Source organism: Castanea sativa, chromosome 5 (assembly GCF_040712315.1).
Source record: "Castanea sativa cultivar Marrone di Chiusa Pesio chromosome 5, ASM4071231v1".
NCBI lineage: Eukaryota > Viridiplantae > Streptophyta > Magnoliopsida > Fagales > Fagaceae > Castanea > Castanea sativa.
This window is the reverse complement of record NC_134017.1, coordinates 14,719,676-14,791,764: the sequence shown is the minus strand read 5'-3', so window position 1 is coordinate 14,791,764 and position 72,089 is coordinate 14,719,676. Positions and strand designations below refer to the sequence as shown.

Here is a 72,089-nt window from a genome sequence, read left to right as displayed (position 1 = left end):
GATCATGCGGTCTTCCACGCTAACAGAAAAATGTATGTGAAAGCCAAAATGTTGGTTTTTTTTTTTGTTCCTTTAATGTTTGTGCTATTCAGATGTTAATTTTTTTTATAATCAAATTGCAGTCTTTACTAAATAAAAGCTATTACACAAATAACATTCAATTATTCATAGAGTACTACAAGTTTCTAGATAGCCTCCTTTTGTTTGACAAATTCACACTGATCAAGGACCCATACCAGACATACAATTAAACAGACAACCTAGACCAAATATCTTGTATAAAACTTAAAAGTTTGATCACCTTCAAAAAGCTGAGGCAATAGGGACCAAGTAAAAAATAAGAATGGAACATTCACATAGCGAATAGCGCATAGAAAAAATAGAGAACCAATCAACCACTGAATAAATCTTGTTAGAGACGTCATGGGTCAAGACTCAAGAGACCCAAACAAACTGGATGTCCATGTAATTGTACAACAAGCAAGTTAATTTGGTGTTAATTTAGAGTTGTCTTGTACATAAACTCTACATTGGGTTCATACTTCATTGTAAAAGCTTTTTGTCGATAAGATGCAGCTGTCAATGACTTTCTGCTATAGACATAGTCAAATCAAACCATGTTAATTCTTACTTTCTGTCATTGTTTTCTATGTTCCTTCTTTCAATCACTCCATCACTCAACAACTTTAACAAATCTAAAATATCTGAACTGCTTTGTACTGTATTCATGGATAACAATATTTTTCACCAAAAAAAAAAAAAAAACAAACAAATATTAATACATCTATTTTTGTACTCAGTTGGATAATTGCAAGGAATCAGCCTCTCCAAAACAAATTGCTTAACTGGTAAGGCTGCCTATCATGACTTCTCCTAAAGCTTGTTAAAATGTGAGATCTTTGTGCACTAGATACAACCTATCATGACTTCTCCTAAAACCCATAAAATGTGGGAACATTGTGCACTAAATACAACATTTTACTCAATTAGATTATTGGATTTGTCCAAACTCCTAAGACATAATTCCAAAGTCGAAATAGAAGGTACTCCTAACCCACTTTTTATTAGACAGAAACAAAAATGATATTAGATAATGAGCAATGACTTTTACACGATTGTACGCACACTTGTGTATACGTACATGTTGATGTTCAACAAGTATTTGCCTTAGATAAAGGGGGCATGACTAGTTTCAGGAGGATATATACCTTATATGCACTATCGAGCCAATAATGGACCCCGACATACAAGTAGAACTTTGGAATTGGATTTTTGTTGTAATTTTCACATGGAATAAAGAAACCCCCAATGAGGCAGTTAGGTTTTTGTCTTGTTTAGGTTTTAAGGTGTTAGAACATTTGATCACATTGCACAAAAATTCATGTTTATTTTGGTATAAAAACCTACTTTTTATATTTTACATAACCACCATTCAAAAACACTCATATTAAATTATTTATTTTAAAAGTTATTTTAATAAAATATTAATTTTTCATTCACATAACCACTTATTTTTTAACAATGACATCACTCTCCCACACTAACCGCAAAAAAGTGAGTTAAGAAACGATAACATGTCTTTACACATGAACAGTAACTGTATAAATTTATATTGTTACTGTACATGTGAACAAGATATGCATTATTTTAAACAAAATAGTGTGGGTGATTTTTGGGTTGATAGACCAAAATTTTGCAATTATTTCATTTTACATTAACTGATGCAAGGGCTCTTATTGTTCTTTTGTTGTAAAAAAATTCCATTGGGCTCATATTCAGATTAAATTTCAAAACTTAAAAAAAAAAAAAATCTAATTGGTCTAGATTATAGAAAAATATGCGAACCCCGTCATATATATTACATGTAATGACTAATGAGTGTTTAAAAAAAAAAAAAATCATGTTTACTGCATGAAACGAAATTATTCTATGTTTATCTACTCTATAATTAAAAGTATAAAATATATATATACTAAACGTTTTCTATATAATGCTTTGTACTAAAATATCTCAACATAAATATTTTAATACTCTTATCAGTTGTGCAATAGTTTATTTTTTCCAAAATGTCTCACTAATATATTACAATAAAATTATGGAAAAAAAATATAATTTTAGTTCCATGTTTAATTAATTAATAATTATATTAAATATCAATATATTCATTATAATCTTGATTTTTTTTGGCTTGATCTATTAAAATTTTCTATATTCTGGATGATTATATCCTAATTAATATTTATGTATGTATATATATTGGATTTTAATAAACCAAAGATAATCATTTTAAATTATCATAATTTAAGAAAATAAATTTTTTTATTTTTCCGTTTTCTTGTTAAGTATAAGTAAATGAATGAATATATTAAACATTATTTTCTTTGTTGGCAACTTATTCTTTTGTATGAAAACACAACCAAAAGCTGTAAAAATAAACACTAAATATATTAAGTACTTTATTAGTTTTTATATATTATAGTTTATGAAATTATACCAACATAAAAAAAGTGCATGTGTTACCAAGTTGGAATATAATAAAAAATATAACTTACACGTGAATATAAAATATATATAAACTCTAAATATAGATTGCTTTTGAGAAAAAAGAAGAAGAAGAATTAAAGTGTAAAGCATGCAACGTGAGCAATAATCGTTGTTGACCCAACAAGTTGTAATATTTCATGCAACAGCATGCACAAGGGACTAGTCTCTAATAGCTAATCTTCGGCTAATTTTACTTTACTTTACTCTAGTTTGTTTACTTAACCTCTTTAATTCTCCCCTCCACTCAAATTGGCTATAAAGTAACAATGATTGAGACGAATTAAAAAAAGCAAAGAAAAAAGAGTTTGAATTTAGTAAGGATTGAGTGCAAAACTCATATTTTATACCATCCAATAAAAGATTGTCACATCAATATTTTACTTAAAATTCAATACATTTTACTACTCGTAATAACATCTCAATAAAGTCTCAATTTAATTAGATTTATAATGGGTATTATAATTTATTGGACATGCATGGTTATGTTTATTTTTAAATATATAATAAGATGATGTGACATGTTAACATTGGAGGGATAAAATATTGATTTTATACTACATCTTTACAGAATTTAATCTCAAATCAAAATTGGCTAACAAAGTTTTCAAGGTTAATTACGTACCTGGATTATTATCAACAGCCAGTTTTCTTCCGGCATGTTCAATTTCTCCTCTAACTAATTCCCCGTTGCCAAGAATAGCTATCACCAAAATGACGACAAACCATGCTTTTCGAACCAAAATCGAATATAGATCACTATCCATGTTGATATTTCTTGCCATATTATGCCTACTCAGAAGGAAGATATTTGAGCAGTACTTATATATTTACGAGTGCATACCAACAATGGCTTATCAGCTTATGTTACTCTCCTTCTGAGTAGTACTTATAAATTATTTACGAGTGCTTAGTGGCAATGGCTTATATTAATAGCAGACCCCCATTTTATGTGAAAGCAATAAGGATCAACACTCTCTTTGAATGACGATTAGGGTCAAACAGTGAATTTCTTGGCTTCAAATTCGTTGTTCCTATTGTCCAAACATTTTATTTATTTATTTCTTGAGTATGACATTTCTTAATTACAAGCGTAACAGCTGGGCAAGGGAAAAAACATAATCTAAGAGCGTTGAGTTTTACAAGAATGTTCTAAAGCGTTGAAGTGTAGCGGTCTTATTGTATATATATTTTCATAGGAGTGTTCCTTTCTAGAATGAATAACGTACTTTTTGTCATGGACTTATAATAACTTCCAATTACAAAAAAATATTTGAAGGACAAAAGAATTTTAATAAGTTTAAGGATATAAATAATTAAAAGTAGTGTTAAGATGAATCTATGTAAAATTAAGTGATGTTACTCCCATCCGTAATTGAAGGCGTAAAATTGGGTGTATTGATATTTTGAAAAAAAATCTTGATTTATCAAACCTTATTTTTAAATGGAATAAAAATACGAGATTGCATGAAATTCATCAACCTTTTATCCATTGTTAAATTTGGAAAAACAAAGAATGTGAGTAATAAATATATTTTTAAACAACGCCCCTGAAATATTGGTTAGCAAAAAAGCCTCTTTCAAATTATTATATACGCGATTCTCAAAAAAATATTATGTTTTTTAATTTTTATTGAAATTTTATTTACTTATTTATTGAAAATTGAAGAAAAAAATTTGTTTCTAAAATAAGTAAAGTTTTAAAAGTTGTGTATAAACAAATTAGTTATAAAATTACAAGAAAAAATATATATAATCCTTTTATTACCGTGGTAGCTAGAAGTCTAGAACTATATAACATGTATATGGTTATTTTGAAGAGGGACTCACACGGCAGGAGCTAGCTAGGCCCAAATTGAAGCTCACTATCACAATAATGGTTGTACAACTTTTCCAAGAAACTTAAACAGGACAAGTTACATGTGGAAATACGTTGATTTTTGGAGCGACGACTCTTGCCCTAAAGTGGACTTTGAAGTTTGAAGTCTCAAACCGACATGCACGCCATTGAATATATTGCAATCGTTTAATTAGTTCATTTTTAGAATTAGAATGACGCGGTTTCTCCTATACTATACTGACCTACACGGCGGGGTCATTTGGGCTACTCAACTAGTAACCACTACTCGCCCTAATGTGCAGTTCTAGGAAATATATGAACACATATCTTTTATCACAATTTTGACATGGTTAATTGTAAACAGTCTTGAAAAACAAGTTAGGTGTGGTCAAGGCCATTTGGGTTCAAGTCGGTTAATTGTAAACAGGCTTTAAAAACAAGTTAGGTTGGGTCGATCAAGGCCATTTGGGTTCAAGTCACATTGCGTTTAGGTTATAAACAAGTTGTACTAAACGGGTTACAAGCAGATCGATCAGATCAATCTACTTATGGGTTGGGTTAACGAGTTATGGGTTGGCATGTATTTCACCCTTTCATTGCAAAGTTAATTACCCTTTTACACTTGTCTTTATTCATGTTTCATGTCTTCTTCTTACTGCAACCTTTTAATTGTTTTATTTTTTGTTTTTCACTCCAATCTTAAGCAAAGATGAGCTTCAAAAAACGATTTTTTGTTGTTGTTGTTGTCGTTGTTGTTGTTGAGAGAATTCAAAAAACGAACTCATATTAATGAAAAAAAAAAAAAAAACTTGTCATTGGGGTATTCTAATTGTGTTTTTCATCAGCAAAACTACTTATTTAATTGATTCAATTATGGGTTCTAGTTAGCTCAACTGGTAAAGTCTCTGATGGTTGTATTCTAATTGTGTTTTTCATCAGCAAAACTACTTATTTAATTGATTCAATTATGGGTTCCAGTTAGCTCAACTGGTAAAGTCTTTGATGGTTGTATAAGAGATCTGAGGTTCAATCCCCGCTTACACAAAAAACTGATTGGCGTCTTGGTTTGATGATAAAGAGCTATTATCAGGAGTGGACGCTATAGGTTGAAACTCTCTCAAAAAAAAAAAAAAAATTGATTCAACCAACATATATAGTATAGCTATAGAGAAGAATTTCACAATTATGTGCAAACTTCAAATTTACATTTATCATATTTTAAATTTTCTACAAAGATTACCACTAAACAAAGAAATTTATAAATGATGGGAATGTAAATCTCATTAATTGTAAAATTCTTTCTATTTAGCAATTTCTTCATCAAAATACACAATAAATAAATTCATTACATCATTGTGAAGATAAATAGGCTGAGCAGGAGTGTTGGGTCGTGGGTCATGCCCGAGGACATATAGAAGCCCGAGGATGGTCGAAAGGTTTGATAAGCTCTAGGGTTGATAAGTCGAGGATAAAGGAAGATAATAATGGACTAGTGATAGTTCCCGAAGAGCCGAGCCTCCTCAAAAAGTATTATGGAAGGATGGAGCCCAGCTATCTCGGGAATTCTGTACAAAATGGAACCATTCTTTTGAGGATAAATATTAGGGAAAGTAGCCAACAACAAAGGAGGAAATATCGAGGGAGAAGGCTACCACCACCACACTAAATGCTCTGCACCAAACCAACTGGTCACATTTATGGGGAAATGACATTTGAACAGTACTCTCTTATATTACAACTACTCACAAAGCTTCCAGGAGGTTTTGATTGGACAAACATCTAAAAGATTACCTACAAAATCTGTTAGGTTCTAAGTACTTAGGAACTAATGTATTAGAGCTCTAATGTGTATTATTGGCAAATCATGATCAAAACAGGTGTTTAGTCTGTTTTAGACTTGCTCAAAGTATGTTATTCATGTAAAGTTGGAATTGAGTTAACTGTAGAAGTTACTGTGTAAATTTGCCTGGCTTGATCGATCAAGAATTAGACTCAACCAATTGAAAGTTGTGTAGATTATTTTTTTCAGTAGAATTTCCAACTCAGCCCTAAGCTCATATGACGTGTAGGGTATTATGTTGTACCCTAGGTATAAAAGGCAAACCCTAGCCACGTTTTTGAGGTTGCTCATATTGCTGTTTGTGTGAATCTCTTGTGAGATCTAAGAGGTGCTTGCCTTCACATAAGCTTAGGATTATCAAGAAGGAGATTTCTTCGAGAACTTGATGATCATTCAGTTGCTGCCATAAGAGCTTAAAGATACACAAGCGGGAGTGCTTGTACTTGTTGGAGAATCCAAGAAAGAAGGAGTCCGTGGTCTCGGAGCTTGCACGTGGCCGTGTCAGTAAGTTTTCTACTAGTGGGTAGCAATAGGATGTTAGTGGTCTAAGTCGCTATTGTACAAACTTCGATTCTTTCATAGTGGATTCAGGTTTACCTTGAGAATAGCTAGGTTAAATCCTCCTCAGGTTTTTTACCGATTTGGTTTTCCTGGGTCATCATATCTTTGTGTTTTTTATATTCCGTACTTTACATTGATATAATTATATGATTGTGTTAACCTAGATCTGAAATTTGGACTAAGTAATAACTTGGCTTGTTAACTAGGTTAATCTAATTGTGTTTTAAGGGGTCTAAAAACCCTACAAGTGGTATTAGAGCGGGTAGCTCTTGTGTGTAGATCTTTTGATCTCTAAGTTGATCCTTGACCCCTGTTGTTATGGAACACAGACACTCTCTTATTATTCCTCCTCACTTTGATGGGAATAATTATGCTTACTAGAAAGTCAGGATGAAAGCTTTCCTGAAATGCATTGATGAGAGAGTCTGGAACTCCGTTGAATACGGATGGGAGAAGCCCACTACATTTGTGAGTGAGTGGCAAACTTCTCAGAAAGAAGCAGCCGCCTTCAATAGCAAAGCTATGAATGCTATCTTTAATGCTATTTCTATGGAGGAAATTAAGAGAATCTCTAATGTTGAGGTTGCTCACATTGCTTGGAATATCTTTCAGACTGTGCATGAAGGCAAAAAGGCAGTTAAGATCAAAAAGTTGCAACAATTGACAACTAGATTTGAAAGCATTAGGATGTCTGATGATGAATCTTTTGATGAATTCTATGCTAAACTTAATGACATTGTTAATTTTGCATACAACTTGGGTGAAATCTATGATCAACTTAAAATTGTTAGGAAGATTCTTAGATCTTTAACTGAAGTTTTTAGACCCAAAGTGACTGCCATCATTGAGAGCAAGGATGTGGACTCCATCCCTATTGATAAATTTGTAGGATCTCTTCAGTCCTATGAGTTAGACCTACCCAAAGTTAGCAAATCCAAATCAATGGCTCTTAAGTCTGTTGATGATGTTGATGTTGGTGGATTTGATGATGAGCTCTCTACTACAGAGATTGCTTACCTTGCCAAGAACTTTAGGAATGTCCTTAGAAATAGCAATAGAAGGGCAAGAGGTAAAACACTGATGAACCTAGAAACTTTAGGAAGAATAATCCCACTAAGGTTAACAAAATTGAAAAACCTAGAGAAAAAGTAGGTCAATCTTCTAATAATTCTATGGGTTCTCAATGTTTTGGATGTCAAGGGTATGGTCACATGAAATTTGAATGTCCAACATTCTTGAGGTCTAAGGGTAAGGCTATGGCTGTAACCCTTAGTGATGATGAAGTTTTTGATGATGAGTCTGGTTGTGACGAGGATGGAAACTTCATTGCTTTCACTGCTACTACTATAGTCAATGAAAGTGTGATTGTTGAAGAGAACCCTTTTGATGGGGAACTCTCTGAGGATGCAGATCTTCAAGAAGCCTACAATAAACTTTGCAAAGTTGCTGCAAAGGATGCAAAGAGTGTTGAATTAGGCTTAAAGAAAATTGCTTCTCTTCAGCTTGATAAGAAAATTTTGCTTGTGAATTTGTTTGATGCTACTAAATTTTTGAATAATGTGAAGACTAAGAACATGCTTTTGCTTGATAAAGTTAAATCTTTGGAACATGAACTATCTGTTGCTAAAGAACAAACTAATAGGTCTGCTAATTCCAAACTTGATTAGATGTTGAGTGTTCAAAAGTCTCCTTCCGACAAAACTGGTTTAGGTTTTGTAGAAAGCATCAATGTGTCTGCACCTAATTCCACAATCTTCGTTCCTTCATCTTCTTCTGAACCCCTTGTGAGTGAGATTGTGAGTGAGGTTGTCAAACCCCTGTGCGTGAGTTTGTCAAACCCATAGAAGTTTCACCTCCCAAGAAGATTATGGTTGATCTGAAAATGTCTAAACCTAAGAAGTCTGCCCTTTCTAGGAGCAAGTCACATGATAAGCCTGCATGAGTTTGTCATTTTTGTGGAAAGTCTGGGCACATTCGTCCAAACTGTTACAAGTTTCAAGCTGCTAAGAGAGCAAACAAACCAAAAGTACCTGTGCTTCAAGCACAAGATCCTATGGTACTTATTGGTGAGTTGGTAAAGGCTCTAAAACTTTATTCCAATTCTGGAGTTAGAAATCATTCTAATATGAATAAAAACTCCAATGCTCAAGGTGCATCTAAAAGGCTTTGGATGCAAAAGACTCAATCTAAGTGAGTCTTTCTGACATGGTCTTTGTGACCATTTTTTTTTGGTATTCCTTGTTTTTGTTCTCTTTTTTTTTCTAGGATTTGCATTGCATAACATTCATGCATTTCATTCTAGGATGTTTTTGTTATTTTCAACAAAAAAAAAATTAAATAAATAAAGGAAAAGAAAAGGGAAGCAAAATGTGTTTTGTATTTATTTTCTTGGTTTTGAAAACAAGGTTGGTCAATATGTTTTCATATAACATGTCTATGTACTTTGTTTAGCTTGGATGAGCTTATTTCATGCACTTTACTAGTTAAAAGCTTTGTAATGCATGTTGTGTGGGAAGATATTTGTAGTTTTTGATTACTTTGTCTTAATCTTGAAGTCACATGTCTTTGACTGTCGGACTTGAACCTTTTGAGAAAGACATAAATAACCATCTCACCACTATTCACTAGCCAATCATGAACACCTTAGTGCATATCGTAAGATTTTTTGCTCAAGAAAGTGTAGCACATGCATAAAAAGATACACAAAAAGAGCATAAGATGTAGCCTCGGTTTAATTGCTTAAAATTGGTGTGTACATTATTGGACTTAATGCTAAATCAAATAAATAAAATTGGTGTGTACATTATCCCGGCTATTTTTATTAAGTTTCTGAACAAATTAAAATTTGTGTGTACAATATGAGGCAAAATCAAGAAACTTACATGATTGCAAACTTCTGATCTAGGAGATGTGAGAGTTATATGATGTAACTTTTTAGGTGATAGTCTCTTTCAAATTCTTTGTGATGAATTTTGTAGACTTTGTGGTTGACTTCTACTTACATATCACCTCACATGTATTTCAAGTTTTTGCTAGTTGCACACATTACACAAGTTACTCTTTGCTAAACTTTGTACATGTTATTGTGTGTGTTTTTGGTCTGACCAACCAAGTTTGATAATGCCTTGAGTTTTATGCAAAATAGACTTGATGCTTGAGAATTCAAGGAAAATGTTTTGAAAATCTTAATTTTGGGAAAACTAGGTTCAAAACATGTGTTTTTGAAAATCATTTCATCTCATACTCATGCATTTTATTTATAAAATTCAATACTTTGAGGAGTTTATGCATCAAATTGCTCTATTTTTTCAAAAACTTTTTTTTTTTCCAGAATTTCGACCGGTCGAATATGTTTTTCGATAGATCGAAATTGCGATTAAAATTTTGGTCAGCCTTTGTCTGTTTCGATTGGTGTTCGATTGGTATTCGATCAATCGAAGCATTTTTGACTGATCAAATCTATTTTTCGATCGATCGAAAATCGTGTAGACATTTTTTAAAAAAAGAATTCTTTTTCACGTGTTCAACTCACTTTTCAAAAGTTTTTCAACTTTTTCTCTCTCTATACGATTCGGTCAAGGCTCCAATCCAGATTTTTGTCGTTTTCCTCCGTTCTTTTTGCAAGGTTTTCCTCTCCCAAGGCCAGTAAGACCTTTTTACCATTTCTTTTGCATTTTATTTCATGTTTCATGCATAAATTCATGCATTTAAGGGAGATTTTCGGACCTAATCATATTTTGGGGTTTTTGATGATTCAAGCCATTTTTTCTGAAATTGATCAATGGGTTTTTGTCATACAATGTTATAATCATGCTCTATTGTGTTTAATTTCATCAATTTGGTGTTTTGTGAGGAATTGAAAATTCTAGGGCTTGTATTTATCTGAATTGGGGATTTTGTTCAAATTGAGTTTGATTGATGAAATTGGCTTGTTGGTTTGCTGCATTTGATCATTATAACCTGTTATCTATTTTGTGTGATGATCAATTGGTAAATTTGGTAAAAAATTCTACAAGTGGTTTTTTAAAATTTTGGAGTTTTTGTTATAAACTCTTTGCTTAAGCTAATTTTGTGATTTTAAACTTAAACTTGAACTTGTTATCACTGCATTAGAGCATGCATCATGACATTTATCTGTTCATGCATCATATAGATTTTTTTCTTAATTTTTGTTTTTGTTGTGCTAACTTGCAGTCTGTCAATTGTGTTTTGTTCTGTTCTTTCTCTTGTGTTTCTGTCCCTATCCTAGCACCATGCCTAAGAAGACTAGAGCCAATAGGTCATCCTCCTCTTCTTCTGCCCCTTCCTTTGAGAGTGACAGATTCTTGAGTGCGAAGCACCAAGAGACCTTTGAGACATTTAGCCTTAAGAGAAAGATTTAGGCTGAGCGTAAGGTTTTGTTAGATGAGCTTGATCCTGCCATTAGGGCAAACTTTGAGCGTCGAGGCTAGTTGCCTCTTCTGGATTTTGATTCCCCCTTCCAGACATCTTGATTAGAGAGTTCTATTTGAATCTCTATATTCACTCCTATGATTCTGGCACTCTTGTGAGGAGTTGGATTCGTGATGATGAGTACACCATTACCCCTTCGGTAGTGGTTGATGCTCTTAGGGTGCCTCTTGTTTAGCATCATGTCTACCCGTATGATGTGTCTCCTCCTCTAGACGACATCATGTTATACATCACTGGTACTTCTATCCGGTGGGGTTTTGATCCTAGGATCACTTCTGCTGAGCATACTGAGTCTACTTATCTTATCTTTCGCATAGCGTGTCATTCCTTGTGGCCTATTTCTCATCTACACACCATTCCTTTGGAGCGATGTGCATTTTTGTATGCTCTAGTTATGAATGCTCCTATTAGTTTTCCTTATTTGTTTCTTCGTTTTTTGAACGAAGTTTATAGGAGTTTTTCTATTGCGCATGCTTTTTTTCATCCTGTTTTCATTCATAGGATTTTGTTGTTTTTAGGTTAGACTGACTTCCCCGCTTCTGAGCCCATACACATTATTGCTCCTATAGGTGCCTCTTTTCTTAGGCAAAGGGCTGCTCAGATAAGAGAGCGCTCTAAATGTCCTAGAGTTAAGCCTTCTGGTACCGTACCCCCTTCTTCTTCTACAGGTTTTACTTCTAGTGAGGAGTCTCCTGATCCTGTAGGTGCTGCTGCTGTTCCTCCATCATCGACTTTGGATGACTTTGACATTCGTCGTACTTTGGAGACTGTCGTGACCGTTCAAGCGGCTCATGGTCAGATTTTGGTGGACATGCTTGATGAGATCCGTGCTTTGCGAGCAGATTTGGTGCGTCTTAGACGTTTGCCTTCACCACCTTCTTTTGATGATGGATTCTAATTGCCCTTTGGCATTTCGTCATAAAAAGGGGGAGTACATTTGTACTTTTGAGCACTTTTTTGTAGTTAGGGAGAGACTTTGTTTTTGTGAGCCTGTGGAGATTAGATTGTATCTAGGTGCTTCACTTTGTATTTTTTTTTTTTTTGGCTCTTGATGTATTCTTGTTAGGGGGAGATACATTCATTTTTATATATGGTTATTGTTTCACTGCTTATTGACTTATGTCTATGAGTTATTCATTGATATATATTTATATTTTGTGTTGTGTGAAATCAAGATATTTATTTTGTTTACTTGTATTTTTCACACATACGCTTATGCGTTTTGTTTAGTGTTTCAGGAAATATACAAGTTGATTCAATTGAGCTGCTGTCTACACTTGCAACTGATGGATAGTAGTTAGGATTAAATTTGTTATAATTGACATTTTTTTTAAAAGGGCTTTTCTTTGTAAACTTTGAGCTTTTAGTTGTGTTTTGTCACGGATTGTCAAAGCAGGAGTTTGTTAGGTTCTAAGTACTTAGGAACTAATGTATTAGAACTCTAATGTGTATTATTGGCAAACCATGATCAAAACAGGTGTTTAGTCTGTTTTAGACTTGCTCAAAGTATGTCATTCATGTAAAGTTGGAATCGAGTTAACTGCAGAAGTTATTGTGTAAATCTACCTGGCTCGATCGATCGAGAATTAGACTCGACTGATCGAAAGTCGTGCAGACTATTTTTTTCTGCAGAATTTCCAACTCAGCCCTAAGCCCATATGACGTGTAGGGTTTTATGTTTTGCCCTAGGTATAAAAGGCAACCCTAGCCACGTTTTTGAGGTTGCTCATATTGCAGTTTGTGTGAATCTCTTGTGAGATCTAAGAGGTGCTTGCCTTCACACAAGCTTAGGATTATCAAGAAAGAGATTTCTTCTAGAACTTGATGATTATTCAGTTGTTGCCATAAGAGCTTAAAGATACACAAGCGGAAGTGCTTGTACTTGCTGGAGAATCCAAGAAAGAAGGAGTCTGTGGTCTCGGAGCTTGCATGTGGTCGTGTCAGTAAGTTTTCTACTGGTGGGTAGCAATAGAATGTTAGTGGTCTAAGTCGCTATTGTACAAACTTCGATTCTTTCATAGTGGATTCAGGTTTACCTTGAGGATAGCTAGGTTTAATCCTCCCCAGATTTTTTATCGGTTTGGTTTTCCTAGGTCATCATATCTTTGTGGTTTTTATATTCCGCACTTTACATTGATATGATTATATGATTGTGTTAACCTAGATCTGAAATTTGGATTAAATAATAACTTGGCTTATTAACTAGGTTAATCCAATTGTGTTTTAAAGGGTCTAAAAACCCTACAAAATCAATAGGTGGAAGGATGGGATGGAGGATAAAAGGACTATATAAGGGAAGGGCTCCCGTAACAAATGGGGCATGTAATCTAAAAATAGAAAAAGAAAAAAAGAAAGACAAACTGTATTCATATATACTTGAGTTATTAAAAGAACATCTTATTCTCGGACTTGACCTAGGAGTGTAACTTCTCTCAAATTGTGTCTCTTTTTTTGCTAACATGAATCCTATTATCTACGGTCCTTATTTAACTTGCTGAGTCACCTTCCTGATTAACCCACTCTCTAACAAATATATTGTTTTGGGCTCCTTGGGCCATCATCCATTGTTCTTGGTGGGCTGTGGTTCAAATTACAATCCTTACAATTGGTGCCATCTATAGGAAGTTAAGGGAAGCGTTTACAATTTAGACCAACCATGGTGGGTTCTGGACCAAACAGAGAAGAATCTGTGGGATCTCAACGTGAAGACCAGTTTGTTAACCTTGAAAGGAGGAGAGATCGTGAGGTTGATGTGCATATGACCCATACTAGTAGAAGTCACTCTAGAACTGGAAGCCATATTTCGCATGCGGAAGAAACTAAGAACCTCAAATTGGAGATAGACCATTTGCGTAGAAAATTATGTTGCAAACAGTGAGAGGCATCTCCTTCTAGATCAGGATCTGATTCAGGGGGAGATGGCAGTTACAAACCAAGTTCTAGAAAACCTCCCAACGAATCCATTTCCCTATCTTCATGGTGGGATAGGGAGAAACGATATCACAAGAAGAGGGATAAAAGCCTGACTCATAGGAGCATGGGGAATGATGCAATGAGTAAGGCCTTGTGTCAAATTTCCAAATCACCATTTACACGTAGAATTGATAGGGCTAAGCTCCCTCATTGTTTTACGCAACCCACTTTTATGATGTACAATGGGAGGACTGACCCGGTCGAGCATGTCAGTTATTTTAATCAGAGGATGGCTGTTCATTCTAGGAATGAAACTTTGATGTGCAAGGTTTTTCCCTCTAGCCTAGGACTTGTTGCAATGTGGTGGTTTGATGGGCTTGAAGAAGGTTTAATTAGCTTTTTTCAAGAACTCACAATGGCTTTTGGTGCCTGATTTGTTACATGCAGTAGGGTTCCTCGTCCCTTAGATTCCTTGTTATCTATGATTATGAGAGAGGGTGAAACTCTGAAAACCTACTCGGATAGATACTATGAAATGCTTAATGAGATAGATGGAGATTTTGAGGATCTAGTAATTATTGGTAAAACATAGTTTGTATCGCATACAAAACATACGCAACGGAAAAATAACGAATCTACTTCATTAATAATTGATAACATGTACTATGTAAGTTTCAGAATTTAAGAACAAGAAAGCGCATCTTGGTGCGGTAAAATTCAAAAACCAAAGATTAGAAGTACTTGGGAACACTTTTAATTTTCACTCCAACTTCACTTCCGCCCAAGAAGTGTGATCTCTCAATCAGTTTATACGCATGTGTTCAAGGGAGAATAAGAGAGTGGCTTATACTCACATACACACCATTTCATTCCACACAAAAGTGCATTATCAAATTCTTTATGTTTTTCTCCTTATATATAACTGATTATTTAATTGGCCTAATCTTTTGGGTCATTCTAATTGGGCTTTAGTATGTGGCTTGGAGTGGGACCAAAAGGGAACAAATAAGACTCTAGTTTCAATGGGCCTTGAGCTTTTCTGTCAATTCTTGACAAGTCCAAAATTACCATTAATTATATTTAAAACTACTATATAAATATAATTGCACTCTAGGCCTTATTAATAAATTATATCCCCAAGACTTTATTATACATGCAACCCCTTCATTAAAATATTCATAGTAATATAAAATCATGATGTAGATTGCCACTTTAAAGATTACTACATCTTAATTCTTGAGTACCTGATTTAATCCCTTAAGTTATTCATCATATATTTATGAAATCTAATTTCATAAATATATATTTTAGTAACTCCTTACTAAAGTGGTTAGGCCTAACACTTTGAATAACCAAACCCATTAAACTTATCTCAAGGGAATATTTCATATCTCCGTTAAAAGATTATGAATTCTATCTTGAGAATATATGTTCCATCAACATTAAATGCAGTTGCCCAACATACTAAGGTTTTGATCGTGACTTTAGATTTCACTCCTGATATGTCAAAGCAACTTACACTTTATGATCAAGTTCATTATTCTCTTAGGATTAAGAGTTTATATAAATAGAAGTTATGAGATTTATTATTCATTTGACAGTTGTTAGGAGAATAACAAATTTCACAGCGGTCCAGTTCAATATGTCTTAACTCTTAAAACATAACAACTAGAAATTTCCACTTTCAAGATCAAGACAAATCATCTTAGTTGATATATTATAGTCTTCGTTGATGAAATGTCCAATTTCATCACCGACTACAAACTAAAATTCCGAGTTTACAAAGATTTTATATCTTTGTGACTAAATCACGTAAATTATATATTATGCATTCATGGACTATATGATAATGTCCAAATATTCATGTTATCATTATTTTAGATAATAATAAAAACAAATTTATTAATCACAACATTGAGTTATATATAGCATCATACAATAGGATTTAAAGAGTACTATCCTAATAGCAATAAAGACATTCAAGGTCAATCTCCACACCGAGCATGATTTGAGAAAATCCTTAACAATGAAGCCTACGCGGAGCATGCACCAACTTAGTGATCAGATTGATGAGCACAAACGAGTAGAGGAAGATTAACAGTAAGGGAAGGGGAAGGCAAAGATTGTTCCCCCTGATCGAAGAGATGTCAAGTCGGAGAGATATAGTAACAACCGACTTAGGATGAATTTTGCTGGGCATACTGGGAATCCTGGTGTGTAGGTGGCCAATACAGTGTTCAAGGAGCCAGCCTATCAGATCCTTAAGAAGATAAAGCTTGAGCCATACTTCAAATGGCCAAACAAAATGGGTGGAGACCCTGCTAAATGTAATAAGAGTTTCTATTGCCAGTATCACCAAGATCGTGGGTACACTATCGAGGATTGTATAACTTTTCGTGATTATTTGGAGCAATTGGTCAAAGTGGGGAAGTTAAGGCAGTTTATGCATCAACCTTCAAGATAGGGAAGTTAGGTTGGGTTAGCATACCAGAGAGAGTCTATCTCTAGACCGTCTCTAGGAACAATCAATGTTATTTTGCAGCCCCAAGTCGGATCGGGGGATCTCATTATGGGGTTATGTCCATAGCAAGGCCGGATACTAAGTGCTCGGCTCCTGAGTCTAAACGAGAGAGACTGGAGGTCCGACCAACTTTGAGCTTTTCTGGTGAAGACAAGGTTGGAACTTATCAACCACATGACGATGCCCTAGTGGTAACCCGTCGGATTACCACTAGAGCATACAAGAGAGTTAAACCATACAATGGTTGTTGCTTTCTTACTACCAGCCACCTTTGCTAGCTTGGATTGGAATTCCTTGTAGTATTCCAACTGCTGAGACAATGGGATTGCATGCTGCCACAAACCAAAATTTCATTTGTTTAAAGAAATCAACTCTTCTAATCAAATCAAGTTTACTAATTTGAAACTGAGAAAATACTAGCATAAGATGAAATTCTTTACACTAATGACGGTAGCTTTTTCATCATAACCAGAGGTAGCTGAAGCAAAGTTAGCTCCAATTAGGAGGTTCTTTCCTGATGCTTGTGGGCTAAGATATGCTGGAGCATAAGTCGTAAAACCCAGAGTTACAGCTGCAAAATGTAGGATTCGAGTAAAGATTAAAGCATATTTATATTATTAAAAGGAAATAAATTTTTTTATTAAAAAAAACTGATTTTTTTTAATTTAAAAAAAAAAATTATGCAGCGGATAAGTGAATTAACTAAACAAATTATATTTCCACACAAATAATGCAAACAGATATCAAACATTCCCTTTATTTCGTTGTAAAGTGTTTTACACACTAAAATTTTCAACATTTTACTGTGTTTGTTTCATTGTAAAATTTAGTTAAACTTGAAAATATTTTTCGTTAATTGTAAAATCCTTTCTAAAATGTTTTACTTTTAAAAATTTGGTAAAACATTTTACAAAAACACACTATGACTCTTCCCCCATTTGGTGACGAGGTTGCCGGTTGGTTGGCTAGGCAGTCAGTGGAGCTGGTCTGGTCATCAGAGCCACTGGTGTTAAACCTCTGGCATAGGCAATTCGATCACCAAAGCCATCGGTCCGGTCATCGGTGACTTTGGTGGTTTGCATTGAAGAATCTTACATGTCACATTAAACATTTAAAAGTATTTTACTAAAAAAATTTTATTGCTAAACAAATGGAGCATAAAACACATTTATTCTATCAAATCAAAAACCAATATAATCAAAGCGGTAAAAAAATATATAATTGGTAACGAAGTAAAAAACCAACCAATGAAAGCCACTTTAATGGATTCACAAATTTGATTCATTACTCTGTTATGATCCCTATGCAGCCACTCTAGCATTGATGCTGTCTACTTACCAGTTATATCAGTGGTAAGTTTGCCATTGCAAAACCTGCCAGTAGGCTGGTGATTGACAAAGTCTCTCCCATATGGAGGGTAATTGGCCTTGAAAAGAGTGGAGAGATAGTCATTGTTCCCCACATCCACTGCAGAGTCACCAAAAGTTATAATTGCTGGTACAAGAGCACTTGATTCTTTCCCATTTCCGAATCTTGCTAGTGCAAATGAGACCAACAAAAGCAGTGCACTTCTGAAGTGGGTATTCATCTTTCACAACAATGGTGTTCTGAGGCTTTGAGCTGAGACTTGAACCTTATATGAAGTATGAAACGGACACCATTGAAGTTGGTCTTGAAGAAAGAGGATGGAAGTTGAATTAATAGTCATTAAATGAGAAGCCTCGAGTGGCTTACTTTTTCTTGATAGATGTGACTTACCTCCAAATTTTTTATTATACATTTGTTCTTTGTTGTGTGGACATGCGTTAAGATTTTTCTCTGTAGCTCACACGTTAAGGAGAAATCACAAATAGTGAGTTCATCTTCTTCATTAAGGCAAAGGTAGTTGGGAAGATAGTTGGTGGCATTATGAGTTTTAAGGCCACCAGAAAGTTGCATATGCTAGAGCTATTTCGGTAATTGCAGTAACAAAACCAGCTGATTGGTCACTACTGGTTTGAAGTGTAGGGTATGGGTGGCCCTAATACTAATTAACAGTATTCTTAAATGAAAGATGTGAAATTATGCAATATTGGTAAGATTGAGTATCTATGTAATTTTTTCAATGATAGTTGGAAAAACTTTGACCTCAGAGTTGTTGAAGATGTGGAAAATCAAAGAGAATCAATGTGAATCCTCAAGCTCAGTAATTTTGGAATGTGAAATTAATGTAGATCAAAACTTGGCCACATCAAGAATTTGAAGATTTTTATTATTATTTTTTTTTTATACTAGATAGAAATTCTAATCTAACATAATCTAAGTATATATATGTGTGAAAGCTCCCTCCTGGAGACTTGAACCCTATCCCTTGCCCCCCATACCTTACAAGCACTTATACTTATGAAGTGACCATCGCACCAAGGATGTGCGGTGGTGAATTTGAAGAATTTGAACCTTAAAAGAAGGGGAGTTGAAGTAATTTGTGATGTGGGAATGGAAGGGACTGTAATTATTATTATTATTATTTTGTTGTTCTTTCTGCTGGGATGGACTTTCAACCATGGTCACAGATGGACCAATCATAGCTACAATTGTTTCAGATCAATCCTTCCATAGCTGCCTTTGTGGTTTATATATGTAGCTTCCACATCTACACTTTTGGCTTAAAGCTTACAAACTTGTTTAATTAGGATTACCCCGGGGCTACCCAAAGAGAAAAGAGTCAAAAGGAAAAATACTAATTTGGAAATATTAATAACAAGTTACCAAGAGTTTTGTAGCTCAACTAACATCCCTTAGCATTTCTAAGTAAAGATATCTAGCTTTGAATCCTTTTCCTATAAATACTGAATTATTGCAGCGGGGGGGAGGGGAGGGGGGAACTGTCATTTGGGGGAGGAAGAAGAGACATTACATTGATTTGTCACCAAACTTGATCTTTGTGACTACGGATATAGCATAGGAAGATTAAAATAAAATAAAAAAGAAAAAAAACCACTTTTTTAATATATAAAAAAATTACTCTTTCCCAAAATTTTCTTTTTACTTCTTCTTTAAAAAATAAAAATCATTCTTGCTAAGAGCCTTATAAATCAATTGATTGACATACTTTAATATTTTGAAATAAAATATTTAGGATTCAAATCATCCACTTACCTTATACCTAAAGATGGATCAGTATAAAATTTTAAAAAGAGAACAAGGTTTAGGAAAATTTTAGATATATCACCTGAATGCTGATGAATCAAGTGCAGGGGGATAACCACACCTTGTACACTCAATACATGCATCATTTATTATAGTCGGATCCAATTTTGTTATGTATGAGTCCTTTGTTCTTATCCATTGGCAATGGGGGTTTAACATGTTTAAGATGATAGGTTGAGCCCCAAAGCTTCCAATTAAATGATGATGTTTCCATCGATGGCAACATGCATAACATTGATTGGCATCACATCAACATAATAAATAAAATTTTCAATTATAATTTTATTTTGTGTTAGAAAGTCAACACATTAGTTTGTAAGGCATAATTTAAAAATATATTAACAATTTTTTAAAATCTAAATGTTAAATTACATTGTGCTTATAATAATAAAATGTTGAAATTCCATTTTTAACGGTAGTTTCTCATGATTTGTAATATTTTACACGTAAAAGTTTTTACCAACAAATAAATATCATCAATTATAAAATTATTCGAGTGTTTCTTGAGAATTCAAAGCTGAATTAAGAACAACTCTATTATATGCTCACTAAATCGATGATTTAATTTTTATAATTGAGAATATATTGAAACATATAAAATATCAAAGCAATAATGATGTTCAATTCTAAAATCATTTCGTTGATGAAAAAAAAAAACACAATTCTTTAGGTGGTTTAGACAGCATAACCTGACCTCAATCATGAAAGTCCCAAGCTTTTAACTTTGGGTTTTGAGAAAGCAAACAACCAACATATCATAACTCAGTGACTCACAATTCATTTGCATTCTCTTTCAAAAGAGTTTTTTTTTTTTTTTTTTTTTCCAGAAATTTTTTCTAGTACAAATGATTTTTTTTTTTTTCTGGGAAGGCGGCTACAAGTACCAACCCTAGATATGGGTTAGGTGGTCACTCTAAAATTTTGAATTTTTTTGAGTCAACTTTCAAATTTGAGGATCAAAAATAAAAATTTTGAACCCAACAATTTCAAATTTTTTCTACTAATATATATAATCTTTTTATAGTTCTGCTTCTAACTATGGATGATTAATTTGAAAAATCAATTACTATAAGAAAATTGAAAAATATTCTTTCTCATACTATTTCAGTTGAATCTATTATGTTATGGGCAGGCTAGGCTTTCACCCTAGAAAAAAGTCTGGTGCACCACAACATTTCTAAAGCTACTGATAAATTTTTTTTTATTTAATTTGCCAAAAAATTTAGTTTGAAAATATACTATAAACATTTTACATTTTAATTTTATGGTTATTGTAAGGACTAGATTTGCCTCCAGAGCCCTAACGATTGGGGGACCCAGGCTCAAATAGCCCAACACAATAAATTTGTTAGAGAGTGAGCTCGAATGCTAGGTTTTTATGGGTCAGCTAACATTCACTTATGGGTCATAAATAGCAAGGAAACAAGGTAAAACAAAAGGCAACCACAGTATGGAGAAGGATAATTCTCCTCGGCCAAGTTCGAGGAGGTTTGTTCTTGGATATATCGCTATGAGATTTGTTCACAGTTCCAGTTTTTTGTGCTATAGTATTTTTGTCTGTTACTTTTCCCCCTTCTCTCCAGGGGACCTTCTATCTTATATAGACATTTTTTAGATGATTCTGACCTTCCATGTGTTGAACACGTAGGCCACCACTCAAGTGCTAGTTCCATCAGACACCTTCCCTGAACCCTTGTGAGATGCGGCAACCAAAACATCATTGTTCAGGGGTCTTCTCTACATAAATGTGACTAGGAGGTTTGATGGGATGCATTAAATGTGATGGCAGCCACTAGTTCTTCAATCACATCAGTGCTAGTCCCCTTCCCAAAACTTTTTTAGCATAGTAAGGCCTTCCTTGATGACGTATTGATGAAGTAATCATAGAATCTGAGGGCGTGGACTCCTCGGCACAGTAACTGCCCTTCTCGGTCATGCTATAACATGTAGCGTAATTGCCTCACTCGGAATTCTGGTACCCCACAATAGCCCCTTAAAACTCCAGCGTTTCCCTCTTGTCTGAGGAGAAAGAATGGGGTTTTGAATTGAAGTGATTGACCCCACACGTTTCCCAGCTTTCCCACATGAGAATGTCATTTTGCCTGTCTTGTAACCGCTCCTGACGCTTTGGAGTCCGTAACACTTCATTAAATGCTCCAGGTGGCGCCTTGTTCCTATGTCCTATGGTGAGATGGAGATCCAATGGCTGATATTTTTCCTCGAAATTTGGGGCGGGATGACTCCCACCCAATTTTGCCTCCTATATAAGGCAACTGGAGAGTTATTTTTCCCACTTTGCAAATTTTCGAACTTCCAAGGCTTCCCATATTCTTAAGCTCCCATTTTCCAAACCTTTCGATTCTCGCGAAGTTCCTGAGGCGTCCCCTGTCCTTATTCTTCGTAAGTTCTTTACTTTTTAGGCTATTTTCTCCTCGGCCTTCTTTTCTTTACTTCTTTCTAGCAAGTATCTCCCACATTTTTCTTTAGTCTGTCACAATGGGTAGGTTCGATCATTTAGTTGACTCTGCCGTGGGTATAGAGGGGTTTAGGGCCTTATATTAGATCCCCCGGAGCGTCTTCTTATGGTATTGCCCCCTGGATGGATGGGCTGACCTTAAGAGGGAAGGAGAAGTAGTTATCCCTATGATAGCCTTTATAGAAGGCAGGATGAGGATTCCTATGGGAAGGGTGACGAGGGACTACTTGATAGCCCATAGGCTTTGCCCTCACTAGTGTGCGCCTAACCAATTTAGAGTACTGGGTAGTGTAGACGCCTCAACGAGAAGATGGGTTTAAACCTCACTTGGCACGATGTTGTCTGGATGTACGAGTGCCATTCACTTGCGGATTCGGGCTACGACCTTAAATCTAGGTCTCCCATTGTTAGGCTGGTCTCGTGCCTCCCCAAGTCTAGAAAGGGCATGCCTTCCACCTCTCCGAAGCCTTAGAGCAGCTTCTTTTGCTATCGAAGGATATGGCCGCGCTGAAGAAGATGAGACAGCCAGACCTCTTCCTATCCCTAAAAAGGGATCTGGCTTTGGTAAGTCTCTTGGCAGACCTTTCTTTCACCATATCAAGTCACTTCCTTCATTTGACAATGTGTTCTTTTGTCGTTTTTGTGTAGTGCATCCAAGAGGTCTTCACAACTGAGGAATGGGTGAACAAAGCCAAAAATAAGGCTAGGATCGGGGCCACCCTTCGCGCTGAGGCTAACAAAGCTTTGGGTGCCTCTGAGCAGAAGATCCAGGAGCTCTCCTTGAAACTAACTGTTGAGTAGAAGGGCAGGAGAAGCGTCAAGGCTAGTCTATAGACTACCGAGGCGTAAACCTAAGAGTAATGGAAAAAACTGCACTATACTAAAATCCAACATGAAACGGCCAAGAAGGAGGCTGTGGACCTAAGAGAGAAGCTGAAGAAGGCCAAAAAGGCAACCCAGGCACCAAGGAAGCAGCAGAGGTCTCGGCGTTGGCATCATACGACCGCAGGGTGGACGAGACAGAGGTGCACTTGGTGGATGAGTTGGCAGAGGTTTGTAGGGATTATTGCAAGGAGGTGTGGATAGAGGCCCTCAACCTTGCGGGGATCCCTACTACATCGGAGTGGAGGAAGGAGGGGAATATCTTCTACCCTCAAGACATTCGGGTAGCCCTTTCAGCACTTCCCCCCTCGTTGCCCCGCCGTCCACCGTGCTCGAGCATCCCCCCGTCACTCAAGTCCCTCCTCCCCTTCCTGAGATCCCTAAGGAGCCCAACAACGTTGACGAGCTGGTCCCGGAGGCTAAGGCGTCATAAGATAAGGAGAAGGGAAAGGGGGTCAAGCCTTTGCCAGAGGCCAATGAGCCAAAGGTTTTCCTTGAGCCCAAGGATGCTGTTCCTAAGGCCAAAGATGCTACACCCAAAGCGAAGGAGGTAGATCCCAAGTCCAAAAGAGCTAATTCGAAGGCCACCGACCCTCCTCCCCCCCCCCCCCAAGCCAAGCAGTAAGGATGTCCCCCCTCCTCCCAAGGCCTAGCCTAGGATTCTTCCCCTCCCCCTCTTTTCCCTGTTTTTCTTTTTATCTGTTTTTTTTTTTTTTTTTTTTTTTGTTCCTGGGACTTTTAATTTAGTTTGAGTTTTTGTAAGCAACTTACCTTTTTCCAAGGCTCAGATCAATAATAATTACAGGTTTTTCTTTCGTAATTGTGGTATTTATGTTGATCCTCACATAGTCTCTGCTTTATTTAACACTTAACTAATATGACATTGAGAAATGGTTTTGTTTAGTTATATGCACAAGTGGTAGCACAGTTATCACTACTCCCTAATTAGCAAGATAGCAAGTTGAACCTACCAAGTCCACCGCCTCATCAAAGTACACTTTTTACTTAACTTCTAAAAAATATACACAATAGCAGGGCATTCATCCTCATCAGACTTCACTTAACCCCCCACTTGCCAATAAGTCTAAAGGACTTAGGGGACAATAAAATCTCAAACAGATAACAGATATATTTGGTATACTTACAAATGTTTCAACCGATGGTCATGAATGTCCTCTTGTTCAAATTACCACAGCGAAGGTTCGATGACCTAGACATAACTAAAGTTCTGTTTAATACTCAGAGGATGTAGTTAAGGTGTTAATTTACCCAAAGCATGGCCGAGGTTCTGTTTAACATTTAGAATATTTGATCAAGGTGTTAATTTACCCAAGGCACGGCCGAGGTTCTATTTAACACTTAGAATATTTAATGCATAATGTAATGAACGATATACGACAGCAAAGACTTTCATTAATAATAATTCATTCGCAGGTTATTTACATTCTAGGGGCGGGATATAACATTTTTATCTAGATCTTCAAGATAATAATCCCCTATTACAGCTACCGAGGTGATGCAATATGAACCTTCCTAGTTGGGCCCTAACTTTCCCCATGCTGGGTTCTTTGCAGTACCCAGAACCTTTCTTAGTACCAAATCCCCAGGCGCTAGTGGCATTAACTTAACATTTAAGTTGTACCCCTACTTGAGCTTGTGTTGATAGTAGGTTAATTGGACCATGGCATTTTCTCTTCGTCCTTCGATCAAATCTAAGGTCTTCTCTAATAGTCCATCATTGTTGCCCTGAGTGAAAGAGCTTGTCCTTAGTGTTGGGAACTTTGTCTCGAGAGAAATTACGGCATCGGCCCCATAAGTCATTGAAAATGGTGTTTCCCCTATAGATCTGCGGGGCTTAGTCTAATATGTCTAAAGGACATGTGGCAACTCTTCCACCCACTTTCCCTTTGCATCATCCAACCTCTTTTTGAGTCCATTCACTATGACCTTATTAACAGCCTTAGCCTGTCCATTCCATGTGGATAAGCAGGGGTGGAATATCTATTTGTGATGCCTATGTCACAACAATACTTCCTGAATGCCTTGCTATCAAATTGCAGGCCGTTGTTCGAGATAAGGGTATGGGGGATCCTAAACCAAGTAACAATGTTTTTCCACACAAATCTCTTGGCGTCCACATCCCTGATGTTTGACAAGGGCTCGGCTTCAACCCACTTGGCATCCAATTGTAAGGACTAGATTTGCCTCCAGAGCCCAAACGATTGGGGCACCCAGGCCCAAATAGCCAAACACAATAAATTTGTTAAAGAGTGGGCTCAAAGGATAGGTTTTTATGGGTTAGATAACATTCACTTATGGGCCATAAATAACAAGAAAACAAGGTAAAACAGTTGGTAACCACGGTATGGAGAAGGGTAATTCTCATCGGCCAAGTCCGAGGAGATTTGTTCTTGGATATATCACTATTAGATTTGTTCACAGTTCTAGTTCCAGTTCTTTGTGCTACAGTGTTTTTCTTCGCTACTTTCCCCCTCTTTCCGGGGGACCTTCTATCTTATATAGTCCCTTTTAGATGATCTTGGTCTTCCATTTGTTGAACACGCAGGCCACCACTCAAGTGCTAGTCCCATCAGGCAGCTTCCCTGAACCCTTATGAGATGCGGCAACCAAGGCAGCACTGTTCAAGGGTCTTCTCCACATAAATGCAGCCAGGAGGTTTGGTGGGATGCATTAAATGTGGTGGCAGCCACCAGCTCTTCAATCACATCAATGCCAGTCCCCTTCTCAAAGCTCTTTCTGAACAGTAAGGCCTTCTTTGATGACGTATTGATGACGTGATCATCTGATGACGTGGACTCCTTGGCATAGTAACTGCCATTCTCGGCCATGCTATAACACGTGACATAATTGCCTCACTCGGAATTCTGGTACCCCACAGTTATCAACAATCTATTTCACTTTTCCACTTTTGAGGTCCTTCATTGCCACTTTTGAAATCAAGTCTTTACTTCAGCCCACAAGTTTCCTTATTAATGAGATCGTGATTTAGTAATTGTGTGACAGTGGCAAATATAAAATGGGCAGCTCATAGGTTCACCAGCCTAATAGGGCTCTACCTCGAGTTGAATCCATTCAAGTTACAATAATGTTGCGGGCATGACATTTTTTTACAATGAGTTCCACCATTTTTTAAGTGATTGATGCGGATTCAACCTACACTCATGAACTCATTACACTTTCTCCACTTCTCACCGTTGATTATCTTAGCAGATGTGAAATTTTATTATGAAAAAAGACTGTCCATAGCATTATTATTCAAGTTAACTCAATTGATAAAATTTTAAATAAGAAATTTAGGATTTGAGCCCTACTTATTCCAAAAACTAATTAGTGTCTTGGGCTTCATGATAAAGAAAAAATATCATGTAATGAACATTAGGTTGAAATTATATCATATTTATATTTTAATAAAAAAAATTGTATTCAAGTTGTGTACTAGTCTTAGAACCATTAGGGACTATGTTGTACTTAAAATATATATATATATATATATATATATATATATATATATGAATTAAAAAAAAAAAAAAAAAAAAAAAAAAAAGGAAGACGGAGGAATAGGAGGGCTGTATCCATCTGTAACCTTTGGGACAAAGACCCCTTTATTGCAATCGGTGCACCTTTAGTGTAATCAAGTTCTCTGGGCATGGTCCAGGCCCAGGCCTCACATAAAACAAAATAAATAAATAAAAAGCAAAAGCAAAAGCAAAAACGAAAAACTTTGGGCTAGGATAACAATTTATAGGCCGAAATTTATTGCTAGGTTACAGCCTGAATTTATTGTTGTAAGTGCTCTTCTTTTTACTCAAAAAGTTTAATGAGTAGTGGCCAATAATTTGTAGTTCAATTGATGCTTCTTCTATGTTTTTAATGGGTTCAAGGTTCGAACCCCTCCCCTACTTAAGATATATTTAAATAAAATAAAGAGAGCTTAATGAGTGGTGATTATAAAATATAAAACAAGAGAATTTACAAGTCTAAAATTGGCTTTAATAGGGACTTGATCTGTTCAAAATACCGAGCCACTGTAGTTGACATTCTAGACCATTATAATGTTCTTGTTATTACATAACATGTTTCTTAAAAAAACTAAACCCTTAAGCACATGCAGAATATAAATTATGCATAATTATAATTTACTTGTCCATTGGAAAATATAGAAACAAGTTATAATACACACTCATACTATCATTGAACAAAAGACAAAACCAAGATATAAGAAAGTTCGTCAAATACTAACGTAATGCCAACTTGTCATATAGCTCAATTGATGACTAATCTTTTATTTGATGACTAATATGCGTCAATTGAGCTTTATAGCTCAATTGACACTTTCTAGTATTTTCAACGAAGATGTCCAAGTTCTAATGCTCCCTTTCCCAACTATCAAATATCCAAAAATAAATATTCTACCTACTATGGGGCACAATATCTGATTCATGCTCCAAACGGGTCTTTTTGAATGGAGTGTTTGAAGTTGCTAAATTTCCCTCAATTGCCATCCTTTGAGTTCTTTCATGAGCCATCTCCAGAGCTAAACATTCTTTAAGTTCTGCCAACACGTAACTCATGTCTGGCCTTTGGATAGCGTATGATGGTATGCATGACATGGCTATCTCTATAGCTTTCCAGGCAGAAGTACTATTGAATTCTCCTTCTAATCTTGGATCAATAATGTTTTGAACATCACCCCTTTCAATCAAAGGATTAACCCAGTCAAGTATGTGATTGTTTCTCACAGGGCCTCGTACTATTGCAGTGCGGCCAGTGATTAGCTCAAACAAAATAATCCCAAAGCTATAGACGTCGCTTTTCTTATTAAAATTTCCAGATGATTGAAATCTGCACGTAAAACACAAGTGGATAGATCAATGCTAGAAACTCATAAGTTGGTGTAATTTTTCTAGTAATTACTTCCATTATATCCTAGTTGTACTTGGTGATTAAATAGTTAATTGCTTGAACCTTAAATAATAGTTGTCGGCACTCTTATGCTTTTGACAACTTCCACTGGTGTAGACTGTGAGCCGAGCATCAAAATTATTATAGTATATAGTTAAAAATCGCAAATTTCACAAATTTTGTGCTAATAAAAGAAATTCATAAATTTGATAGGTTTTAAATGCATTGGGAACTTAAATACACTGTTGCTTCAATTTTTTATTTTTTTTAAAAACATGCATATCAAATCAGCAAACACTTACTCAGGATCAACGTATCCTAATGTACCAGCTGGGCGAGTTGACACATGAGAGTCATTTTCAGTTGCAAAGGCTCTAGACAGCCCAAAATCAGCTATCTTGGCTTGCATGTGTTCATTTAATAAAATGTTGGGAAGGTTTCAAATCTCTATGGATTATAGGTGGCTTGCAACCATTATGTAGATACTCCAACCCTGCAACTCCATCAGAAAACCATTGCAAACCATTTCAAAAAATTTTAAAAAAAATTATATATATATATATATATATATAGTAGATGAATAATCATGCAATCGATTTGTTTGCAAACCATGTGCTGCATCCACAGCAATATGAATTCTCTCGTTCCAAGTTAATACATTTGTGTTCGTCACTGCAGCCAAAACATATCAATTGATATTTTAGCTGGGCTGTTATAAAAATTAGCTCTGATTTGACAGAAATAACTTATAAAGGTCATATGGTGAAGACCCTTTGGACACAAATGGTAACCAGTAAATAACTAAATACCTGATAAATGCTGGAGCAGATTGCCATTAGCCATGTACTCATATATGAGTGCCTTTTTTGCACCCTCATCACAATATCCAACAAGAGAAACCAAGTTTTTATGATGAACTACCATTAAAAGTTGTGCCTGTATTTCAAACCAATTCAACAATTTACTTGGATGAAAAACTTTTAGCTGCATGATATAATCACAGTTTCTATTTAAAATTAAGTACTCAAGTAGTTGAAAAGATTGGCTGTAATGTCCAATATAACCTCTGCTCGAAATTCCTTATAGCCTTGGTTTGAAGAAGCAGAGAGCAACTTAACAGCAACTTGAGTTTCATCTTTCAGTTTGCCAAGGTACACTTTTCCAAATCCTCCTCCTCCAATGATGGTTCTAAAGTTATTAGTTATGCTCACAACTTCTGTGTAGCTATACTGTTGATTCTTTGATTTGATGTTGGATTTGGTAAGCATATCTACAAGGAAGATTTTCACAATTGTAACATGCACAATCTTTTAAAAAATGTTTTGAGGGATGTGGAGGAATATGTATAGTTTATGTTCTAAATCCCTCATGTTTGTGTCCTCAAATGGATTTCATCTCACACAGTATTTTGAAGGTTAAATCCAGAGTCTACTATGCCAGACAGTGAATGCAAATAAACTCATGGGCTTGGGCCACCGAATCCATCTGTAGTGACATTTTAGCCTTCTCCGGATAAAGCTGAAGGAAGTCTGGACTGCATGAGTTGTTCAATTTTATAAGGTCAGCATGGGCTCAAGATTGTATGAAGTGATCTCCCTAAGTTTGCTGGCTTTATCATTCTGAATATCATGAATTGAAGATGACTGGAACAGGTTCTTTTACAAAACAGCAAGGGATTGGGATGACATGGTTTTGGTGTACAGAGGCTAATAATATTTTCAATTCTATAGAACAGTGAACTCCATGGAGACTACGGTTGATAATCTCTGACTCTGTGGCACAGTAGTTGGATTGTTATTTACCTATTTAATTTTTTGCAATGCTAGGTGACTATAGGAATGGACCTGGTGTGTCAAAGCATATATAGGAATTTGGTGGGCTTGTGGCTGCATTTTTGTGTACCTGGAGATCTTACATGAGTACTGAAAGCTTGCCAACTTTCCCATGGATGTAATTATTACTGTTATTAATATTGTCTTTTGTCGAGTAAAAAGGATACCACTACAGTCCCAGGATGCCAATACTGAGAAAAATACATCCCACTTAAACCATAAAGGTACAGGACAACTGAAACATTACTCAAGCGGGGTTTGTACTCAAGAATTTCATGAAGAGAATGAGTGCACTTACCACTTGCTCACATGTTGAATGGTCCATGGATGTCTTCAAAATTGTTGATCAATTGCATATTTTGCTGTCTTAGACTTTTGGTTATGTGGTTGGCCACAAAGGCCATGAGTGAAATCTAATTAGGCAGTCACTTTATTTTCTTCAATTTCTATAATTATCTTTCATAATTTTCTTAAAGGCTTTGGTGTATCACAGGAAAAATAGGACTAGCCAGGATTGGGTGATAAGTCTCTTGTAAATGACCTCACTTCAGTGAAAAGTGATAACGATTACATAAGAAGAAAATAAAGAAAGAAGTACCTCCTTTTCTTTTCCTTCTATAGATAATCAAAGCACTAAAGATGAGCAGAAGGACCTGGACTGCTGCCATAGATGATGCAACCATTGGAACAACAAACTCCTTTTTCTTCTTTCTCTTGCATGGAACTGACAGACAAAGATCTGGATTTTCGCCAACACTTGCATAAAATGAATCAAAGTAATAAGCCATGGTAAGTAAATCCTTAAACATAATCTACATGGATAGATGGTGCAGTCATCATGCTATACAAATTGATGTTTGAAATATAAATGACATCTATTTACATATCAGTGAACAACATTTACTACTTTTTTTTTTTGTTTTTTGTTTTTTTGTTGTTTTGTTTTGTTTTTTTTTTTTTTTGTTTTGTTTTGTTTTTTTTTTTTTGTATTTTGTTTTTTTGTATTTTGTTTTTTTGTATTTTTTTTTTTCCAGTTTTGGCTGTATAAAAAGCAGTTATAGAGGGAAAAGATATAAAACACAGGAAAGTGACAAAATGAAATTAGAATTTTTAATTACATTAAAATATTGGAGAAAGGAAGATAAGCTAACCTCAAGGCCAATTTCCCATCCCTAAACTTCTGCAGAAGAGCCTCAGGAACTGAACCTGTGAGGTTGTTCCCACTTACATTACTGCAAAGATATTGTTATGCAGATCACCTCAATTTCCTTCCCCAAAAAGTTATGTTTGCAATACCAAGATCAAAGCTCAACAACTTACAGGGTATTCAAATTTGGCAGTTCTGACAAAAATTCTGGTAGTGACCCGGTTAAGTCATTGTATGATAAATCCCTGAAACCGAAGTTATCAAGATTTTGAGAATAACATATCCACACATGTTAAGCTAAAAAAACTGTTATTTTTTTCAAAAATTGATATGAAATTGCAGGACTTGCAGATAGCATTTTTCAATTAAAAATTCCTGGCATTAAATCCCACAAGTACACTCTCCAAGCATTGATGCCTTTGGTAATTAAGGGATCCATCATCCATCTGCCAATTGGTAATCTCAACATAGCAGATAGAGTTGCTTGACCTGCTGGTGTCTAGCTGGTACTATTTTATAGTAACTGAATGTTAAACATCAATCACAATTCAAATTAAGACTCACAAGGACTGCATTGCCTTGAGATTGGAGAATGAAGTTGCAATCTCCCCTGTCAAATTGCTTGAGCTCAAGTTCCTGCTTGTCATTAAGAAAGAAGGAAGAATTGTTGCCGTTGTTTGAAAGATAATTTACATTTCAAAAAAAATTCTCATTTTTGGAGAGGTGCTGAGTTTGAACATTCCATAAAAATTAAATAAATTCAATCAAATATCAGAAGGCGTGACAGAACTTTTTTATTATTATTTTTTATTTTTTATTGCATATGAAAGGAGTTTGTTCCACTGCCAAATGTTCTAAAATGATGCATCATATTTTCATATCAGTTAATATCAGGGTCCATTTTGTGTTATCCTCCTAGTTAAAGTGGATTTTTTCTTATAAGATGATATATTGATTGAAATATCACAGCATGAGTCAACAAAAGTTTTGATGTTTTGGAAGTGCACTTACAGTGAGATGATCCTTGGATGATTGTCACCACTGCAGTTCAATCCATCCCAAGAGTATTCACTTGGGACACATGGATCACCTTGCCAGTTTCTAGTCACATTGTAAAGTTTTTTGATGTCTGTGATAGCTTCAACTATAATTTTTTTATTCAAAAAGAACGTGGGAATGAAAGTTGGGTGAATTCATAATACAAAATCATATAGAAAGATGAAAAGTGACAGGTAGATCCAACATTTGCAGAAAATTGAACATATATGCCTTTGCTATGATGATGAATTGCCAGTTTGTAGCATATATGATGTTCAAAGTGAACTTCCAACAGAAAATTCTATGGTGGCCAGCAACAATGCAAGTCATGATACCATGCCATTTCATCAAATCTGTGAAATAATTTGAAGGTTTCTTTCACAATAAATTAACGAACTTGTATGACCCTATTCTATGTGGCATGGAGAGATTTGTTTATTTATTTTTATTTTTTTGGAAAAAAAAGAACACAGATTTCATTGATAGATGACACAAATATTGACATGGCCAAAAAGTGTTGTGGCTCGGATAAAAGTTGTATAACAACAAGGATTTCTCGACTAACTGCTAGACAAAAAAATTTCATTTTCTATTTTGGCAATGAACAAAGGCTCATATGGAAAACTCTTCTTCATGATGGCTCCGTCTTCCTAGTTATTGAAAGGACCATCACCGATATTTTAAAGCGGTATTGTATCAGCAGTTAAAGTATCTCTTATTCATATAAGTTAGCAGCAAACTGAGAATAATCCTTGCGAGGAAGATAGAAAACAGAAGAAGACATACCATCATCTATGGCAGTTGGTTTCTTTGGGAGATCTTTCAACACAAAAATCTCAACAGCATTGAGGATTGGAGGAAGCTTAGTTCCCTTAGCTGCAGATATTGAAAAGTGAATCCGCTCTCCACTAATTGGCGGATCGTTTTGGGCTATGGTTTGTGGTTTTAGGTAATCCAGTTTAACAGATTCTGTCAGGTAGCGCTCACCGTTCAAATCAATTTTCAAGTCCCTCTGCTGGCCAGCTTCATGCTTCTCAATCTCAACAAAGTGAAAGTAAACATAGCATTTTGAAAGAGAATCTGGAGGACTCCAGTATAAGCTCAAGGGCAAGCTTGAGTTCTGTGTTTTGGCAGCAGTCCTGAATACAACTTCAGGTAAATTATAAGGATTCTCACTGCTCTCACTGTAAATGGTTGAGCCTGTTGTAATTGGGATCCAATCAAATAGTACAGGTTTCCAACTGCGATCATAGGTATCATTTGGATACCTAAAAAGAAAGAGAAAAAGAGAGATCATATTTTTGTTGGATGCTACTAGAACAACTTCATATATTATTTATGTAAGTAGGCATTCAAGTGCTTTTGTAGTTTACGAACATGAACAAAATAACTAGAAACTTAAAATACTGTCACCATGGAAAATTTACGAAATGTATCAGGGGGGAGCTCACTTTTCTTGACATATAAGTTTGAGAACATATAACAGAAATGTGATAATCCTGAGTGATGTAAAAGTTATCATAAAATGAAAGACATGCAATAATTTTTTTTCATATGCAATGGAATAAGTTCAATAATTTTCTTCATATGCAATGGATTAAGTTCTAGCCATGCCATTGAAGATGAATATTCAGTGATAGAGAAAAGTTCGGTTGTAAAAATAAAAGACAAATGAACATGAAATCAAATATGAGATCCAGGAAATTGTTGAACTAATTTTTTTTTAGCTCGAGAAGGTAAACAAGATTCACCTGATGCTAAAGTCAGAACTGTTCCTTCCAACATCATATCCCATTATTTTTGCTAGTGCCATGCCCTGAGTTTGATAAATGGAATTTTCCAAATGCCGCAATTCCAATGCTGAAATAAAGGGCACCCCATGGCCAGTATTTACTAGACACACATCTATGTAATCCGTCAAGGGAACATGAATGATGTCATAATAATCACCAAATGGCCTAATTTCTGTTAAATTCACTGTTGTCCATTCATTAACCCCAAGATGTAGGTCGAATATTGGTTCCTGGTTTTCACCATCGTAATTCCCATATACGAATCTTGCCCTGATCAAATAATTATTATTTTTGCCTTGCTCGGATCTCAGGGTGTAACAATTCCTTGTGCCATTGGGAAAACTTCTCAAGTTCTTGGCATACTGTGGAAGATTTCCAAGTGAATCAGGGGATACCGACTTAACTATTCCAGTGTTTATCAATCCTTCATCTGATATGTAAGGGATTTTAGTTTCCTCATCAATGTAATCTTCATTGCTGCCACAATCAATGGTAATGAAACCTTGAAATTTTGAAAAAAGAAAACGGAGTTAATTAGACATAAGCAATCTATATGGTCTCCTCAAATAAGGTACCAATGAGTTTCAGAACACCCTATGTTTTTCAGTGATAAAAAAACCAAAATTCCTAAGACACAAATTTTCAAATAGCTTAAGCTCCAAGCTTGGGTGAGTCAATGTTGCAAGTTGCAACACCTACCTTTTTGTGGCCTTGTGAACCCCCATGCTAAGACAAAACTTTATATGTATGTGAAAGCCAAAACGGTGGTTTTGGTTTGTTTAAAGTTTCATATTATTCAGATGTTAACCTTTTTTTTAATACCAAAATTGTAGTGTTTAGTGTTTACTAATTAAAAGCTACCAGCCTATTACACAAGTGAATAGGAATTAATTATTCATTTGATAGAACAACTTCCTAAACCGCCTAGTTGTGTTTAACAAATTTACACGGATTGAGGAACACAGTGACTCTCTAGTCAAAGAGACATAAAATTGAACAGACAAGTTGTATTAACGCTTGAGAAATATTAAAATGTTGAGGCAATAGGGACCAAGAAAAAAAAAATGATGAATTGAACATGCACATGGCCAGCTATACTAATGAAAGGAATCAAAAGATAAGTGAATGAACCTGTGAAATAAACCTTAACTGCACAATGCTGTGCTGTGCATAGGGGTCGTTGTATGCATGCTAACAAATTAACAAATGATAACATTAAAATATCCTAGATGACTTTAAAAACAGTTCTGAACATGGAAACATGTTTGAAAATTTTTGCTATTCAGAACATTTTGGAAATTGCAATGATTTTCCATTAGACAAAAAACATTACAATATCGATTGTGCAATATCTTGAACAGAAACGTTTGTCTTGACAAGGTTTCTTACAAATGTTAGAAACATTAACTTTGATAGTCAGGTACAATAATAAGTATGCATCTTCCTAGGGTAAAAAAGAAAAGTTTTATCCTTTTTTTTTTTTAAGTCCAGTTAATGAATACCTTTATGGCATTTGTTAATTGAACAAATAATAATAATAATAATAATAATAATATCACTTTTATGGAAAATCTAAAAAACTATTAAAAAATCAATTATATTTTTCTTTTCCTATAAAAAATTTCTAAAAATACTTCATAAACCAATACTTGGGCATCCATTAACTTCTCAAAAAATAAAAATAAAAACTTTAAAAAGAGCATGTGTGTGCCAACTTTAAAAAGTCTCTTGCAAACAGGGTTGCTGTTATGAAACACATTTGGAACCTTTTGGCTAAAGTTGGTTCTCTTTGGGTTGCATTGGTCCATGTGGTTCTTTTGAAGGGTAAAGTGCTTTTGGAATGTTAAAATTCCACAACAAAACACTTGGAGTTGGAGAACTTTTCTCAAATTAAGGAATGAGGATAGGCAATTCTTTAAGTTTGAAGTAGGAGATGGTACTAAAAACATCTTCCTTCGGCTGGATTGGTGGCATCGAGAGTGTGTTGACCAATGGGCAATGGGCTTGGTCCCCAGCTAGATGAATTTTAAATAAAATCTAACTGAAATAAAATCTTAACCATAAAATAAATTCTCTATTTTAACTGAAATGGATAAAATCCTGTTCTCCCAATTTTCACAATGAATTCAAGAAATTGAAATAAAAATTTAGTAACAAGTCATTCTTGGAATTGGGCCATATGTTTGGGCCGGATTGGTACCAACGTTAACAGCCCAATATCAGGAAATCTTAACCCACTGCAACGCTTCTCCAAAAGAACTAAAAGAAAATCCTGTATTCAAAATAAATCCTCACCAAAACTAAACTTGAAGATGCCAGAAAATTTTGTACACATATACCTATACAAAAACTTTGACCGAAAAATAAGAAACAATCTCAAATTCCAGTCAAAGAAATGGAGAGAGATTGGAAGAATCGTGAGCCTTAGAAGAAAGAAAAAGAGAAAGAGGTGGTGAGAGTTTAGGTGAGAACTAAAAACATGGTCTCGGACTTTGTATTGTATCCCAGACTCGAATGTGCAACTTCTTCGCTCTGGTCGGGAAGGTTTTGGATGGGGTCATGGCGGAAATTCTTTGTCTTTTTTTTTCCTTATAAAAAAATATTTTGATTTGGGAGTGTGTGTGTTTTTAGATTTCTTTAAAAAGAATGACAAGGCACCAATTTAGCTTAACTTGAACTGAGTAATGCTACATAATACATATACAAATTATTTTACAATATTTTTACAAATTATTGATATAATTTTAGTATTTTTTAAATAATTATCAGTAAGTAAAAATATGAGAGTAATACTAGAAATACAAACTATTTTACAATTTTTTTTACAAACGGCTAATGTGGTGAGTGATTATTGATAAATGAAAAATTGATATTAATGGTGGACCTAGATGAAAGCCAATAAGGAGTCCACCGCAACAGAAAGAGAGAGACGCTCTCCAGAAGAACTTTATATAAAAAATCATTTTAGCAAGTAGCCTTTGTCTATTAATTGACGTGTGAGACCTTGTTTCTTTCTATGTCTAATAACGAATTTCTTATTCATAAAAAAAAAAAAAAAAAAAATCAAAACTCATTTACTAAGGCCACATTTATTGTCTGTTTGGCATGAATTATTTTTGCCAACTTATTTTACTATTCAGCTTATTTCTGCTACTATTTATGGGTCTTACTGCACTTTTTGGTATTATCCATAGGTCCTACTTTATTATTTCAACTAACTTTTACCTTTATATATAATACTTTCAGCAAAAAAAAAAATCAATTTCAGCAAAATAAGCGGTTCCCAAACGGACACTCAATACATATATAGCGTGCATGTTTTGATGACAAAATCTAGGAGAAAAAAATTCCTTTTTATTTCATCATAGGGGAAAATAGTATAGAACACTTCATTTAGATTGTTTATTTTTATATTTTATGAGATAAGATGAATAACAAACCCCCCCTCCCGGAAAAATATATATTATACAGGAAATGGTAAGTTTATAAGCTTGTCTAAGAAGTGGAGTAATTTTGATCGTATGATTAGGGATACAACTTCTAAGAAGAACAAAGCTCGAGGAAAAGGAAGGCTGTATTCACTATAAAAGCACTGCAAACTTCTCTATAACAAATAGTCCCCATGAATTACTCGTTCCATTTTAACTTTTAAGAGAATAAAAGTCCAAGAGAGCATGCATATATGCACAACAACTTGGCAAGCACACGAAAGAAAGATTGGGATGAAGAAGTACTTACCGGGGATTTCATCAAGTTTTCTTCCAGCGTTCTGATTATTTCCTGCAGCTAGGTTTGAGTTGCCAAGAAAAGTTATGGCTAAAACAAAGAGGAGCCGTGCTTTTAGATTTCATGCACCATTCATTTTGGTCTTTCGCAGCAAATTTTTGTTCATGCTAGTGTGTTATATAGACGAGAATGAGTGATCCATTAAGGCTGCGAGTGCTATATATATATATATATATATATATATATATACACACTAGCAAATGACTTACTTTCATTTATTTAGAAGAGTGAGTAGTAAAATAAGACCGCATTGACATATATAAGCCTCACATGTCTCACGTGACGCCAAAATTTGACTCATTCTTTATTATCAGTTATCACTCCTATTAAGATTCTCAACCAAAAAAAAAAAAAAAAAGTTATCACTACTATTAAAGGATAGAGTTTCCAAAAATATCAGTATGCCAAAGATATTGTTTCATATGTAACTTGGATAGAGGAAAATTCAAGTATGGTTGAGTCTGCTTTAGCTGATAATGTATTAGTTTTATCTTTGTTTCAATAAAGTTGCAATATTCTCATAAAAAAAGAAAAAGAAAAAAGGATAGAGTTTCCCTTCCAACCCACCATGTGATGACTCAAAAGAATATCCTAATGTTCGTAACAAATTTAGTGACCTAACAAATTAAATCTTGTAGTTTTTAAACTAACGCTAGTTTAAAAACTACATGATTTAATTTGTTAACACATTTAAATTTCGAAATTTCAAAAAAGTAATAAATTAATCCCTCAATCTATATTAAACTCCAAGACAATGTCATTCTACTTAAATGAATTGAAATGAATTTGTTACTTTTTAAAGTATAGAGTTAAAGTTAATTTCTCCCTTTATTTTAAGGGAAAAAAAAAACCCCTTCACTTGTTTATATTTGCCATAGAGCATGCCCAATTGTGAATCATCAATAAGGGATTAAGATTTAGGGTAGCTTTACTGTGGGATTTAGAAAATCTTATAATTCATTTTTAAGCAAGTAAATTAAATTTTCCTATATTATCTTAGTTTAAATAAATACCAAAATAGTAAATTTTAGCATTTATTTAAATGTTGATAAATTGGTAAAATTTAATCAAGTCATTTCAAGATGGATGGTGTGGGGGGCAAGATTTATAAAATAAACAAATGGGTCGTGGGCTTGATCAATTGGTACCAGTTTGTTTTTGCCATTGGGCCCCTAAGCCCACGAGTCAGCCTATACTACAAACATCCGAGGAACCGTCCGAGGATGAATGTCTCCTCAGATGGGCCCGGCACGCACCCTGGGCTTTGCCAAGAAGATTAAAGGCAGAGTCCTGGAAAAACTATTGGATAAGAGGGGGATCCAAGTACCCTCTAGAGGCAACGGCGTGATAAAAATATCTGAGAAAAAGGCTGCTACCTCCACATTAAAGACCCTGCACCTACCTCTCTGGCCGCATTAATGGGGAAATGACTCTTGAACAGTAGAATAAAATTTTCTAGCTATTATATAAGGACTTCAAGAAGGTGGTGGAAGAGGAGATCGGTCAGTTAGCAAAAAAAGAACTAAGAACTGTAATTTTGGCATAAAAGAGAAACAATACATAAATCGTCCTCGGCTTACGTCCGAGGAGGTTCGCTTGTCATATTTGTTTATCATTTGCAATGATTGAGGCATTCTAGCCTGTTTGTCAAGTTTCCAATACCCCTAAACTAGATTTCAAATCCACACTCTACGAATCTTATTGTTTAAGGCTCATTGGGCTTGAGCCCACGTCTATCTTTGGGTCCAAGTGCAATTGTGTACTTACAATTGGCACCGTCTGTGGGGAATCTAGTGTTGAAGGAACTGGAACACCATGGCAAGCTTAGACTCACACCATGCAGAATCTCAGGGATCGCAACCTGAAGATCTTTTCGAACGTCTTGAGCGCCGGAGGGATCAAGAGGGAAGCGTTCACACTGTATATCCTAGCGCGAGTCACACCCATGGTGGAGGCAACGCCACCCATGAAGATGAGGCTAAGGCCATGCAGAGGGAGATAGACCACCTCAAGAAGAAGCTGCGCCGCGTCAGACGAAGGCGTGCTTCACCCCCATCTAATTCTTCTTTTGGGAAATCCCGGGGAAGTAGTTACAGTTCAAGGTCGTGGTCGCCCCCAGCAAAATTTCCTCTTGCTAAGAGGGTGACCTATTAGGTCGCAGGCATATGAAGCTCCCCTCCAGGGGCTTGGGGAACGACGCTATGAGCCGGGCGCTACACCAACTCTCCAAATCGCCATTCTCGCGTAGGATTGAGAATAAGAGGCTCCCCAGACGGTTCACTCAGCCCACCTTTACCATTTATAACGGCCGGACAGACCCGGTGGAACATGTGAGCCATTTTAATCAGAGAATGGCGGTGCATTCTCACAATGAGACCTTGATGTGCAAAGTCTTCCCTTCTAGTTTGGGACCTGTTGCTATGAGGTGGTTCAATGGCCTAAAATCGGGGTCTGTCGGTTCGTTTGGGGAACTTACTAGAGCATTCGCGTCACGGTTTATTACATGCAGCAGAGTTCCTCGACCGTTGGATTCCCTTTTATATATGGCCATGAGGGAGGGTGAGACGTTGAAAGCATACTCCGACAGATATTGGGAAATGTTCAATGAGATAGATGGAGATTTTGACGAGGTGGCGATTAATACTTTTAAAGTGGGCCTTCCCACTGATCATGATTTAAGGAAATCCTTGACTAAAAAACCCGTACAGAGTGTACGTCGCCTCATGGACCGTATTGACAAGTACAAAAGGGTTGAGGAAGATCAACAGCAGGGAAAGGGTAAGGCGAAGGTTATCCCGCAAGAGAGAAGAGATTTCAGGTCGGACAGGTATCACAACAATAAGCCGAGGAGAGATTAATCTGGGCAGTCTGGTTCAGCCACTCCTCAAGCAGTTAATACTGTATTCCGAGAATCAGTGCACCAACTGCTGGAGAAAGTCCGTAAGGAACCCTACTTCAGATGGCCTAGTAAGATGGCGGGGGACCTTGCGAAACGGAATCAGAAGCTTTTTTGCCAATATCATCAGGATGTGGGTCATACTACTGAGAGTTGCCGAACCTTCTGGAACCACTTGGAGCAGCTTGTTAGCGAGGGAAAATTGAAGCAGCACCTATACCAACCTAACGGGCAAGGCAGTCAGTCTGGCTTGAATAATCAGAAGAATAATTCATCTCGGCCATCCTTGAGAACGAGAAATGCTATCTTCGCTGCACCTGGCAGGACCGGTTCATGTCCCACCAAAATGATGGCAGTTTCACACTCCTAGGCCGAGGAATCAGGCGCGAAACCGAAGAGGTTGAGAGTGAATCTACCCGTTTTGGGATTTTCAGAGGAGGACAAGGCTGGGACCATCCAACCCCATGATGACGCCTTGGTAGTCACTTTGAGGATAGGGAATTACGACGTCAGAAGGGTGATGATTGACTAGGGCAGCGGGGCAGATATTATGTACCCTGACTTATTTAAAAGGCTGAAGTTGAAATTAGAGGATCTTACCCCTTACGACTCGCCGTTAATAAGTTTTGAAGGGAAGGCCGTTATACCAAAGGGACAAATTCGGTTGCCCGTACAATCTGGCTCAGAAACGGTTGAGGTGGATTTTATTATGGTCGACGCATATTCCCCATACACAGCCATCCTTGCCAGGCCCTGGCTGCACGCTTTAGGCGCTGTCTCCTCCACCTTGCATGTTAAGGTAAAGTTCCTTTCAGGGGAATACATTGAAGAAATTTTGGGCAGCCAATCAGTGGCCAGGCAATGCATATCGGCTGCAGTACTATGTCAGGCAGGAACAGAGTCCTCAGCCTCAGTTGTTAAGGACTTATAGCAATTAACGACTCTAGATGCGCCCGACGCGGTGACAGCAGAGGAAGTCACATGCGAAGACTTGGAGAAATTTCTGATAGCCGATGATCCTGAAAGGTTCTTTCAAGTTGGTGTATGCCTACCATACCAAGAGAAGATGGAGTTGTTGGAGTTTCTGAAAAACAACATCGATGTCTTTGCCTAGGATCCCTATGAGGCTCCGGGGGTAGACCCAAGCTTCATTTGTCACCATTTGAACGTCAACCCTGCTATTATTCCTAGAAGGCAGCCACATTGGCGTTCCTTTAAAGAGCACTTCGAGGATGTTAAAGAGGAGGTGCTCAAGCTCAAGAGGGTCGGAGCTATAAAGGAAGTATTCTACCTAGAGTGGTTGGCGCATACGGTCATGGTGAAAAAGAAGAACGGAAGGTGAAGAGTATGTGTGGACTTTACAAATTTAAACAAAGTCTGCCTAAAAGACTCGTTCCCTATGCCACGCATCGATCAGCTTGTGGATGCCACGGTCGGCCATCCTCGGATGAGCTTTTTGGATGCCTTCTAGGGTTATCATCAAATTCCATTGGCGGCGGAGGATCAGGAGAAGACTTCTTTTATTACTCCAACAGGGAACTATCACTACAAGGTTATGCCATTCGGATTGAAAAATGCAAGGGCTACTTACCAAAGGATGATGACCAGAATATTTGATTCGCAACTTGGAAAGACCATTGAGATATACGTGGACGACATGGTAGTGAAGAGTAAGACAATACATTTGCATGTGAAAGATCTGGACGACACCTTTCAAATACTTAGAAAGTACCAGCTGCGCCTCAACACCTCAAAGTGTTCTTTTGGTGAGGCTTCCGGAAAGTTCCTAGGTTATATTGTTACTCATAGAGGGATAGAAGTGAACCCGGCATAAGTCAGAGCCATTCAAGGCTTACAGCCACCTCAAAATCCAAAAGAAGTTCAGAAGTTGACCGAAATGATCGCTGCTCTCAGCAGATTTATCTCTCAGTCAGCCAACCGGTGCAGACCTTTTTTCCAACTATTAAATAAATGGAAAGGGTTCCAATGGTCTGAGGACTGCGTTGTAGCCTTCCAACAACTTAAGGAATATCTTTCCCGGCCACCCATTATGTCTCGGCCAGAGGTTGATGAAGTCCTGTTTGCATATCTAGCAGTGGCCGTCCATGCGATCAGCCTGATCCTCATAAGGGACGATGGTAGGGTGCAAAGACCAGTCTACTACGTCAGTAAATCCTTGAATGAAGCCGAGGTGCGTTACCTACTTTTGGAGAAGGCACTTCTAGCCGTAGTTCATGCCATGCAGAAGCTTCCTCACTATTTTCAATCCCACACCGTTGTAGTTTTGACCTAACTACCTCTCAAGTTAGTGTTACGTAGTGCTGACTACTCTGGAAGGGTGGCTAAATGAGGAACTATTTTGGGAGCCTTTGATATCAAATACATGCCATGCACCTCGGTGAAGGGCTAGGTTCTCGCAGATTTGGTAGCAGAGTTTGCTGAACCAATGTTGGAAGAAACTGTGAAGGAATCACACATGGATGAGAAATCAGTTGGCATGATTACGAACAAAGGACCTCCAATTTGGAAAGTGTCCGTTGATGGCGCAGCTAACCAGAGAGGGTTTGGTATCAGACTTATTTTGATATCCCCCGAGGGAATCGTCTTTAAAAAATCTTTGAGGTTAGCGTTCTCGGCGACTAATAATAAGGCCGAGTACGAAGCAGTCTTGGTCGGCATGAATATGGTGCATAGGATGGCGGAAAGGATGTTCATATGTTCTCAAATTCTCAGTTAGTGGTCGGCCAAGTGATAGGGACCATGGAGGCTAGGGATCCAAGAATGCAAGAATATTTGACCCAGGTCAAATGTTTACAATTAGAATTTGATTCTTTTATCCTTTCTCACGTTTCCAGAAGTGGAAACACACATGCAAACTCATTGGCCACCTTGGCAACTTCCTCGGCTCAATGTCTGCCTAGGATTATCTTCGTTAAAGACCTGCTGGAACCCACTCTAACCACTGTCAGGGCCGTCTATATCCATCTGATAAGGCCTGGACCTAGCTCGATTGACCTTGTAGTATGTTTTTTGAAAAACGATATTCTTCCCGAGGACAAGTCTGAAGCAGATAAGATCCGTCGAAAGGCCCCTCGTTTCTGGCTATCTGAGGATCAGAAACTGTATAAACGTTCCTTCTCTGGACCATACTTGTTATGCGTGCACCCTGAGCAAACGGAGGCGTTTTTGGAAGAATTGCATGAGGGAATTTGTGGAAGCCATACCGGGGGAAGGTCCTTAGCTTATAGGGCTCTGACTCAGGGATATTGGTGGCCCAATATGCAGAGGGAAGCTCAGGATTATGCAAGAAAATGTGACTAGTGCCAAAGGTTCGCTCCCAACATTCATCAGCCTGGGGAAACCCTTAATTCTCTGTCCAGTCCTTGGCCTTTCGCTCAATGGGGATTGGACATAGTAGGTCCTTTTCCAAGGGCTGTAGGAAACAAAAGGTGGCTACTTGTGGGAACTGACTATTTCACCAAATGGGTTGAGGCTGAACCCTTAGCAAATATCAGGGACGTCGATTCCAAGAAGTTTATTTGGAAGAATATCATCACTAAATTTGGGGTACCACATACAATCATTTCGGACAATGGTGTTCAATTTGATAGTAGAGCTTTCAGGAAGTATTGCAGTGACATGGGCATCACAAACATATACTCCACTCCAGCCTATCCTCAGGGAAATGGGCAGGCCGAGGCCGTTAACAAGGTCATAGTCAGTGGACTTAAGAAGAGGCTGGACGACGCGAAGGGCAGATGGGTAGAGGAGCTACCACATGTTTTATGGACGTATCGAACTACGCCACGCAGGTCCACTGGAGAAACACCGTTTTCTATGACCTATGGCGTCGATGCCGTGATACCCTTAGAATCTGGTTTCCCCACCCTAAGGACGAGCTCTTTCAGTCCAGAAAGTAATGGTGGCCTCCTGGAGAAAGGCCTGGATTTAGTTGAGGAACAGCGAGAGGTCGCCATGGTTCAAATGGCTTATTATCAGCAGAAACTTAAATGAGGGTATGACGCCCACGTAAAGCTAAGGCCGCTAGCGTTTGGGGATCTGGTGTTGAGAAAAATTGTGGGTACTGCCAAAAACCCAGCATGGGGAAAGCTGGGACCAAATTGGAAAGGACCATATTAGATCATTTCTGTAGCAGGCATACGGTCATATCAACTAGTTGATCTAGATGAAAAAATTGTACAACGCCCATGGAATGTAAACAACCTTCGAAGGTATTATTACTAATAAAAAGGACTTGTGTCGTTTGCGTTTCAAATTCTGAATATCTATTTGGGTTTATCTCTTATAATTATTAAGTATCAAATAGAAACTTGGTCATGGATGGTCCTCGGACCACATACCTTGTGGAAATTGATTTCTCATCATTTGTTAAACAGAACCTTAGTTATGCCGGGTCCACAGACCTTCTACTTTAGGGAAATTAACATCTTAAGTTACTATTATTAAGTATCAAACAGAAACTAGGTGATGTATGGTCCTCGAACCACATACCTTGTGGAAATTGATATATTATTAAGTATCAAACAGAAACTAGGTGATGTATGGTCCTCGGACCACATACCTTGTGGAAGTTGATATATTATTAAGTATCAAACAGAAACTTGGTCATGGATGGTCCGAGGACCACATACCTTGTGGAAATTGATATCTCATCATTTGTTAAACAGAACCTTAGTTATGCCGGGTCCACAGACCTTCTACTTTGGAGAAATTAACATCTTAAGTTACTATTATTAAGTATCAAACAGAAACTTGGTCATGGATGGTCCTCAGACCACATACCTTGTGGAAATTGATATCTCATCATTTGTTAAACAGAACCTTAGTTATGCCGGGTCCACAGACCTTCTATTTTGGGGAAATTAACATTTTAAGTTACTATTATTAAGAATCAAACAGAAACTAGGTGATGTATGGTTCTTGGACCACATACCTTGTGGAAATTGATATATTATTAAGTATCAAACAGAAACTAGGTAATGTATGGTCCTCGGACCACATACCTTGTATAAATTGATGTCTTATTATTTATCACAAATTCTTAAGCATCAAGTAGAAAGTTGATAATGTAGGGTCCTCGGACCCCATACCTCAGCAAAATTAACGTTCCAAGATTACAAATTCTAAGTATCACGCTAATATGCGCGGTTCTCGGCCCATATGCCTTATGCAAATTGATGTCGTACTTACTATCAGAATGAAGTTTGCTTTAGAAATGCTAGCAAAAATCCATATCGTGTTAATGTTGATATTTTGATGAAGTATTTTTGATTACTTCATGCCTCAAATTAAATTCCAAGTTAGCTTGTTAAGCGTTATCATTCCGTTGCACATGTTATACTCTTAAGGTGTAATTCGTGAAACACAAGTTAAGCATGTGTACTATTGTTTAAAGTTACGATAGTTCAATTATTGGAACTGGAGTTAGTTGTCTCATTCATTTTTTCTTTGTGTGCTAATGAGAGCTCTTATGGTAAAAACAAAAATAATATAAATACAATTCAAATGAAGGTCAAACAAGACAGATTTTCATTAATTGTTCTTGATATACATTACAATGAAAATCTCAATTACAAAAAAAGAAGTCCTAGGTTCGGCCCTAAGCCGTTGGAGGGGGGTCTTGCTGGGAAGTATTGGTGGCCTTAGTACTCTTTAGTTCCATTTCAAAGGAAGACAGGACTTGTTTTCCTTTGTTCGATGCAGTTGGTGGAGGGATGATAGTCTCAGCACTTTGACTTGGGGCCTTCTCAGCACCTTCACCCTGTTCCTTCTCTTTATTGGAACTTGTTAGTTCTGTAGGAGTTGGAATGGGCTCTAGGATCACTGAAGGGGGCGCAGAAGGAGCTGTCTCAGGGGCAAGAGCAACAGCAGGAGGCTCTTCTATCTCTTGTATGTCCAGGGGAAGCCAAATGTTCTCGGGCCTCCTCAGCTCGGAAGTTGAAGGGATCCCTGCTGCAGTTAAGGCTTCCCCCCAAACTTGCTGGCAGTATTCTCGGCACAGAGCCGCGAACTCCTCTGTCAGCTGGTTTTGTGTGGCCTCCACCCCTTCGTCGTAAGCTGCCTTCTTCGCGGCCTCTAGCGAACCCTTGAAGATGCGAGCCTCGTCCTTCATCTTCACAAGCTCCTTCTCAAAGTTGGAGCGGTCCCGCTGAGTTTTGGATAGCTTTTCATCATTTTGATGAAGAAGCTTGCACTGCCCCCTCCACTTGGGTCTTCATGGTCTTCAGGCTGGCCTCAGCGCCGTCTCTTTCTCTTTTTAGACCCGCCAGCTGAGAAGTGAGTTTCTCATTTTCCGAGAGGGCCCGGCCTAGGGACTTCTCAGATTCCAACCGAAGCTCCATCTCTAGTCCAGCTTTCTTCCGAGAATCCTCCACCCACTTCTCGACAGCAAAGACTTGCTGGATGGCCTGTAACAAGATATCAGGTTATCAAACGTATAAAAAGGTCTCCTACGATGAGTTAAAAACAAAAAAAGGGGGATGAAGAAAAAATTTGAATATTTACCAAGCCCAAGTCCCTTTTTAGTGAAAAGAACAGCTAGGACTGAGTCATCTTGTCTAGGGCCTCCATGTCCCGGGGCAGCAGGAGAGGACGTTCCAAGGCCTCGGCCAGGTGGAGGGCATGGCCAGGAACATCCTGATGTTGGACTGGCAGGAAATAGGTGCCCCGTCCAGCGTGAGCTCGGGAGACCAATAAGCCAGTGCATGACGCACTTCGGCAAGATCCCGGATCTCTCCGCTCTCTACTAAAGGAGCACGTCCCTTGCCTTTGTCCAGTTTCTGCTGCTGGGGTTGCTATTGCTGTTGTTTCAGCTTCTTCTGCTTTTCCCCACCAGCCTCCTCGGCCTCTCCCTTCCTCTTCTTCTTGGGCTCCTCAGCGGGAGGCTTAGGATCGGACAGAGGAGGGGGTGGTGGCAAGGACGGAGGGACTTGAGATCCCCCCGCTCCTTTTTTGGCGATTCTTTCGCCCTTCTTGTGCATTAGCCCTTTCAGCACATCCGCCATTTCCTCTTCGGAGCTGGAGTCGGGGCGGGCAACTACCAAACCTACAATCCCGGAAGTCTCGGCAGGCTCGTCCGAGAGTACGACGAACGGGTTTCCTCAGGGCCTTTCAACGTCCTCAAGTTAGAACTGGTCTATCTCCTCGTCCAACGAGTTCGGCGAGGAGGTTTGTTCTTCTGGGACGGCGGTCGCTTGGGAGTGCACCGAGAGTGGAACTGCTGCGATAGGGTGCGTGTACAGGATGGTATTGGGTTCGTCGGGAATATCGTGGTCGGAGAGAAAGTGCGGCCTTACTACGTTTATCCTTTGGCGTCGCCTATCCCCCGCGATAATCGCGTTTTCTATCTCCTGGAAGTCCGTTGATATAGGGTCGTATCCTAATATCAAGTATACCGCTCTCACTTGCAAGTCTTCACTCACAAAGACTTTTGAGTTGAGAACGTTGTTTAGGTCGGCGACGTTGCAATGGCTCAGGCGTGGGCGCACATATTGTTTATCTGCAAGGAAAAACGTCCAAGAATAAGGACATGGTCAGACTGAGGATAGACATCAAAGCAAGAGGAAACAATGTGCGATAAAAGTTGAAAAATTGTAAGGGTAGTAGGATTGAATTAGGGGTTAGTAAATCTAATTCCTAAGAAGTCACACCTGGATCTCCCCATTCGATTGGGCAGTGGGGACCGTCATACCAGTTCCCTGAGGCAATGAGGTAGTCGTCCTTCATGCCTTTGTTGGATTTGGGCAAACACGAGATCAACCTAACTACACTAGCCCTCGACTTAATGTAATAACCTACGTTTCTAAGTTTGTGGCATTCGTACATGAAGGCAACATCGTGCCATGTGAGGTTCAAGCCCATCTGCTCATTTAGAGCGTCGACACTTCCTAAGACCCTAAACACATTTGGTGCGCACTGGTCTGGGCATAATCTATGGCTGCAGAGGTATTCCCTAGTCACACTTCTCATAGGGAGAGTTATTCCACCTTCTATGAAGGCGATCATGGGAATGATGAATTCCCCCGTTATTCTAGAGCCTCCTACGGCTTTTACCGGGTAGTATTTTAGACCTATGTCATTAGGAATCTGGTATTTGGCCCTAAACCCTTCCATACCAGCGTCGGTATCTACTAGGCACTTGAACCTTCCCATTTAGGAGAGGTGAAAATACAAGTTTTGAGAAGAAAAGAAGTTAAGAGTGGAGCCGAGGACAGAATCCGAGAAGGGAGGAGCAAAGAAAGCAAGAACTTACAGGGTTTGGTTATACGAGTCTTCACGAGTTTCTGGAGAGAAAAGGCTATGACTGATGCTTTGATGTGATTGAATTCTGGAGAAATGAATGGAGGCGCGGGTTTCCAAGCGTTTTGACTTACGGGAGGCGGCCTCAAAATTAGATTTGTCCCGCTCAAATTTTCAGGGGGTGATCTTGACCCTTAGATGTTCATCTCACCGTTGAACGTGGGGAACAGGGTGTAACTTGCGGTCATAAATGCGTGCGTTCCGGGATTCGAAGCGCCAGACGACATTTTCTAGGAAACGGAAGGACCCCCACACGCGTGGCAATGTACAAAACGTGTGAGAGGTACTCTAGTCGGATCAAAACTCTATTTCTCTCCTCGGATGGGGGGAAAAATAAAGTTTTGAGAGGCTATTGTGGGGGGTAAGATTTATAAAATAAACAAATAGGTCGTGGGCTTGATCAATTGGTACCAGTTTGTTTTTGTCATTGGGCCCCTAAGCCCACGAGTCAGCCTATACTACAGACATCCGAGGAACCGTCCGAGGATGAATGTCTCCTCGGATGAGCCTGGCACGCACCCTGGGCTTTGCCAAGAAGATTAAAGGCAAAGTCTTGGAAAAACTATTGGGTAAGAGGGGGATCCAAGTACCCTCTAGAGGCAACGGCGTGATAAAAATATCTGAGAAAAAGGCTACTACCTCCACATTAAAGACCCTGCACCTACCTCTCTGGCCGCATTAATGGGGAAATGACCCCTGAACAGTAGAATAAAACTTTCCAGTTATTATATAAGGACTTCAAGAAGGTGGTGGAAAAGGGGATCAGTCAGTTAGCAGAAAAAGAACTAAGAACTGTAATTTTGGCATAAAAGAGAAACAATACATAAATCGTCCTCGGCTTACGTCCGAGGAGGTTCCTTTGTCATATTTGTTTATCATTTGCAAAGATTGTGGCATTCTAGCCTGTTTGTCAAGTTTCCAATACTCCTAAACTAGATTTCAAATCCACACTCTACAAATCTTATTGTTTAAGGCTCATTGGGCCTGAGCCCACGTCTATCTTTGGGTCCAGGTGCAATTGTGCGCTTATAGATGGAATGGAAAATTTTTGATAAATTGATAGTAGAAGTTTTTTTTTTTTTTTTTTTTTTTTTTGTTGTGAAAAATACACAAAACCCTCTTGTGGTTTTCCGGTAAAACACAAAACTTGATCCTTGAATTTTTGACTATATAACACCAAATCCCACTATGATATTGTTTTGTGTGTAAAATGCTAATTATATAATACTTAACCCCTTAAGGCCTTAGAGTGTAACACAAAACCCCATGTGGTATTGTTTCCTATGAAAATATAGCCCTAAGTATATTTCTACGGATGTTTGACGGTAAACATAAAACAACATTACATGGGATTAAGTTTTTCAAAATTATTATTATTATTTTTTTATACAAGATAGAAATTCTACTCTAGCCTAATCTAAGTGTGTATGTGTGTAAAGCTATCTTCTGAAGATTTAAACCCTGACCCTTGCTCCTCACACCCTACAAATACTTGTTCTTATGAAGTGACCATCGCACCAAAGGTGCATGGTGATAGTTTTTCACTTAAAACTTCAAAGGGTTTTGTGTTTTAGAAAGAAACCATTAGTGGGGTTTGTGCATTTTTCTGATTTTTTTTTTAAAAGTGCATTCCAACTCATAAATCAACATTTAATATTCATAACTTGTGATAATAGAGCAGCCATGACCGTTAACAACACACAAAAGAAATTAAACACATTGGGTTGTGGTGTATAATTTACATTATTTAAACAAGTTATATCACTATTAAGCATGGGGGAGGCAAAATTTGATGTGACCCGCAAACCTAACATGACACGATATGAAATTAACATGTTATGAATTGAGGCTTAACGAGTTCATGTTATATTTGACATGACTAACTTGTTTAATAAACTTGTCAGGTTTGTGTTCAACTCTTGGAACCCATTTGACCTATTTAATTAAATAACATTTTACTAATATACCTTTCAAACTTTAGGTATATAAACTTATTAGTTGTTATGGTTTATTTTTCTTTAATATATTGTAATTGATTATATGTGATATTGAGATATGTTTTAGTTTTGAGTAATTATTTGTGATGCAGTTACTCGACACAACTAAACTGTTTAAAAAATAGGTCGTATTAGGATTGAAGAATCTTGACTTGTTTAAAAAACGTGTTAAGTTAGTATTGACACATATAATCGAATACTCAGGAGCCAACACGACACGAAATCGACACGCAAACACAAATTGTCACTCTTAATTAAGCATGTCATATAGCCTATAAGAATATTTGAATATTTTTTCAAGTTATCGTGCAATAGGATGAATGAACTTTCCTCCAAACTAACTTTGTTCAAAGAAAATTATATCCAATTATAATTCAAACTTTCTTTCTTGGGATGAATATGAACATTTAGATGAATGTTATTTACAGTCTGATTTGGTCAGTCCCTCGTATAAGGCACGGCAGACTGATATTCCTAATAAATTTGAAGGTGATATTTTGAAGAGTACTCCCAATAAAGTAGGTAGACCAAAATCAAAGCCGACCCTGATTTTGGTCATTGGCTGAAATGTAAGGCAAGTTCCGTGAACAGAACTCTAGTTGTAGACTTAAAAAAGTCTTAACCCTTTTGAGTAAGTCAACAGTCAACGCGACGTATGCATTAACGAAATTTTGAGCCTGTTTGTTTGGATGTGGTAGTTTATACTGCTATTTTAAGCAGTTATTTATGCTATTATATAAGGCTTCCCTTATGTGAGATTCTTTTTATTTTTTATTTTTTTTATTTGAGTTTTGTAAATAATGTGAGAGTGTGGGTGTTTGGGATGTATATTTTGTTTTAAAATTAAAGAAAAAGGGGAAGATACGTTCTATATCAACTTTTATTCTATATTATTCCTCCAAAGGTTTTTATTTTTATTTTTAATTTATTTCTCATTACTTCAATTGAATAATTATAGTGAATATGTATGTGCAATTTATAATTGTTATTTTTTATGATGAACTCATTACTAATAAAGTTCTATAACAATTATACTGTAATACATATACAATATTTTCCAAAACCATCTTACATAAAATATTATAACATTATTCATGCATTGTACAGGTAACTTACTAGTTCAATTAAAGTTGCTCTCTTTTTCTTTTTATAAGACCAAAAAATATTGACCGTATGCAGAAAGTTCCCAAATCAAACTCGTGATATAATAAGTGTCACACGTTCAAAATTGACAACAAAATTTACACATATATGAGGTAGTAAGTTGTTAATGATAGTTAATAAAGTGGTCTTAATAGTGGACCTATATAAGAATCAATATTAATATGATTCTCAAAAAAAAAAAAATGAATATGTCAATTTATTATGAAATCTGTTATGTAAATAGCATTGCTCATGCTGGATATTCTCAACATTGTGATGGTTTTTCTTTATATCCACACAAAAAAAAAAAAGAGGTGTGCTATTGATGTCCTTGTATTTGGGCCTAAAGATAAGGGCCCCAGTCATTCTAGTGTCAACTACGTTCATTTCGGGCTGAACCCCTCTCTCGGGCTAATTTGATACAATAATTGGTGTTTGCTTCATATGACTTATTCTTCTCTTGGATTTATTAAGCAAATAATATTATAATACACATAAAAAAAAATAAAAAAAAAAATAAAAAATAAAAAGAAGAAGAAGAAGAAGAAGAAGAAGAAGAAGAAGAAGAAAGAAGGAAGAAAGAAGGAAGACTTTGTCCTACTCTTGGAAAAAGTTCCCATATCACGTACACCATGCATTTCGAATATTCATCCTCAACAATTTGATGGTGATTTTTTATTTTTTATTTTATTTTTAAGATCGTGATGGTGGTCTTGAATTTAGGCCTAGTTGGCTCCTCTCCTTTCTTGGCAGTTGGGAGTCCTCATAAAGTGACCAAAAAAGAAAAAAAAGGTAATCCTCCATTAATAATTTAAGTTTTCAATTTAAAAAGTTAGCTTATTTTATTATTTAGTTTATTTTTACTACATTTAGCTTATTTTTGTTATTATTTATGGGCCCCACTCCACTCTTTGGTACTATTTATGAATCTTACTGTACTATTTCAACTAACTCTTACTTTTATCTACCGTACTTTTAACAAAAAATTTTCAGTTTTAACAAAATAAGCAGATCCTAACAGGTAGCATTTTGTAAATTTTAAGTCCGTTGTTTAAAATTTAGCAGAAGCCATGATTGTTGGAGAGTGTAAAACCACAAACCAATTCTGTCAAAAAAAAAAAAATGTGGTAGCCACTTATCCAAAGTGTGTTGTGTTATCAAAACTCACACACATGTGGCATCACATAACGAAGGAAACAGGTTACAGGACCATATCTATATCAAGTAATGTTACGGCTACAAACTATTTTACAATATTTTTACAAAATGTTGATGTGTCCAATTTCTTATTAGTTTTCATCTAAGTTTACAATTAATATCACTTTTTTATTTATTAATAATCACTCACCACACTAGCAGTTTGTAAATTTTTTTTGTAAAATAGTTTGTATCTCTAGCATTATTCATTTATCCCAAACTTGCTCGACTCGGTCAAACTATTTGACTAGTGGTGGCCTGATCCAAAACCCGCTCAATTCGATGAGAGTGGTGGTCAGCAATGGATGTGCAACTTCAATGATTCCATCGGGTTGAGTGGTGGGTCTCACTCTCCAAAAATTGGTCGAATTGATCTAATCACCCCTACCAACTCTGTTCAGATCTCCGTTGTCTATGATAATAATCATTGTTGTCTATTGGTGGAGATCTCAAGATCTTCGATGAAGATTTTCTGCCTCTCTCGATTTCAATCGAAACTAACATGACTAGTTTGAATCCAATTTGATTCGACCCGATCTGATTCGATGATGCTCTCAAGTCAATGATAGGCCCTCCATTCTACCACCCAACGTGATTTGGTCGGGTTTGGATTAAGCCCAAACTCGATTTGACCTAACCTGTGTGTACTATAAAGATTCATTCTCTCAATTGTAAATATTAATAGAAAACTAGGACTCGTTTGGCTAGAGATTTTTAGTATTGTTGTTTAAGTGTTTTGGAAATACGTGTAGATTGAAAATTATTGTGGAAATAAGTGTAAGGGTGTTTAAACACTGAAAATTATTGTTTAAACACCCCTATCAAACACCCCCTAGCTTTCTTCATAAATTTAGATTCTTTGTAGAGGGAAGGTAAATACCATATTTTTTTACTCCTAAAAAACCAAATAATTATTATAAGAAATGACTTTAGCAAAAAAGATTGTTAGACAGCTTAAGGAATAGGCCCATAGGGGCAATGAATTTGAAGGGAAGAAGCCATGGAATTCACGCAAATCATTATTGAAAGTATATTTTTGCTTGATCAATCAATGGGATGCTTTTCAAGTCTTTTTTATATATATAAAAAAATATTATAAATTGATAGTTAATGTGGGTGTCAAAAAGATGGATTCTCAAAGATAACTCTCAAAGAATCAAGTTTCTAGCCTCACAACTAATTTGTATGAACTAAGAACTCAATGATCCACAATGGGAAACTTGAACAAGAACTTGATTTGAATAAGCCTGCCGAGGATAAAAACTTCCGAAAGCAAGGGTACAATCACTCTATGATATTTCTCTCTACATTCACATACTTATCATATTGCATACACAGAACACTTGACTACAAATCTTTTGTTTGATAACAACCTAAGATGGGGTCATGAGCCTTATAGCTCAATTGATGCTTTCTGGTGAAGATGTCTAGGTTCTAATGCCCCCTCCCCAAACTACCAAATATTTACCCCCCCCCCCCCCAAAAAAAAAATCTACCTACTATGAGGCACAATATCTGATTCATACTCCAAATGGGTCATTTTGAATGGAATGTTTGAAGTTGTTAAATTGCCCTCAATTGCCATCCTTTGAGTTCTTTCATGAGTCATCTCTACAGCCAAACATTCTTTAAGTTCTGCCAACGCATGACTCATATTTGGCCTTTGGATAGCATATGATGGTATGCATGACATGGCTATCTCTATAGCTTTCTAGGCAGAACTGGTGTTGAATTCTCTTTCTAATCTTGGATCAACAATGTTTTGAACATCATCCCTTTCAATCAAAGGATTAACCCAGTTAAGTATGTGATTGTTTTTCACAGGGCCTCTTACTATTGCAGCGTGGCCTGTGATTAACTCAAAAAAAATAATCCCAAAGCTATAGACATCGCTTTTCTTATTAAAGTTTCCAGATACTTGAAATTTGCATGTAAAACAAGTGTGGCTAGATAAATACAAGAAACTCATGGGTTGATTTAATTCTGCTAGCTATTACTTTCATTATATCCTATCCTAGTTGCACTTAGTGATTAAATGATTGATTGCTTGGACCTTAAATAAGCATCCTAATGCTCTATATAACACTCTCATTGGCGAAGAAAGTGAGTTGTGCATCAAAATTAAAATAGTACCCTGATGCTTTATATAACTCCCATCGCTGAAGAAAGTGAGCTGTGCATCAAAATTATAATAGTATGTACTTGTAAAAACTGCAAAATTTTGAAATTTTGTTCAATTAATTGAAATTCGTGAATTTTATAGTGTTTGGATGCATTGGGTACTTGGAAATCAATGTTTGATCTTTAAAGGCAGAAAATATTTTTAATTAATGGAAAATTTTATGATAACAGGCTTAGTGTGTTGCAGATTCCACTAGAACATATATACATCATACTTGAATTCACTCTTAACTCCAATTATATATATGAATTTCAAATCAATAGGTCTAAACACTTACGCAGGATCAAAGTATCCCAATGTGCCAGCTGTGCGAGTTGACACATGAGAGTCATTTCTCGTTGTGAAGGCTCTAGATAGACCGAAATCAACTATCTTGGCTTGCATGTGTTCATTATATAAAATGTTGGAAGGTTTCAAATCTCTATGGATTATAGGTGGCTTGCAACCGTTATGTAGATACTCCAACCCTGCAACTCCACCAATAAACCATTGGTAACTTATTCTTAATATATTTATAACTAAAATAAAACAATATTGAAGATGAATAATCATGTAATTGATTTGTTTACAAACCATGTGCTGCATCCACTGCAATATGAAGTCTCTCAATCCAAGTTAAGACATTTCTGTTTGTCACTATAGCCAAAACATTATCAATTTATCTCTTTAAGCTCGGATGTTATAAAAGATAGCTCTGATTTCAAAATATTGTGAGAAAATTAGTAATATTTGTGAGTTTTTCATCAAACTACACACGCCTAATCCTAATTATATGAAATAGAAATTTTACTTTTTTATATATTAAGCTTAGATTGGCTTGTTGATACCTCAAACTTCCTCTTTTTGGTTTGTTTTAATTGTTCTTATGCTTTGTATTGGTGTATCATGAAAATATTAGCTGGGCCTCCGGATAGTTGTCATGCCCACATTCTAATATGCTTAGATAGTACCATAGGTGCTTCACTAAGGGGCAGGACATAGTTACAGTTTCATAGGCAGTATGCATTGTGTTTCATGATAAAATCAAGCAAAACGAGACTACCCACTGGAAAAAACTTGATACTCATCTGGTATGAGCAGCACATGTTAGGTGCCCTGCTCTCACTAGAAGCCAACATTCTTTTGATTTGACAAAGGTAACTAATAACGGAAAAGACTGTACAGATTCTAATATGCTTAGCTAGCACTATAGGTGCAGTTATGAAGCCTTGCCCTAAACTAAATTCTGCTTTTAATTTGACCATGCCACAAAGTTAACTTATTGTGGGTCATATGATGAAGAGCCTTCGGACACAAATGGTAAATACCTAATAAATGCTGGTGCAGATTGCCATTAGCCATGTTCTCATATATAAGTGCCTTCTTTTCACCCTCATCACAGTATCCAACAAGAGAAACCAAGTTTCTATGATGGACTATCATTAAGAGTTGTGCCTATTTCAAACCAATGCTCCAATTTAATCAAATGAAAGTATGTTAGCTGCATGCCTCATGCAATCTTAGTTTCAAATTAAATTAACATTTTTAAGTAGTCAAAAAGATTGGCTGCTATGTTCAATCTAACCTCTGCTCGAAATTCCTTATAGCCTTGGTTTGATGAAGTAGAGAGCAACTTAACAGCAACTTGAGTTTCATCTCTCAGTTTGCCAAGGTACACTTTTCCAAATCCTCCTTCTCCAATGATGGTTTTGAAGTTATTAGTTATGCTCACAACCTCTGAGTAGCTATAATGTTGATTCTTTGATTTGATGTTGGAGTTGGTGACCATATCTACTGCAAGGAAGATTTTCACAATTGTAAAATGCAAAATCTATTAAATAAATTTCGAGGCTTGTGTGGGAATACGTAGATATTATGCTCTAAATATCTCATGTTTGTGTACTCAAATCGATTTCATCTCACACAACATTTTTGAGGATTAAATCCAGAGTCCACTATTCTAGACACGGAATGAAAATAAACTGTTGGGCTTGTGCCACCAAATCCATTGCAACTACTTTAGGATGTGTTTGGTTGGGGTGAGAACAAGGAGGATAAAAAATAGGGTGAAAAATGTTGTTTTCTATTGTTTGGTTGATGAAGGAAAATAGGAGAGATAGAAAATAGGGGAGAAAGTTTTCCCTCCTGGACCCACTTTTTTTATCCTCCTAAATTGGGAGAAAAATGAGGAGGGAAAAGTGATAAGAAATCCATTTTACACAAATACCCTCTTGCCTACCCCTCATATATTATGTAACAAGGGTATAATAGTCAATTTATATAAATTATATTTCCACCCTTCCCTTTTTCTCTCCAACCAAACAAAAGAGTTTTTCACTCTTCCATTTTTCCACCCTCCAACCAAACACATAAGAGGGAAAACCAAATATTTTCTATTCTTCTACTTTTCCATTCTCCCACAATTTTCCATCCTCCCACTTTTCCACTCCTTCAATCAAATGGACCCTTAGTTTACTTTATTTACGGTTTCTCCATAATATTTTGTCAGTGGTAAAGCTAGAGGAGGTCTTGGATTGCATGCTCATATATGTTTTGTGCTTAAGGTAGAGTTGTCCAAATTTATATGGTCAGCATGGGCTCAAGATTGTATGAAGTGATCTACCCAAGTTTGATTGCCTTCTCAATCTGAATTCCAAGAATTGAAGATGACTGGAACAAGACCTTTTACAAAACAGCAAGAGATTGGGTTGACATGGTTAATAATCTTTGTGGCACAGTGACTGGATTGTTATCATTTATTTGGCAATGTTAGGTGGATATAGGTATAGACTTGGTGTGTGGTGGTATATATAGGAACTTGGCGGTGTCGTGAAGGAAATATTCAATTGTTTATTTGTTTTTTAACTACTTTTTTGTGTATCTTGAGATATCATATGACTATTAGAAATCTTGCCACCTTGCTCACGGTCCCATGGATGTGATAAATACTGCAATTAATATTGTCATTTTGGTTGAGCAAAAAAGGGTATCACCACACAGTCCCAGGATGGCAATCCTGAGAAAAATACATCCCATTGATATCATAAAGTTAGGTGAAGCACAACTGAAACATGACTTGAGCATGATTCATATATGTGCATTGCATGAAGAGAATGAGCACATTTACCACTCAGATATTGAATGGTACATGGATGGATTTTTATCAAATGCATTATATTCCGTCTTGATTGTGTGGTTTGTCGCAATCGCCGCAGGTGAAAACTAATTAGTATTCTCAGCATTTTTATTCAATTTCTATAATTGATTTTCATAACTGTCTAAATAGCTTTGGTGTATCACAGGAAAAATAGGACTACTTGGGACTGGGTGCTACATCTCCTGTAAATAACCTCACTTCAGTGAATTGTGATAAAAATTACAGAATCAAAAAATAAAGAAAGACGTACCTCCTTGTCTTTTCCTTCTACAGATATCCAGAGCACTAAAGATGAACAGAAGAACCAGGACTGCTGCAATAGACGATGTAATGATTGGAACAACATATTCCTTTTTCTTTTTTCTCTTGCATGGAACTGACATACAAAAATCTGGATTTTCGCCAACACTTGCATAAAATGCATCAAGGTAATAAGCCGGTAAGTTATTAAACATAGATAGATGGTGCTTCCATCATGCAATACAAATTAATGTTGGAAATATAGAAGACATCTGATTTTACATATCAGTGAACAACATATACTTTTTCTAGCATTTGGCATGTATAAAAAGCAGTTATAAATGGAAAGAAGAGAGAAAACACGAGACGGTAAAAAAATGAAATTAGAGTTACTAAGTAAATAAAAATGTTGGAGGGAGGAAGTTAAGCACATCAATTTCCCATCCCTAAACTTTTGCAGAAGAGCCTCAGGAACTGAACCTGTGAGCTTGTTCCCATTTACATTACTGCAAAGATATTATTATGCAGATCACCTCAATTTTCTTCCCTTGAATTTATGTTTGCTATACCAAGATCAAAGCTCAAAAATTTACAGAGTGTTCAAATTCGGTAGTAGTGCCAAAAATTCCGGTTAAGTCATTGTAAGACAAATCCCTGGAAAAGAGTTAGCAAGATCCACAGATGTTAAGCTAAAAAATTATTTTATTTATTTTTTGACAACCTAATATTCAACTGCAGGACTTGAATAGAGCATTTTCCAGGTAAAAATTCCTGGGATCAAATCCCACATATGCACTTTCCGAGCATTAACACCTTCGGCAATAAGGGATCCATAAGCTCAAGCTAGCAGATGGTGTTACTGGACCTGCTGGCTGCCGGTGTCTAGCTATCACTATTCTATGATAAATATCAATCAAAATTCAGACTAAGACTCACAAGGACTGGATTGCTTTGAGATTGAAGAATGAAATTGCAATCTCCCCCGTCATATTGCTTGAGCTCAAGTTCTTTCTTGTCATGATGAAAGAAGGAAGAATTGTTACCATTCTTTAAAAGATAATTTGCAATTCAAACAAAGTAATTCTCATTTTGGGAAGGTGATGTGTTTGAGCACTCCGTCAAAATGAATAAATCAAATATCAGAAGGAATGACATAACATTTTTTTTTTTATAGCATATGAAAGGAGTCTGTTTCATTGTCACATTTCCTAAAATGATGCATCATCATATCAGTTAATATGAGGGTCCATTTGATGTGTGTACAGGTTGAGGATTTTTTCACATTAGACTATATTGATTGAAATTTCACAGCATGTGTCAACACAAGTTTTGATGGTTTGGAAGTGCACTTACAATGAGATAATCCTTGGATGATGGTTGTCATTACAGTTCAAACCATCCCATAAGTATTCACTTGGGACACATGGATCGCCTTGCCAGTTTCTAGTAACATTATTCATTTTCTTGATGTCCATGATAGCTTCAACTATAATTTTTTTTTTTAAAAAAAAAATTCAAAAAGAGAGTGGGAGAGAAAGGTAGGTGAATTCAAAATACAAAATCATACAGAAGATGAAAAGTGACAGTTAGATCCAACGTTTGCAGAAGTTGAACATCTATGCCTTTGCTATGATAATTAATTGCCAAAATGTAGCATATATGATGTTCAAAGTGAACTACCAACAGTAGCAAATTCTAAGGCGGTCAGCAACAATGCAAGTCATAATACCATGCCATTTCATCAAATCTGTGAAATAATTTGAAAATTTCTTTTGCAGTTAACTAATGAACTTTGCGTGATCCTATTCTAATTTGAATTGGACAGATAAAATGGCATGGGAGTAACAATTATTTCATTGATAGATGCAAAACTATTGACATGGCCTAAAAGTGCGGTGGCTCTGATAAAACTTTTCATTTTCTATTTTGGAAAAAAACAAAGACTCATCTGGCAAACGCTTCTTGATGGAGCAAAGCTCTGTAGTTATTGAGCCTTCCTATGCTTAGGAAGTATCATCGCATATGCTAAAGGCAACTTAAACTAGAATGTTCCATTTTTGACAGCAGTCCTCAAAACTAAATCTGGTAAGTTATAAGGGTTATCATTGCTCGAAGAATAAACGGTTGAGTTTGTGGCTATTGGAATCCAATTTTCAAACAGTAAAGGGCTCCAGATGCGATCATAGACATCATTTGGATACCTAATTGAAATAAAATAAATAAATAATTCAGACTGTGCCAGAATAAGATGATACTGGAACAACGTGATATATTATTTATATGCATATGCATTCAAGTGCTTTTATAGTTGATGAACATGAACAAGGTAACTGCAAAGTTAAAATACTGTTGTCATGGAAATAATTAATGAAATGCAGCTAGGTGGTGAGCTCACTTATCTTAACATACAAGTTTGAGAGCATATAACAGTAAATTTGATAATCCTGAGTGGTGTAAGAGTTATCTTAAAATAAAAGGCAACCAATAATATTCTTCATATGCAAGCCATGCCACTGAGGATGGAATATACAGTGTCAGAAAGCAGTTCCTTCTGTAAGAAGTAATTATTTTAAGCTCAGAATGGTGCAACTGACTCAACTGAATGCATTTTCAGAACTGTTACTGCCAACATCATATCCCCATAATAATAACCATATGCACCAGAATTTGTTAAATTCACTGTGGTCCATTCATCGACTCCAAGATGTAGGTCAAATATTGGTGTCTGGTTTTCACCATCGTAATTCCCATATACGAATCTTGCCCTGATCAAATAATTTTTGTATTTTCCTTGCTCTGGTCTCAAGGTGTAACAATTCCTTGTTCCTTGGGGAAAACTTCTCAAGTTCTTTTGTGACTATGGAAGATCTTCAGGTGATACGGTCTTAACTATTCCAGTATCTATCAAGTCTTTATCTGACTTGTAAGGAATTCCAGTTTCCTCGTCAATGTAATCTTCACCGCTGCCACAGTCAATGCTAATGAAACCTTGAAAGAAGAAATTAGACATAGGCAATCAATATGGTTTTCGCAACCTCAAAGAAGGTTTCAATATGAGTTTCGGAACACCCCATGTTTTTCAGCAACAAAACAAAATTTCAAACAGCTTAAGCTCCAAACATCGTTGTGTCAATGTTGTTTGATTTAACACCTCTCTTATTGTGACCTTGTGCATGTGTAATAGACATTTGGTCTTCAATCAAAGAGCTACTGAAATTTTCTTAGAAAAAACAAATATGTACCATAGGATTCGAAATGAAACAAAAAGTTATAGCAATAAGTCTCTGTAGGCATTGGGCCATATTAAAGGAGATCTTAATTCCAGAGTTTAAGCACACTTTTTAAGAAGAGACCCCAGCCTTCTCTCTCTCTTTGCATTTGTTGCTCTGCTTCTATTTTAGGATTGCAATCTTCATAGCAAGAAGCGCCCGAGACACCAACGATGAGCAATTGATAGAATTTCTTCTATTGTATTTTATTAGCTTAATTTATACAGCATCCCAATTTACAATTGATATTCTTTGTTTTGTATTAATATGCTACAAATTAAATGAATATTAAAAGGTATATAAATTACACTTTTCTAACTTAATTTTTCACCCAATTTATAATGTCCCCTCTAATTTTGAGAGAATTACTACAATATTCAACACGCCGTCTAAATTGGAGTTATCTGGGATAGAACAATCAGTCACATGCAAAACATGTGACCAGTGGGCAATTTCTCACTAGGTTGTAACTTTTTTCTTTGGTAAATTTAAAAAAAAAAAGATTGCAATCTTCTCAAAAAAAAAAAAAAATTCAATCTCTTAGCAAAAAGTACTAACAGGATGTTTTACTTCATTACAAACCAGTTAAAAAATAGTTTAGCTTACTTCCAGTATTATTTTAACTGAAAATTCTTTTTATTTTAATGAAAAACTACTACATCATCCACTGACTAAATAAAATATGAAAATTAAAACTCATTACTATTTGTCATTATATATGTTTTTAATTAGAATCTCCTTTTATTTTAATAAAAAACTACATCATCCCACTGCCTGTCTTTAGCTGATGACCTCTCTTTGATATTCTTCATAGAAGGAAATACATAGATCAACTATAAATAGTTGTATTGAGCCTTACAGCACAAATGATAATATTATTTTCCTTTAAGTGCAACTCAATTCTCAACAATTTATCAATACAATTATATTAATGAATTTAAGTGGAAAATATTCAATCACTTAAAAAAAAATTATCTCATATAAGTTGATTTTGATCCTATTTATTAAAGGGTTAAGTGCTCTAAGGGCATCAGATAAATATTAATAAATGTTTAATTATAATGTGCACTTTTCGAAAATAAGATGTATATATGTGTTAATGATTCATTAGATTGCACACACAAATTGATTGTGGTTAATAGTGTTTTTTTTTTAATATAGTCAACATATTGATTTTATTTTTTTGAAAAATGTGTATAAAATAATTATCTAATAAATCATTAAATGCATCTAAACTATTGCTTTTAGTGAGTTAACAAACTCCGTTATAAAATAAGGGACAATTTGATGTCAATTTAACACTTTGTTTGTCTCGGTTATAATGTTTACTAAGAAATGAGTCATTATTTTCCTATATTTGGTAGCAACCTTAAATGAGTTGAAAAACAATCTCCAAACTTCTCAAATTTAGCTTGCTATGAGATAGAGTTGTTTTCCAAATCTTCTATATTACTTTTTGTGTGCCACCTTATGTTCTACCAATCACTACTTACCATATGTATGATTACTTTCCATTTTAAACTTCAATTATTCTATAAGGAAAGTAAAATAAAAATATGGCATGTAGTGATTGGTAAAACATAAAGTGGTATAGAAGATTTAGACTCCTACAATTGTTGTAGATCAATGCTTCCATAGCCGTCGTTGTGGTTTATATATAAATAAATAAATAAATAAATAAATATATATATATATATATATATATATATATATATATATATATATATCTTCCATAGCTACAATTTTGGCTTATAATTATAGCTTACAAACTTGTTTGATTACGATCATATTCGGGCAACTCAAAGAGAAAAGAGTCAAAAGAAAACTACCAATTTGAAAATACGGTCACCAAGAGTTTTTTTATTTCAACTGAAATCTCATAGTGTTTCTAAGCAAAAGATATCTAGTATCCGAAACTCCCTACTCCAACAACTGAATTATTGGAAAAAAAAAAAAAAGAGCTATCATTTGAGAAAGGAAAAAGAGACATTATATTAGTTTATGACTACGGATATAGCATAGCAAGATTATAATAGAATAATAAAGAAAGAAAAAACCCTTTTTTATTATTAAAAAAAAAAAAAAAAAAAGAAGAGAAACTACCCTTCCCAAAATTTCCTTTTTTAAAGTCCAAATACTAAGGATGGCAATGAGGCGGGGTGGGGCCGAAGGATGGGATCTTTGCCCCCGCCCCGTATAGATTTTTCTTGCCCCATCCCCGCCCTTTAAGGCCCCGCGAAGTCCCGCCCTACACCATGAAACTTTATTTCTTGTTAATTTTCTCTATAACTATTACCATTTTTTCAAATAAAATGACATGTTTCAATATTAAAAATATACTTAAAATTATAAATAAATTTATCCTATCAAATCAAACTAATTTTTAGCAAAAACTAAATAATATTATTTAAATGTTTAACAAGACATTGTCACAACAAAAATCTCATAGTATGACAGAAAAATCTCATATTATGTTAATGATGAAAAGTAAGTTGAGAAAGACATATGAATCATGAATGAAAAGAAAAAAAAAGAGTTAAAATTGGTAACTTATTTTCAACTTTGCTTGAGAGAAAAGAGAGGTAGAACCATGTTAGGTAGAATAAAATAAGCTGATGATATTATTGTTTAAATAGTAGGATTTTAGAGTATGAAAAAATTACAACTTAATCTTTATTAACAAGAGGTGGAGCGGGGATGGGGCAGGGCGGGGAGGGGTGGGTCTAAAAAGTGTAAACCCATCCCCGCCCCGTCCCGCGGGTCTAAAATCTCGCCCCATCCCCGCCCCATCACCTTTGCGGGGCGGGAAAAACCTGCATGGAGCGAAGCGGGGAGGGGCGAGTCAAGCGAGGCGGGGAAAAATTGCCATCCCTACCAAATACCAATACTTTTTCCATTTCCTATAAAAGTAATGTTAAAACTTTCTTGAAATGGATTATTAACCATTACCCTAAGGCACCCGTTAGCATGACCAAAAAAAAATACTCTTCCCAAAATTTTCTTTTATAAAGTCCATAAACCATAACTTCTTCTTTAACTAACTTAGAAAAATAAGTGAGTTTCAATTAACTCTACTGATTAAGTCTCTGATAGTTGAATAAAAAATCTAGGATTCAATACCCGCCTACACCAAAAACCAATTGGTGTCTTGTGTCTTGGTTTGATAGTAAATAGTTATCATCATGAGTAGATGTCATAGATTAAAACTCTCCAAAAAAAAAACTTAGAAAAAAAAATCATTCTTGCTAAAAGCTTTGTAGATCAATTCATTGAAACCTTTTGATGTTTCGAAATGAGATATTAATACCTAAAGATGCATTGGTGTAAAAATTTAAAAAGAGAACAAAGTTAGGAAAATTTTAAATATACGAGCTGAATCAAGTTCAGGGGGGATTATCACACTTTGTACACTCAATACATGCATAATTTATTATAGTCAGATCAAATTTTGTTATGTATGATGAGTCCTTTGTTCTTATCCATTGGCAATAGGGGTTTAACCATTTAAGACCATAAGTTGAGCCTCCAAAGCTTCCAATTAAATGAATGATGTTGCCATCGATGGCAACATGCATAACATTGATTGGCATCACATTAACATAATAAATAAAATTTTCAATTATAATTTTATTTTGTGTTAGAAAGTTAACACGTTAGTTTAGTAAGGCATAATTCAAAAATATATTAACAATTTTTTAAAATTTATATGTTAAATTTCATTGTGCTAATAATAATGAAATATTGAAATTTCATTTCTAAAGGTAGTTCTCATGATTTGTAAAATTTTACATATAAAATTTGTTTATCAACAAACAAATATAATCAATTATAAAAAGATTATAGTGTTTCTTGAAGATCCAAAGCTGAATTAAGAACAACTTCATTACATGCTGACTAAATTGAAGATTTAATTCTTGTAATTGAGAATTTATTGGAACATATAAAATATCAAATCGATAATGACATTTAATTGTAAAGTCATATTGTTGATGAAAAAAAAAACGATTCTTTAGGCGGATTTAAACAGCATAGCAGGACCTAAATCCTAAAACTCCCAAGTTTCTAACTTTGGGTATCAACACTTTCTCAGCAACACTTTTAGATTTGCTGCATTATGATCCATGTTGGAATTTCTCAGCACGTATATACTCATGCTAGTATGCTACATATACAAGGATGAATGATACTAGGCAGATCTGTAAAGTTGTGATTTACAACTATTTTGTATTGGTTTTAATTATGTGCCAAATTTGATTGTAATTTTGTTCAATCTTATGTACCCTGTATTTTATGTGGGATTTCTTTGTAAGGGTTGTGCGTGTGAGAGAGTGTGAAGGCTCAAGGCGAATTGAAAATCAAAGAAGTTTTTGCGGGTAGCTCGCGAGTAGCCTTCCCGTGAAGTGAAGCATGTGCTCAGCAGATGACAGGAATGCGAAGAGTCATAACAGATGGTGAAAACTAGTTTTTACGAGTGTCTCGCGGGTAAGGCCTTCCCGCGAGATACCTGTGAAATATTCTATTTTTGTTATTTTGTCATATCTAATACACCCTGTCTCTACCCACACTACATATACCCACATCACCCACATATTAAGAGGAATGCTTTCAGAGAGAAACCCATAACCACAACCTTTGAGAGTTAGAGATTGTCATACCCACAATCCTCTACACAATCCAAAGTGGTTTTTCTCAATTCCTACCTCTCCATATCTAAATCCTTGAGAGGTTGATAGCTCAAACGCTAACCACACCCATTCTGAGTGTAAAGTGAGGTTTTGGTGCTGCTGGGAAGCATTGGAAGAAGCCAAATGTTTAGTGGATGCAATCGGGCTGAATTGCGTGATCTGGAGAGTTAGAGAAGACAAGGCTTGGCAAAATCAGTTGATAGCAGGAGTTTGGAGGGCTCGAGTACATGGGGTAGACTAGGCTTGGAGGGTCTTTTTTTATTAATGTACTCTAACTTATTCTCTAGTGGATTGATTTACCGCTTGAAAGGTGGCAGAGAGGTTTTTTGTCGAGGTCTTCAGTTTCCTCTTCGATAACACATCGTCGTGTTATCTTATGTTTGCATTCTTCTTCCTTCCTCTTTTGCTTTCATTTTACTGTTGTGATTTGATGAATATGGCTTAGAGTAGTTATATTGTTTGTTCGCTTGCATTTACTCTATTCCACACTTAATTTAAGTTAGAGTAAAATCAACTGAGCCATAATTTATAATTTAGGGGTCTAAACAGCTCTTGTGTTTTCACACATATTCGAGTTTTCAATTGGTATTAAAGCGGGTGCACTTGCTGAGGTTTCATTACCTAAGTGTGATCCTAAACCCTTTTTAAGATGGATCGATCTCAATCACTCAATGCTCCTCCATATTTTGATGGGAGCAATTATGCATTTTGGAAAGTCCGTGTGAGGGCATTCCTTTGTTCTATTGACGCTAGTGTGTGGGATGCTGTCGAGATAGGATGGACTAAGCCAGAGGCCACCAAATCCACTTGGGATAAGGCAGCTCTTGCAGCAGCCAATGCAAATAGCAAGGCTTTAAATACTATTTTCTGTGGCGTTTCTCTTGATGAATTTCATAGGATCTCTCATGTCATAATTGCCAAAGAGGCATGGCAAATCTTGGAGACGACCTATGGAGGCACTAAAAAGGTGAAGGACACTAAGTTGCAAATGCTTACCACACGCTTCGAGGAGCTGAAAATGAGTGAAGACGAGTCATTCAACTCATTTTATGGAAAGCTAAATGAAGTGGTGATTGGAAAATTCAACTTGGGAGAAAAGACGGAGGACTCCAAGATTGTGAGGAAGATTCTACGATCATTGTCGGAGAGTTTCCGTGCAAAGGTCACTGCCATTGAAGAGAGCAAAGACCTTGATGAGATTAAACTTCAAGAACTCATCGGTCCTCTTCAAACCTATGAGCTATCTCTACCATCTCAAAGGAAGAGAAAATCTCTTGCTCTCAAGATAGTCAATGAGAGATTGGAAGCTCAAGATTCCTCAAATAAGGATGAGGTTGAAATGGATGTGGCGTACCTTGCTAAGAACTTTTGTAAGTTCTTAAAGTTCAAGAGAGATGGAAAGTCTTTTGAGAAGGGAAAATTCTCAAAGTTCAAGAAGGACAAGAAAGACCTCAAGAAGAAGGATTCAAGAGATTCAAGGGATTGCAAGAATCCTATAACTCCCTTCTTGAGAAGATCGGAGAGTATGCTAAAGTGGCTAAAGTAGCCATCAAGAAAATGAAGAGAGCTAAGCAAGACCACAAGAGCATACTCATGAGGTATAAAGAAATGAAGTGTGAAGTTAAGGCGCTGAATGGAGAACTAACCGAAGCTTACTCTAAGATCAAGTTTCTGGAGCTTGAAATGATTCAAGCTAATGCCAAAGTGGAGTGAGTTGCCTCCAAGAAGCTTGATGAAGTGCTTGCACATCAAAAGTCGTTCTCTAATAAAAGCAGCTTAGGATACACCAGAGAAAGTAGTTCAGGTGCCATTGTGTCCAAGGAGATGAAGTTTGTTAAGGTTAAGGAACCAATGGTAGCAACTACGATTGTTGAGAATGTGAAGGCTGAGAAGAAAATGGAACTGTTCAAATGCTTTTGACGAAGCCTCAAAACCCATTTGTTGCTAAACCCAAGGCTAAAGGGAAGTCTCTTCCAAAGTCTCAAAGAGGTCCTCAAGTTCAATATTTTTGCCACCATTGTGGATTTCAAGGACACATAAGACCTAACTGCTATAAACTTCATGCATTGAAGAAAGCAGATTCTCAAAGGCTAAGAGGACAAGGAAAGGGGAATTGGAACGCCAAGCAGTCAAAAGGACGAGAAGCTGATTCCGAGTTTGGTGATGTGATGAAGATAATAGATACCATCACTTCTTGTTTGGCAAGCTTTTGCCAAAGGTTTGAGAATCACAAATCTAGTACCCAATCCTCTAGGGATATCACCCCAAACGCACGTGCCGTGTGGGTGAAGAAGGGTACACATGCATAAGATTTTGACCATGTCCATGCATCAATTCTTCCTATACGTTGTGACTTTGATTGGTTGCTTGCTTATGTTTCATATTTTAGCATGTTTCTTTTCAAGTTTGTTGTGTACTTGTTGTTTTTGTTGAACTTACCTTACATGTTACGTTTTTTAATGTGTTGAAAAATTCAAAAACCCCTAAAAAATTGAAAAATCTCTAAAAGGTTTGATCGTTTGTGTTGTGTATTTCACATGTAAGTTTGGCCTAGTACCTTTGTATTAATGGTGTAGTGCATTTACGAGCTTAGCTTGTTATATATGAACATCTATCTATGTGGGAAAATCTTGAATTCTATGTGTGACTGTTGTAAATCGATCTTCAAGCTTGTCACAAGTGATTGGTCAATAGTCTTGATAGTTTTGATACATGCATAGACTTGTGTCTATATATCTTCTCACACTTTTTATGTTTTTTCTTTACAGCTCAACAAATGTCAAATCTCGAAAAGAGATAATGAGCTGCAAAAGCTGTCACACATACTAGTATTTGACTAGAAAAAAGCAAAAACGATTTGTATTAAAATGTATGGTGCCCAAAAAGCCAAAGGCTTACTCTTAAAATTGAAATATCAAAAATTTCAGGTATCGACCTCAAAATGAGATGTATTGTTCAAAATGATCAAATGTTATGAAATGTAAAGAAGCCAAATGAAAAGCTTCGAAGATATGTAATCATTTTCTTGTAAGAGGTCATATATGTTTATTTCTATAATTGAGATAGACAACTTGACTTAGTATTAGTTGTGTATGATTTGATTGAATTGATCATTGAAGCTTCACTCTAGACTAAGGACTATTCCACATTTGATTCTCACACACAACACACAAGTCTTTTTTTCAATGAATGCTTATTTTATTTGTGTGATTGTACATATTCAAATGTGATGTGTATACTTAATTGCTTGCTGATCAAACCCAAAAAGATTTTTAAGTATTTTATATGTTTTTGAAAATGTTTTTATGCTTTCGTGTTTTGAGTTTTTGTTCAAATCGCATTTTTTCATGTTTTTCATCAAAAACTTCTTTAGAGGCATTTTCGCAAGAAGCTCGCGACTAAGCTCTTCCCGTGAAAATGGGGTAAGGCAAAATAGTTAAAACACAAAATTCAAACAGAAACTTTCGTGACTGTCTCGCGACTATTTCACGAGTAAAGTCTTCCCGTGAAAAGCTTTGTGCTTTAGAGGCATTTTTCATGAGTAACTTCGCGAGAAGCTAACCCACGAAAAATGTGTGTTTTCAGTTTTAAAGGGTTGATGATGACAATTTTTTTTTCAAACATATCATTTTCCCTCATTTTGCCTCCCTCGAGCCTCTCTCTACCCTAAACTTATTTTCACTCAAAAACCCAACCAAATCTCAAGATAAATCTTCTTCAAATCGTTTCTAAGGTATTATGATACAATATTTTCTCTTTATTTCCTTAGATTATGCAAAAATTTTAGGTTTTACTTGAATTGGATTCTTTTTTGAAAAAGGGTTGGGAACTTTATATTTTGTGAAATTTTTTTTTTAATTTCTTGATTGGGCTTTGTCCCACTTGATTTGTTTGTGTTTGTGTTTGTGTTGGCCTCTTGTGGCAATTTTAACTTGTATTAAGGCAAGATTCACTCATGTTCATGCATTTCTTACATGTTAGTTTTATAAGTGCATATCAAGTGTTTGATAAAATGCTTAAATGGCATTTTGGTATTGTTTTGGACTTCGATGAGTACCAAACTGTGGGGATTACCATGACTACACTTGTTTATCATGTTTTGATCATTGGGTGTTTTTTTACATACTTTGACCCAAATGTGCTTAGTCATGCCTTGCATATGCACACCACATGCACACTTGATGCACACACTTGCTCACTTGTCATATTTTTGCATTTTAATCATGCTAGATCTATGTTATTACATGTACATGATTTTGTGACGTTGTGCTTATTTTATGGACTAACTTGGTACTAATCAAGTTTGTGTTCTTGTCTTTGTGTTTTTGCATTTTTCTGTGTACTTTGTGTCTATTTTTGCAGATGTCTCCTACCAAGCACTCTGCCACCAAGAAATCCTCAAAGTGTCCACGCACAGACTCAGAGAATTTTCGAACCATTGAGGAAGACATAGCCTATAATGACTTTTACAAAAAAATGACAATCATCATGAAAAGGGTTGTAAGAATGGAGATCCTTAAAAACACTGTCATTCTTGAGATATTCAAGGAGAGAACTTGGACAAAGTTACTAAATCCAAGTGGAAATGTCTATGCGGAACTCATAAAGGAATTCTTCGCTAATGCCACTATAGACGGAGATCATGTCAACAGTTGGGTGTGACAAAAAGAATTCACTATCGCAAGGGATTCCATTCAAGAGTTCTTAGAAGTTCGTCCACCATCTCAACAAATCTTCATACGATATGATGATAGATTGGACTCTCTTAAGCCAATTGCGGAACTCCTCGGTGGTTCTCTCAAAACGAAGTCAATGAACACCATTCCCTTCAATGTGGAGATGAGGACATTGGCTTATGTAATGATCCACAACCTCTACCCAGTGACGAACTTGACAACATTGTCCGAACCATGAGCCATTTTTCTGTATGATCTCTTCACACATAAGGAGATCGACATATGCGATCACATATACCACCTCCTAACAAAGAGCATCACCAATAGGAACTCAAGAACAATCATGCCATTCCCTAGTCTCGTCATGGCTCTCATAACAAAGACAAATCTGAAGATTCCAAGCGGTCTTACCATTATGCAAATGGACTATCCCATTAGTGCTCATACGGTGACCCAAAGAAAAGCCCACATCACCGGATCAAAAACCCGCATTTCTCAAATCCCAAGGGACAATATTGAGGACGAAGGTGGGGACACGAAGGAGGAGATTGATAGGTTCACATCAACCCTGGAGGGCTTTGCATAACCATCTTCCCAAGTACAAGCATGAAGACC

The 72,089-nt window shown here is 36.3% G+C and overlaps 2 protein-coding genes and 3 pseudogenes across 2 annotated transcripts; 1 reads left to right on the top strand and 4 right to left on the bottom strand.

The window, feature by feature from the left end:
- LOC142634803 (putative leucine-rich repeat receptor-like serine/threonine-protein kinase At2g19230) overlaps positions 1 to 3,308 on the bottom strand; it is a 10,872-nt pseudogene extending 7,564 nt beyond the window's left edge.
- A 13,761-nt stretch (positions 3,309 to 17,069) lies between these two features.
- Positions 17,070 to 18,330, bottom strand: LOC142637474 (GDSL esterase/lipase APG-like). Its single transcript, XM_075811750.1, has 2 exons — positions 18,007 to 18,330; positions 17,070 to 17,239 (listed from the first exon to the last, which is right to left on the bottom strand). The coding sequence occupies exons 1-2, from the start codon at positions 18,254 to 18,256 to the stop codon at positions 17,085 to 17,087; spliced, it is 405 nt and encodes a 134-aa protein (XP_075667865.1). The 5' UTR covers positions 18,257 to 18,330; the 3' UTR covers positions 17,070 to 17,084.
- Positions 18,331 to 27,490: 9,160 nt separating this feature from the next.
- LOC142634802 (putative leucine-rich repeat receptor-like serine/threonine-protein kinase At2g19230) lies at positions 27,491 to 34,673 on the bottom strand (annotated as a pseudogene).
- Positions 34,674 to 54,778: 20,105 nt separating this feature from the next.
- LOC142634801 (putative leucine-rich repeat receptor-like serine/threonine-protein kinase At2g19230) lies at positions 54,779 to 61,854 on the bottom strand (annotated as a pseudogene).
- A 5,593-nt stretch (positions 61,855 to 67,447) lies between these two features.
- Positions 67,448 to 68,344, top strand: LOC142634800 (uncharacterized). Its single transcript, XM_075809057.1, has one exon. The coding sequence runs from the start codon at positions 67,448 to 67,450 to the stop codon at positions 68,342 to 68,344; it is 897 nt and encodes a 298-aa protein (XP_075665172.1).
- Positions 68,345 to 72,089: the final 3,745 nt, after the last annotated feature.

Coding starts and splice junctions, on each gene's coding strand:
- LOC142634800 (XM_075809057.1), top strand. CDS start 67,448: ATGGATCGATCTCAATCACTCAATGCTCCTCCATATTTTGATGGGAGC.
- LOC142637474 (XM_075811750.1), bottom strand. CDS start 18,256: ATGAATACCCACTTCAGAAGTGCACTGCTTTTGTTGGTCTCATTTGCA. Junction 17,240..18,006: donor ACTTACCACTGATATAACTG/GTAAGTAGACAG, acceptor TACATTTTGCAG/CTGTAACTCTGGGTTTTACG.